General features: G+C 40.1%; 1 protein-coding gene across 1 annotated transcript; it reads left to right on the top strand.

Moving 5' to 3' along the window:
• The first annotated feature begins 24,258 nt into the window (after nucleotides 1-24,258).
• LOC127106844 (protein RETICULATA-RELATED 4, chloroplastic) lies at nucleotides 24,259-27,455 on the top strand. The gene is made up of 9 exons (XM_051044146.1): nucleotides 24,259-24,950; nucleotides 25,781-25,849; nucleotides 25,958-26,089; nucleotides 26,202-26,255; nucleotides 26,321-26,365; nucleotides 26,505-26,644; nucleotides 26,820-26,945; nucleotides 27,028-27,093; nucleotides 27,223-27,455. The coding sequence occupies exons 1-8, from the start codon at nucleotides 24,423-24,425 to the stop codon at nucleotides 27,074-27,076; spliced, it is 1,143 nt and encodes a 380-aa protein (XP_050900103.1). The 5' UTR covers nucleotides 24,259-24,422; the 3' UTR covers nucleotides 27,077-27,093; nucleotides 27,223-27,455.
• The last annotated feature ends 44,634 nt before the right edge of the window (nucleotides 27,456-72,089 follow it).

Below are 72,089 nucleotides of genomic sequence, written 5' to 3'. Positions count from 1 at the left end.
GTATTGGCATTCTATTTCCTTTTTGTTGTCAGGAGTCGGGTGTAAGTCCATATATTGGCATTCTGTTTCCTTTTGAGTGTTTCTTTTGACGTCTCATCGTCTCTTTTTCGTGTTTTGTTTCGGTGTACGTTAGCCGAGCTACGAGTGCTCTGATTCTTACTCTGGATAGAGAAGATACATAGGCATAGGATGCGATGTCCTAGCGAGCATGTTCCCCATTTCCCCGAACTACGTTGACTCTGATGTTTGTTTCTAACAAACTACGTAGGCCCAGGATGCGACATCCTGCCAAGTCCCCTTCCTCCATCTTCTTTCTCCTATTTATTATTCCAGTTTGTGCAATTTCTTTAAGCAGTTTATTAGCAACCTTTTCCTATTCTTTTGAGCGTGGATCCCGTCGAGTACGGCGGACGTGAGGGGTGCTAATACCTTCCCCTTGCGTAACCGACTCCCTTACCTTGCAATCTCTGGTCGTAAGACCGTTCCTTTTCCCTTTCTTAGGTTAGTCATGCGCTCCCTTTCTGTCATAGGATGAATAGCGTCGGTGGCGGCTATGTAAACAGTTTTTTTTTCCGCCGGTTATTTTTCGCGTTGCGACAGTGGTCTGCTCACACGTTTTTACCTTTATTTCCCTATAGTCTCTATCTCATTAGTGAGTGTGTTACTCCTATTGGACTTTTCGGTTTCTCCCGATTTCTTTTCCTTTGTGGAAATTATTCACCATGAAGATTTTACTTTTGCATGTATACATTTGCATCATGAGGTCTCTTAGGGACCAAAATTCGTCTCTTTGTTATTATTTAAGCCCATTCTATCTCGTCGAGACGAAGATTTTAACCTTCATATCTCCGGCTAGAACGACCTTAAATAGGGGCATCTGTAAGACCCTAATTTTGACCCTAAGATCCCTCATGGCATCATGTTATTGCACAAGTGCATTACCTCAAGGATCATAGCATAATTGGCTCCTTAACCATAGGGTTGGGACTTGTTTGAGTGTTTTGAGACCACCAAGCATGCTTGTATTGTATATTATTGTTTTTCTTATTTTGATTACTAACCAAAAGCACAAAAATATGTCACTAACTCTTTTTGTTTTGAAGCTCAAGTGATCATGTGCTCCCATGCTCCTAGGAGGCTCCTAAGCCCAATGCAATGGCTAGATGAAGATGAGAAAAAGCATGGAAATGGTCCAAAAAATATCCTAATCATCATATGTCTCCCAAGAATCTCAATTTTCCAATTTGATCAAGATAACCCAAAGGGTTTGAGGATTGTTTCCCAAGGAAACCCTAATTCAACTATGCCTCAATTTTGCCTTGCTCATGAAGCAACCTCAACCTATGATCAAATTTAATCAATGGAATTTATTTCATTCATTATTTTATGCATATGTGAGCCTATTTCAGGATCCTCAATCATTCATTCGTCAATATTGGAAGTTTGGCCTTGAAAAGTTGACCAGTCAAGTCATCTGACTAAACTGAGGATCACTGAGATACAACTTTTGATGTATTTCTCAAATGAAGATGACCCCAAGAGAAACAATGTTCTTAATAACTATATGAACAACTTTAATGTTCACCAAAAATATATTTGAAACTTGGAAGGTCATCATTCATTTCAAAACATTATAGGTCATTTTGACTGAAACCCTAATTTTTGGTTAACTTACCAAGGACACAACTTCCTTAATTTGTATGATTTTGAGATTAGACCAAATGAATTGGAAAGATTAAGATGTCAAATTCAAATATTATGTTGGAAAAAATTTCATAATCCTAAAAGAAATACACGTTATAATACAAAACATTATAGGTCACATTGGACCTAAGTCATTGAATTTGAAAAAGTACCTAACTTCAAATCCCCATAACATTGTCATAGAAAATCCAAATGATGCAAATTTGAGTCTAAATTTATCACCATGAAAATATATACAACTTTGGTGTTGGAGTTTGTTTCATTTGAAGCTTGCATAAAGAAAATAGAGGGGTTTGAATAGGCTTGCTTTTGGTAAAAAAATTCAAAGGTGACTTAAACATGTTTTGTACCTAAATTTTCTCAGCCAGTTTTCATTAATTTCCAAATTCCAAATGAATTTTTGCCCAACATGACTTTTGTTCCTTATTTCAAGGGCTTTCCAACCATTACTCACAATGCTATTTTGGATTTACCATGTGTGAGTTTCGAAGAGCTCTTTATTTATGTTCATTTTAACATTTCATGATGAAACTTAATGTGCAAGCCAGTTCCCTCCAAATTACACGTCCAATTCCATTTAAAATGAACTCGGCATGGTTTTCACCAGTCATTGGGCCTCACATGCGCATGTACATACCCATGCATATCCATTTCCATTTGCCATGCACACGAGTGAATCATGATACACATCCTTCTTCAGCTATAAATAACTGCTCATTCTCATTCATTTGGTAACCTTTTGGTGACCTAAAACGCTGCAGCACTGAAATCCTAACCAATACAAAAGGAATTTTCCAGATTTTTTCCTCACTTTCAAGCTTGAAATTCAACATCATTAGTTGATTTTCAAAGCTCAACTCCTTAGCCTCTCATCTCCACTGCATCCCTAGAGCAAAGAGGAATCAGGATCTTGAAGTTTTCGTGGCTTAAAGAGCTTCAATTCAGAGGTAGAACTTCAAACTTTTTGGATCTAGATCTTGCAATTCAATATAGTATTCTCTTGTTTGTATGGTTTTCTGAAGTCCTCACACTTGAGGCAAGCAAATGGTGGTTTCAATTTTCCATTTCGTGCATTTTCAGTTTGAACACCATGATGTTCCACTTCACATTTCTCTCAACATAGGAAGAGTGAGGAAGATCCATGGATATAGTGTTAATCTCCATCACAAGAGCTTTATTTCCATGACCTTGTTTTTAATTTTCACGAAGTTTTTATTTCCTGCAACTGGTGGTCGGATTCTGGTAGCTCACCGGAGAAGATGGTGGTTTCCACCACCATCACCACATGTGCATCTTCCTAACCATTGGATTGCTTTGCCACGTTTTAATCCTGAGCATTCATTATGTTTACTTGTTTTAATTCACATTGCCACGCGTTTGACTTGGTCACACCATGCGCCCTCACATCTGAGTCATCTATTCACGCCACATCATTTAATGAATCTGATCCAGTAACGCTGGATTTTCCATCATTTCTATTTTTCATTTTATTTTCAGTTATTCCTTTTACTTTCAAAAATTCATAAAAATTTTATTTGAAGTCATAAAAATATGAGACCAATTCCAAAAAAAATCTTGAAAAATCTAGTTTCATATTTTGATTTTTAAATATTTTTGTGACTTCATTTAATATTTTTTGTGAATTATTTGATTTTTAATAGTTTTAATTCATTTTAAAATACTTTCTGATATTTGAAAAATCCAAAAATATTTCCTAGCATTTATGGATCATGATAAGTCATTGAAAAATAGTCTCATCAATTTCTTATTTGATTTGAGATTTATTTGAGATTTTAATCCATTTTGTGCTATTTTTAGTTGTTTTTAATTGTTTTTAAATACTTTCTGATTTCCAAAATTGTTGAGAAAATTAGTCAAAGCTTGTTTGACCATGTTAGACCTATGAGAATTTAATTGGACTTGTTGAAGTTGATTTGAATTGAATTTGAGGTTTGACCTTATTTGATTATTTTTATTTTGTATTTTATTTTAACTCAAAAAATACCAAAAAATTATGGTTGACTTGTTGACATGTAATCTTCATTTCTTTTCTGTTTGGCATTGATTAATGATGACTTGATTCACATTTGATCAATTGGACTTGATACTTGTCTTCCTTTTCCCTCCTTTTCATCTTCATCTCATACTTTTCATTAATGGCCAATGAGTTAATGTCTTATGGTTGGTCTTGACAAATGAGGGGTTTAACTTTCTTTGATCCAAACCAAACTCAACTTGATCCATGATCAAGTGAGTTGTTTTGTGTCCAAGATAGGTTGCTTCTTGGTGAAGCAAATAACCTAAAGTCCATACAAGGCCCTTCCCCTTTTGTTTTGGCATGGCAAGTTTATGGAGCTTGGCTTACTAGTCATGATCTCTAACTTGTGTTATTTGCCTATATTTTTATTGACCGACCTCAAATAGGTGTGACTACTACATTAGTCCATTTACGATTGCTTAACATAACACTACATTGTCTTATGACAAGCTAACATAACTTCCACTAATTACTAACTTTAATTTGAGTATTTAATTCCTTGTCATCTACTTTTAATGTCATTTATTTCTTTCTCATTATTCATTTTGATTTTCCCTTTGCTCATTTGAGCATATATTTTATGTTTATGTCATTTTTCTTTTGCTCATTTGAGCTCATTATTGTACATAAATATATTGCTATCTTGTGTTTGCTTTGTCTTTGTTTTGTGTGAACCTAATGCAAAAGGAGAAAGGACTTAGAATTAGGACTTACCTATGCTTAAAAGGAGTTCAAGAGAAACTAGGCCTCATGCCATTAGAATGCTAAATTTGTTGAAGAGCAACTAGGCCTCATGCCTTTAGAATGCTAAATTTCAAAGTTGATCTCAAAGGACTTCTCATCCAAACTTATTCTTTGTCCATTCCTCTTATTGTGTTGTGAACTTTTTGATGTTTGATTTTGTGTGATAGGGATCCTACCTTGAGATTATGAAAAGAGGACCATTGCCGTGAGTAGCCAAGTTAAGAGAGACAAGCCAAATGGAGATCCTAGGAGCTTGAATCCAAATTGTTTGATCGCTTGTTTGTGTGTGCTAAGTCCAAAGGAAAGGAGCATCTTGAATCATCTCTATGATTCCAAGAAAAGGAACTCCAATGGTTTATCTTTTCTCTCTTATCTTTGTATGCTTTAGGACTAGCCCTTCTCTTCTTCTCCCCACTCTAACCAAGCCAAAAATCTTTTCTTCAAACTTTGACTTTGTTTCAAATTAGAAACCTAGGCCTTAAGCCTTTGACTTTTCAAAACCATTTTCATCAATACTCATTGAGAATGAATCTTAATCCAACTTTAACTTCATTTTGTAAATAAACCTAACTTGTAAATATAACTCATTTCAAGTTGTTTTGTGGTTCCAATGGCCACCTTGTTAAAACCTTTTCAAAAACATTAGTCATAGGTTTGAGTTATCATAGTGGTTGATGCAAATCTCACCTCATCCTTAGTGATTGGACTATAAGTCTTCCATACTTATTATAGGGTTAACCCCTCAGTAGTATGTTGAAGCCTTCCTCACATGGTGGATTGTTGGTTTAGGTTGAGTTTTCTCCCTTTGATAACAAAAGACCTTAAGGCTTTTGGTCAAATCAATTCACCAATCTTTGAGATTTTTACCCCGAACTATAACGTTTTGATCCTCCTTTGTGATGGTACGTAGGCAATGGGTTCATCCATTCAAACAACAAAATTTGTAAATATAATCTATTCTCTTCTCATCCCCCCCCCCCCCAATCTTTTGCACAAATCTTTTCACAAACACCAACCTATAACACATATTTGCAAAAAGGGTTCCCTTAGAGTACTAAGGATATTTTGGGTGCGTTAAACCTTCCCATTTCATAACCAACCCCCTTACCCAAATCTCTGACATTTTTATTAGTTTTTGATTTTAAAAACTTCTTACTTGGCTTTTGTTCGCTTTTTAGCCTTTCCTTTGGACAAATAAAAGTGTGGTGGCGACTCGAATTGTATGTCGACTTTTGGTTTAGTCAATAAACCTAAAAGTAATGAAAACCCCGCTACAATTAGCAAAGGAATGTTGCCTAAGTTCTAAGTCCAATTGGGCAAGATCAAACCAACGGTCCACTCAAATGTTTTTTAGGGTTTTTTGTTATTATTATGTGCATTAATGGTCAAAGACCACACAAACAAGCAAAGCAACAAAGTATATCACACAATATGGTCCAAGTGGACAAAATGAGAATTGCATAATCATAAACAATTAGAATGATATGTACAATGGCAAATGATAATAGAACAATAAAAGTAAATTGCATTAAAAGTAAAAGCTTGAAAGTAATATTTAAGGGTTAGTAAGTCAATAGTTAGTTTTGTTTGCTTTTTGATTTCAAGACATTCTTTGGAGAACACTCAACCCACTTGCCACAAGCATGGATCCTTGAACCAAAACATCTTCCAAAGGAAGGAAAGAATGCCAAGTTTCCACACAATACCATGGAATATGGGAGACTTACAATCTCACTAACTAGAATGATTATGCCTTTTATGTCACAAATTTAGCGCTATGTTAAGCAATCGTAATTGGACTTATGTAGAAGTCACAACTATTTGAGGTCGGGCAATAAATTTTTGGTGTTAATGCATGTTGGAGACATAATATTAACAACTATGCTCATTAAACATACCACACCCAAAAATATGCAAAAAGGTGTGGCCTAAGCTCATCCATACTCATGTTAATCTTTAAATCAACTAGCATTAGGATTTAGAGATGTCATTGGCCAATGGAAATGAATGGATGAAGAAGGGGAATTAGATGAAGAGGGAAAGGGATGAATGAGATCACAAATTGGTCAAAGGAGGACTTTTACCAAATTAATATTATTCATTCATTTTGGGAGATGGAATGTACATTCCATTGTAATACCCCAAAATTTACCCTTCATTTTTCCTGGAAGCATACGCTTTACACCTCATGCATGCATTCATTTTTAGGTCATTTAGCATTTGCATTTCATCATGGCAATCAAAATTTTTTTCCAAAAAAAAAAACGAAATAAATAAATAAAAGAAAAAATCTCAAACTTGGACCTCTCTCAAAAGTCCACTAAGCTACCAATATTAGCCTATAAATACTAGAGTTTCATTGAAACAAAACAGACAAAAAAAGGAAGGGAAACAAAAAACACTCTGAGGTTTCCTTGGAACAAAACCCTGGACAAAACCTGGAGAGAAACCTGACAGAGAACTCAGAGCAGCCTCCAAACCCTGAAGAGAACTCAACTGCACAGAATCACCTCTGCCTCACATAAACCCTAAAGATTGTTTTGTAAACCTCACGGGTGCAACTCAATTTCAATCAAGCTCTCCAATCAGGTTTGCCCTATATCCATCATCTTTATGCCTTTAATTTGAATACTCTAAATGTTTGAGGTATTATGGGTGAATTTGATACCCTTTTGATGCATGTCTTTTTTTGGGAATTTTAATGGCATGATTCATGTGGTTACATTTTGATTTGGGGGAAACCCTTGATTACCCTATTTTTTTGTCTCTAACCTGTTTGTTGAGTTTTTATGAGGGCTCACATGACTTTTGCAGGGATAACTTGCGTGGTTTTCCACTTTATTTGTGGGATACCCCCTGGAGGTTTCATTCTGATTACCTGTACTGACTCACTTTCTTTGATGGTGTTAGCTTGGGAGGATCTCAGGGTTTCCTTGTTCCGTTAATTACTGTTACCTCGGATCTTCATCCGTGTGGTACTTTTATATTTTTCCCGCATTTTACTGCTTTCCTAGCTGGAAGACCTCGATAGGAGGCAATGTTTTGTGTGTTTACTTTATGCAGGTTCCTTCGTCAAGGACTGCCTTTTTGCATGAGCATCCCAAACCCTAACCCTTCATTGATTTTTCTTCTCCTAAACACACGTTTACTCCTTCTACTACAGGTGAGTAAGTCTCCCAAGGTCGAGCATTCGGTAGATTGCGTAGTGACGTCGTTCGTCCAAAACCCAATCCATAACCCCGTAGTTAGCCGAACTACGGCTTGCTCTGATTCTCATTCCAGATGAGATACGTAGGCATAAGACGCGATGTCTTAGCGAGCACACATCCCCCAAACCCATAGGTCAGCCGAGCTACGAAGACTCTGATTCTCATATTCAGATGAGATATGTATGCAGTGGATGCGACATCCGCGCAAGTTATTTTCATTTAACCCCTTTTTTAGTAAATAACAACACAAGATAAACTCACACCCTTTAGACAAGAACTACAAAAATGGATCCCGTAGAGTACTACGGATGCGTAGGGGTGCTAATACCTTCCCTTCGCATAACCGACTCCCGAACCCAAGATTTGGTTGCGAGACCTTGTCTTTTCCTTTCCTTTTTCAGGTTTACTTCGAGCGTTTCCTTTCCCTCCTATGGGATAAATAACGCACGGTGGCGACTCTTCTGTCATTTTCTTTCGCCGGTTGTTTTTTTGCACACTGTATTTTTCAGGTTGCGACATCCATCAATCCCCTAAATCCAATAATATTAACTTGACAAAGTCAAATCAACCTTAACCAAGGCCCAAAAACAAATGAGAAACTCAAATAAGTCAATACAAATGATCAACACAATTAAAATGGCATTTATTCAATTAAAAATATTAAAATAATGTATTAAATTCAAATATGTTTTGTCCAAATCCTAAAATCACATCAAAACACCAAATAAATGGCCATGTGATTTATCATAGGTCAAACAAGGTCAAAGGACCTTGGATAAAAAAAATCATAATTTTTGGACACTTAAAAATATTTTTAAACAATTAAAAACAAATGAAAAATCAATTCATTCATGAAAAATATTAATAATGATCAAAAAAATAATTTTAATTCAGAATATGAAAGAGAAAAATATTTGGAAATTTTTGGTGAAAGTCCCATATTTTTTGGAACAATATTAAATTTAATATGAATTATTGAAGAAAATGGAATTAAAATAAAATCAGAAAATTGCTAAAATACGTGGACCATCAGATCACCCTCATTAATTGAGGTGGCAGATCTGATGATCTACAACGCACGTTCCACCAACACGTGAGTCAAATACGCTGTAAACATGTTAATCAAAAGGAATGACTGAGATTATAACATGAGAAATGGATCACACGGCTTAGACCAAAGACACCTCATCACCGGAGCCAGAGCTCCGGTTGTCTTCTCCGGAGAGCTTCGTCGGACTGGTCATCATGAACCATCACCAAAATTTCAAACAGGGACATGATTTTAAAGAGAAAACATCATTGAGCATGAATATCACCTCTAGTTCTTCCAACTCCAACTATATTGAGAGATATGTGGAATTGAAAAATGAGGTTCATGATCTGAGTTGCTTCGATTTGACCTCAAAGCAACTCAAACACCTTGCCTACATTGGTAGGACTTCAGCCAACACAATAATCAAGAGAATTGAGCAAGAAACAAGGAGAATCGAAGAGATCAAATTTTCTGCAAATTACCTTCAATGGAGGTCTGAGCTTGCTAGATCTTGATCTGGATCGTGCTTGGTTTCACTTCAATTGCTTGTAGAAGAGGAATAGAATGGCTTAGAATCAATGGACTCCTGGAGAATTGAATTCCAAAACAGTGGAGATTCAAGCTCAAATTCAACTGAATTTTTCAGGTTTATCCTCTTAGTATGAAGGGTTTTCTATGGGGATTCAAAGCTGGCACAAGGTGTGTGTGATTTCTGAGCATGAGGGCTTCAATTTATAGAGAATTCAAATGATATTTGCACACTCACTCAACTTTCCAATTTTGGCAAAATGATGCAAGCATGATGCATGGGTGCGCATAGGCCCATGAAATGATTGTTTGAAAGTCAAAAATGAAGTTCAGATGCATTGGATATGGATTGGATTGCAAGGCAATTGAGCATTGCCATTTGAAGTTTGATCCATGCCACATGATACTATCATGTTTAAGCCATGTGCAGCCTATGCATTCCTCATCCAAAATGCATTAATTTTAGCTCTTTGGAAAGGTGAGATCAAGAGGAACAAGTTTGATGTTGAACAATTTTTCATTTGGAGCTTGGAACTTGGAGATATTTGAGGTGGAAGTTTAAAAAAATTTGACATATCAAATTTTTTATAAGTGTCAAGCCATATGTCTCAATATTCCACCTTACTTAACTTTTTATGGGAGCTTCAAATGAGAAAAGTGTCTTTGTCAAAGTTATAGCTCTCTCAAAGAACTTCAAAATGGTCACCAATTACATATCATTTGGATTTGAAATAATAGAGTTATGCATTTTTGAAGTTTGGCAAAATCACTTGATCAATGGTATAGGTCAAAAGTGACCTATAACGTAGCCTCATATCACATGTTCAAAGAAGTTGAATTATCTCCCAATCCAAACATAAAAGTTGAATTATACACATTGAATTTGATTGTGAAACTTGGAAATCTTTCATCTCATAAAAATTGAGCAAGTTATGGCCTTGGGAAGTTGACTTTCAAATTAGGGTTTAGACAAAATGACCTGTAATGTTTCCACATAGAAAATGATTTTCCAAGCAAAAATAGCTTTAGGTCTCAACATAAAAGTTTATTATAATGTCATTTAGAGTAAGTTTGTTCTTGGAATAATTTTCATATGGTGAAAATTGTAGGAGATAGGGTCTAGGGAGACCCAGTTTTGATCAGATGAATTCATCTGGCCAACCACCATCAACCAACTTGCTAATCTTCAATTCTCTTGACTTTATTGGTTCATGGTAGATCATATATGCATAAGATGATGAAATTTGAAGTGTACCTTGAGAAATTTGATCAATTAGTGAGATGGCTTGTTGGAGAAGTTACTCAAGATACCCAGTCAAACTAGGGTTTCCAAGGCAAATCACCCTCAAACTCTTGAAGAAAACTTGATCAATATAACATGTAGAGAACATTGGGATTCATATATGATGCTTATAACCATTCTTGAATCTATTCTTGATTGTGCTCTTTGTTTATGAGGGTCCCAAACCCTAGATGTGATCAATGAATCAATGAGATCATGCCCCTACCTACAAAAGAGTTAGATAGATACAAAGACATATTTTTGGTATTTTGGTTAGTAAAATGATAATATACAAGTATGACATAATCACAAAGTTCTTGGTGATCTCTCCCAAAACAAACCCAATGAAAGAGGGGTAAGGAGGATACCAAGGTATGATCCCAATGTTAATGCTTATGAGGGAAATGCATGAGGGATCTTTGGGTCAAGATTGGGGTCTTACACAGTGCGGTATTCGACGAGAAAACTGTAAAAAAAAATGGAGGCCGATAACAAGGCCGTGAAAGAGGAGAAACTTGTTGTCCCACGATTCGTGTTCGACAAGCATGGAACACCTCGATGGAACAAAGATTACAGAAGACAGTTTCAATGTTCCCGACCAAATACCTTCATTCCTCCAACTGATGTTCCACAGGAAAAGTGGATAGAGTCTGTCAATCAGAAAGGGGAAAAAAGCCAAAATGGAAGTTGTTGGATAAAGAAACAACATCTCCAGAGAAGAAAAAGGGCTACGTAATATCTTCTAACTACAAAGGAAGGAATCCAATGACAAGGACACAATGGAGATGCTACCAGCGAAACAAAAAAGTTGGGAAGGTCATTACCACTCCACAGTTGAAACCTTCGGAAACCGCTGGACAAGAGAAATAGATGCCAAAGGTCGTAGGACCAGGAAAAATGGTGGCCAATCAGACAGTGGCCATGATTGTCGACTCGACGGGAAAGAAGGCAGTAATAGCCACTCAGAATGTGGAATGTTTGTCAGAGGTCGAGAAGCAGCCACAAAACGAGGGCAAATCGAAGAAGGAAGAGCCTGAGTATTCTCCCCAACCAGAGGAAGGAGAGCCTGAATACTCCCCTCAATCTGATGAGGAGTTCGACGAAGACATGTACGATGAAAACAGTGATGACATTTATGGTGATGATTTCTTCGTAAATTGTGGCATTGTATCGGTGTTGTCAGCTGAATATGAGATGGTATCTGAAGTCTCTAAAATAGAGGGAGATTTTGTGCCAAACGAGACAGGCGGTGGAAAACCTTTGTGCTACCATGTCATGAATAACGGTGTGGTGGAAGAAGAGAAAGTTATGTTTGAAAGGCCCAGACCAGGGATGATGTACTAGCTGAAGCCATTGTTAATCAGAGCAAAGGTCGACGGGATGGCGGTGAACAAGGTATTTGTCGACGGAGGGGCTGTAGTCAACTTGATGCCCTATACTCTGTTTAAGAAAATGGGAAAGGGTGACGAAGACCTTCGACAACACAACATGGTTTTGTCAAACTATGAGGAGAAAACCAGCAATATAATGAGGGTTGTTCAGGTCGGCCTCGCTGTGGGCACGACAACACGTTCAACACTATTCATGGTGATAGACTTCAAAGCCAATTTCAATTTACTCTTGGGTCGAGGATGGTGGAAGGACGGCATCGTAGAAAATATTGAGGCCGACCAAAGTTATTATCGAGTCGACGATAGGGGTTCCAAGAGGTCTTTTGACCAACACTTGGCGAATATAGCGCCATGCGATGATGAATCAGGCTCCTATACTTCCTTCAAAACTGGTCGAGTTCTGAACTTGGACCTTGATCATGGTTTCATATAGGATAACGAGGAAGACACAGGATCAGAGACGGGAATTACACCTACGGGGTGGCCTACAGTCGATGAGGATGACTGCTGAGTCAGAAAGCCTGACTTGAATTTCGGCCTATCTGGCTGAAAACAAGAAGAAGTCAATTCTAGAAAAGAAGAGACTTTAGGATTTGGCATGTGAGGCCGAAGTTTTAGAAGATGGTCGACAAGACCAGACAACAACTTCAGAAAGCCGAAGACCTGATTGTATTTATGACAAAGAGCCTTTGGGGTTCGAAAAGAACCCATTAAATGAGTCTTAGACGATGCAAGCGCAAGATCCCCTTGAAGAGATCGATCTGGGAGATGGAATCACAAAAAGACCAACCTACATAAGTACTAAGGTGGGGTCAGAAATGATGGCGAAACTAGTTAAGGTATTGACCGAATACAAGGACTACTTTGCATGGGATTATGACGAAATATCGGGTTTAAATCGAAGCGTGGGGGAGCATCGACTACCTATCCAATATGGGAAAAAAACCAGTGAAGCAACACGCTTGACGATTTGCTCTAGACGTCACCTTGAAAATCAAGCAAGAGATCAAAAGACTCCTCAAAATTCGTTTCATAAAAACGACAAGGTATGTCGAATGGTTGGCCAACATAGTGCCTGTCATCAAGACAAACAAAACTCTTAGGATTTGTATAGATTTCAGAGATCTAAATAACGCCACGCCAAAGGATGAGTACTCGATGCCCGTGGCGGAAATGCTGGTCGATTTGAACGCATGTTTTGAATACCTGGGTTTGCTTGATAGATACTCTTGCTACAATCAAATTCTTATTGTCGAAGAAGATGTCCCCAAGACAACGTTTCGATGCCCTAATGCTTTGGGGACGTACGAGTGGGTCGTCATGCCGTTTGGTTTAAAAAACGCAGGAGCAACCTACCAAAGGGCTATGAATGCCATATTTCAGGACTTCATTGAGAAGTTCATGCAGATGTATATTGACGACATTGTGATAAAATCGTCATCTCAGGGAGGGCACCTGGATCACCTTCGACGCTCGTTTAATAGAATGAGGAAATATGGATTGAAAATGAATCCATTGAAGTGTGCTTTTGGTGTGCACGCAGGCGGCTTCTTGGGATTTGTGGTACACAAACGAGGTATCGAGATCAATCAGAACAAGGCAAAGGCAATCTTAGACCTCAAAAGCCTATCGACAAAGAAGCAGGTCCAATCTTTGTTGGGAAAGATAAACTTCTTAAGAAGATTCATATAGAATCTAAGTGGTAAAACGAAAGTATTTTCCCCACTGCTCAAAATTAAGAAGGAAAATGATTTTTACTGGGGCCCCGAGCAACAAGAGGCTTTCGGCACAATCAAGGGGTACCTTACCAAGCCTCCTATTTTGTTACCTCCTAGTAGGAAGGAAAATATGAGTTTATATATTACTGCATCAGATACGACTATAGGGAGTATGTTGGCCCAAGAGGATAGTAATGGTGTCAAAAGACCTATATATTACCTCAGTAGAGTGTTGGTAGATGCTGAAACTAGGTACAGTCTCATAGAAAAACTACGCCTACGCTTGTACTTTGCCTGTATGAAACTAAAGCAATATATAAAACCAGTTGATATTTATGTTTCATCTCACTAAGATATTATTAAACATATGTTGCCTAAACCTATTATGTATAGTAGAATTGGAAAACGGGTACTGGCGTTAACAGAGTTCTCTCTAACATTTAAACCTTTAAAGGCCACGAAGGGCCAGATCGTGGCAGATTTTATAGTGGATCATGCCATGGTCGAACCATCTCTAAACGTGGTCGAAACTAAACTACGACGTTTGTATTTCGATGGGTTGAGTCACAAAGATGGAACAAGAGTTAGAGTATTGATATTATCCCCACAGGATGGTCCAACGAAGTTTAAGTACAAGATCAGTGAAAAGTGTTCCAACAATGAAGTCGAGTACGAGGCTTTAATAATTGGTCTTTGACTCTTGAAAGGGATAAGGGTCAGTCGAATTGAAGTAAAGGGAGACTCGGAGTTGGTAGTCAAGCAATTTACACGCGAATACAAGTGTATCAAGGGAAGTTTGCTTAATTATTTTGTGACTGCGACGCAACTACTAGAACACTGTGAAGTTATGAACATAAAACATTTACCGAGAAACAAAAACCAAGAAGCCAACAGGTTGTCCAAAATCGCTTTAGGATATAAGATGTCTAAGTCAAAATTCTAAGATATGACTGAAGTTCGAGAGAAGATGGTGTCAAACACACCATCGATATAAGATATCCTCGACAAGAATGGCAGTTGTAATAAAGGGATCAACGAAGAATGTCCAGAAGTCTGTGGAGTCGAGAAGTCCTGGGGACATGGAGTTTTCACTTTCAACAGTTCATCGCCAATAGACTGGAGGAAACCGATTGTAGAATATTTGGAGAATCCAGTCGAAGGTACTGACAGGAAAACCAAATACAGAGCTTTGAGCTATGTGTTGTCAGGAAACGAATTGCTGAAGAAGACACCAAAAGGGATACTACTTAAATGTCTAGGAGATACCGAAGCGTATTTGGCCATATATGAGGTGCATAGTGGAGCCTGTGACGCCCACCAGGCAGGCCATAAGATAAAGTGGTTGTTGCTTCGGCAAGGGGTTTATTGGCCCAGTATGTTGAAAGATTGCATCGAGTTCTCCTAGGGATGCCAAGAATGCCAAAGACACGCAAGTATTCAACATATCCCGGCAAGTGAGTTTCATGATATCATCAAGCAATGGCCCTTTAAGGGATGGGCATTAGACGTCATTGAAGAAATTTGACCAGCCTCGTCGAAGCAACAAAAGTTCATCCTTGTAGGGATAGACTACTTCACCAAGTGGATCAAAGTCGTCCCTTTGGTGAAGGTGGATCAAGAGGCGATGATTGAATTCACCGGAAAACATATTGTATATAAATTTGGCATCCCAAACACCATTACCATGGATCAAGGGTTAGTGTTTGTGGGACAAAATATGAAAGAGTTCGTTGGCGAGACAGGCTTTAGGTTGATTACCTATACACCTTACTATGCACAAGCAAATGGCCAAGTAGAAGCGGCCAACAAAGTGATAATAAGTTTGATTAGGGAACATGTTTCCAAAAAACCAAAGAACTGGCACAAGACTTTGGACCAAATCCTATGGGTCTGTCGAACGTCCCCAAAAAGGAAACAAATTCGACGCCTTTTCGAATAATGTTTGGTCACGATGCCATATTGCCAGTAGAGATCTGCTTGCAGTCCGTCAGAGTGGAATGCCAGAATGACCTCCAGTCGAAACAATATTGGGACATGATGTTTAGAGAATTGGTTGATTTGGACGAAGAAAGATTGGTCGCTGCAGAAATGTTGATACGATAGAAGAAACGCGTAGCCAAGGTATACAATAGAAAGGTAAGGGAAAAAACATTTACTGATAATGATTATGTTTGGAAAGTAATCTTGCCTATGGATCGTCGAGATTGAACTCTAGGTAAATGGTCTCCGAAGTGGGAAGGACCATTTTAAGTAACCCGAAGATTCGCTAACAATGCATATGAGATCAAGGAACTTCGTGGGGATCAAAGGGTATTGAAAGTGAATGGGAAATACTTGAAGAGATATAAACCTATTATACAAGAGATCCAAATCCGAACATAACAAGATTCATTGATTCTTTAAAGTGGCCCAAAAGGGCATTACAAAACATGGTCGACAGACCTTAAAAGAGAAATAAAAAAACAAAGGAAAAATCAAATGGGGAATCTAGACTTATAGTCCTCAAACGAGGTTATCTCGTGACTGATCATATTGTCTAGAGTGACCTTCTTTCCGCGCAAGTATTTTATGTCAGCCTCGATATTGAGGGCTCTTTCCCCATGGAATATCCCCTTCAGGACCTCATTATCGATTGCTTCCTGCACAGGAATTCCCTCAATCATCTCCAAAGAAGCTTTTTGCGCTTCCACCTCAGCAATCTTTTTATTAAGTTCAGCGATCTGGGCTTGGTAGTCGGAGATCTGCTGATGGAAGGATTCCCGCTGACAAAGACGCTCCTTCTTCTTGCGTTCAAATTCGTCGAGTTTCCGTTCACATGCCTCACTGGAGTCCCACTCAATATTTGCCTCATTAAGTTCCGTTTTAATCTGAAGGTTGGTATTTTGTTGAAGGTTGAGGTCCTTGATGAATTGAGTAAAGAATGCCTCAAACTCGACAAAGTACTTGACCATTGAGGTAGGAAGATCATGGAGGGAAAGAGAGTCTAGGAATTTAAAAATATCACGAGCAAGCTCCCCTTCTCTTTCAAGAGCACATAGAAATTCGTCATCAAAGAGTGACGCCTTCAGTTGCTGAAGAATGAAAACAACCTCAACATGAAGCTCTGAGGGAGCAACGACGGTCGAGGATGGGAGAGGCGCGTCAGTTGACAAGCGACGGATTTGTTGTAACTTTCTTAGGGCCTCAGCGGGGTTCCTTTGCTTGATAATCCTAATTTCGCTCGAAGTTAAAATGTTGGTCGACGCGCTTTCGTCAACCACGTTCGGCGGATTGAGAGTTGGTGGAGATGTAGGACTTTGAGGAACCGCTAGGGAGCTACTTTGAAACTCAGCTTGTCGCTGAGGGCTTAAGACAACGTCAGCTGAAGGATGGTCGGTCGTATCTCTGACCACAGTTTCGACCTCAATCGGAGAGCCCACCGGTTCTTGAAAAATAGAAGTATTAGATCACATGACGAAGAGAAAGCCATAGATAATGGGGAGGAGTATGGACAAATACCTGGAGATCCACAAGAGGTGGAGAAGCAGTGAGAGTCCTCTCTGAATCACGAGGAATGAGAACTTCCTCGATATCATCCTGGACTGTCGAGGAATCCCTTGGAGCCACCTTCGTTAGAGTCTTCCTAGCTTGAGCCTTCTTCCGCCACGTAGGGGTAGGAGGATTTTTGGGCGGTGCTTTTGATGCAGGAAAAATGTGCGAGTGCACACTCCCGACAGAATCCTCATCGTCCACCACAAGTACTTCTTCGGGTACCTGGATATTAAAATGTGTGATGAGGTGTTAAAAAGTCCTAAGGTGAAAACTTGTTCATGAAGTGAATATGTAATACCTGCGGGGGGGGGGGGGGTCGAAGGCGCTTATTGTTTCTTTGAGGGTTTTGCCAAAGTCGGCTTGGTAGAGGGGACGACCCTTTTTCGACCCTGATAGCAAAAATCGTTAGTGTTGTACAACCCTAAGAAAAGAGGAAACTAAATCAGTAACATGTACCTTTTGGGGGGCTTCGTCGACTCGATGATTTTGGATTTATGGGTCGGGAGCATTAATGGACGGAGGCGGAGGCAGTATATCGCCAGAGAGAGTGGGAAGCGCGTCGACCATGTTTTGAAGAAACTGGTCACTTAGGAAAGAATGACTTTGGTAGGAATTCCACCATTCGTCAAAATCAATTGTTGTTAGGAAAGATTGTTGAAGCCTGAAGACTAGGAGTTCGTAACGGTTAGTAGGTCTACAAAAACGGATGCAAGCTTTGTGATCATCAGTTGTTAATGATCGAATGGACCATACAATATCGGTGTCATGAGATACCGGAGGTTTCGGAACCATCTGGCTTAGGCCAAATTGACGAGCCACCAGATTCGGTTGATAGCTCATGAAACCGAACCCCTTTGACCCTGGCTCAATCATGTAGGACAACAAGGTAGGAGTCAGGAAAGCTCTCCATATCGCGTTCGATTAGGCTGTAGTCTATGGAGAGCCACCTGGAAAGGGATCTTTGAACCATTTAGGGCCGAAGGTTCTATCAACAAATGGCGCCATCCCAGGAGAAAATTTGTCTGCTTCGATGAACATATTTAAGTATTTCATGAAGAGATGTGTGTTAGGGGTCTCCTGACAGGTCATCAAAGCCAACCTGGCTCCTTCGATCGATCGATCTTCATTCAGTCGCATAATACGTTCCAACACGGGGTATCCCAGCTGATTCTCAAAAGTAGAATTTAACTAATGTTGCAAGATCCATAAAGGACCCGACAAGTTCAAGACTTTAGGAGTGTTGGAAAGAAACTTCAGTTTCAGGGTTGCCAACCCAAGAGCCTGATACAAGGAGGCTAGTAGCAATTTTCCTAAGGACACATGTCGACCCTCATGAACTGGATCACCAAGGCAATATATCTCTTTGCTATCTACAAGAAACCATGACAGAACACGTAGTATGAGAGCCACAAAGTGAGGAAGGCTATATGCTCCTCGTCAGACACTTCGACAGAATCCTTATTGTGGTGGTCTTCAATGTAGTTTAGAAGGATGGCCCGACCAAATGAGAAGGTATTCTCCGTAGAAAGGGTGGGATCAAAGACTTCCCCCAGGACTTTTGATTAAAAATGGTATCATAATCATTGTCACTAAGCTGACTAATAGATAATAGGTTATGCATCAGACCATCAACCAAAAGAACATTAATAATAGAAGGAAGTTTACCGTTACCAACAGTTCCAGAGCCAATGATCTTTCCTTTCTGGTTGCCTCCGAAACCAACGAAGCCTTCAGGCTTAAGTTCCAAATATTGGAACATAGACCTTTTGCTTGTCATATGTCACAAGCATCCATTGTACATGTACCATGACTAATGTTTCAGCTGAGCTGCTAAGGATATCTGCAACATAAATTATTTTATCCTTAGCTACCCACTTTCTAGGTCCTCTTTTGTTAGTTTTCCCAGAGTTTCTCATAACTTTGGGTCTTTTAGAAGAAGGATAATCACAAGTGATTTGAGAATGATACTTAGGTTTCAAAATTGAGTTCTTACCATTTCTATGTTTCTGTGTCTATGTAGAAACATCAAGCTCATTGTCAGCAGGCACGAAATGCTCATAGAGAGGTTTTGGTTGTACCTTATGGCTTTCGTCAGATTTTAAAGTTTCAGTACAACCTAAACCTTTCTTGCCATTTCTGCTAACTCCATAGATCAAAAAGGCCATTTTGCTTCTATCTATTGTTTTAGCCAAAAAGTACTGGAATGCTATGTCATATATAATGACAAAATTAGTACCAGAAGCTTCTGAGACTATCTCCTCCTCTAGCTTTGAGATTTTACTTTTCAAAGTAGAGTTGTTACTTTCTAAAGAAAATAATTTTTCATTTAGAGAGGAAATATCTTTTTCAAGCTCCATTTGAGTTTCAGAAGTAACTACTTGGACTTGCTTAAGGTCCTTGTACTTACTCTGAAGACTTTGGTACTTTTTCAGAGAGACAAGATTCAAGATCAAAACAAGATATGTTAGAAAATACCTCTTCAGAATTGGAGTCCGATTCTGATTTTGTTAGCACATTGTCTTTTGGTTCTTCAGAACATTTTAGATCATCTGTGATTACCATCAATGCAACATTGGCTTTTTCTTCGTCATAATCTTCTTCTTCAAATTCTGAGTCATCCCAAGTAGCCATCAACCCCTTCTTACCTTTAGAAAAATTCTTTTTAGACCTTCTATCTTTTTTCATCTTAGTATAATCGTTTTTGTAGTGGCCTGGATCCTTGCATTCAAAGCAGATAACTTCTTTTCCAGAACCTTGCTTCTTCTATCCAGACAAAGAATCAAAACGACCAACAATCCTTCTGGCTCCTCTGAACTTCCCTGACCCATTCTGCATGTGGTTCCAAAGTCTGTTGACCCTTTTAGAAATTAAAGACAACTCATCATCATCATTTGATTCTTCATCAAAACCTTCTGATTCTTCCTCGGCTTGATATGCTCTTGTCTTCTCAGGCTTTGACTTTACCCAACAGATTTACCTCGCTTCTAAGGTTCATCTTCCTCGAGCTCAATCTTGTGGCTTCTTAAAGAACTAACAAGTTCTTCAAGACTAATATTGTTAAGATCATTTTCCAGCTTCAAAGCAGTTATCATAGGTCTCCATTTTTCAGAAAGACTTCTGATAATCTTATTGGCATGATCAGTTGTAGAGTATCCTTTATCCAGAACTTTCAGTCCAACAACAAGCATCTGAAACCTTGAGACCATAGTCTCAACCATTTCAGCATCCTCCATTCTGGATGCTTCGTATTTCTTGATTAAGGCCAAGGCCTTTGTTTCCTTTACTTGAGCATTCCCCTCATGAGTCATCCTCAGAGAGTCGAAAATAAATTTGGCAGAATCTTTGTTTGATATCTTTTCATACTCAGTATAAGAGATATCATTTAGCAATATATTTTTAGCCTTATGATGATTTTTGAAATCTTTCCTCTATTGATCAATCACAACACTTCTTGCCATATTGTTTCCTTTAGCGTTAACTGGATGAACGTAGCCATCGACTACAAGATCCCAGAGATCCACATCATAACCAAGAAAGAAACTTTATATTCTATCTTTCCAATAATTAAATTTCTCACCATCAAAGATTGGTGGTTTAGAACTATAGTGATCTCCCTCATTGTTATTAAAAATGTTAGCAGCGTTAGTAATGACCATTGTTTCTCACACAAACTAGATCGGTACTGAACATGGTGAAGTGTTGATAAATCTTTTATCACAATCAGAACCGGAGCTCTGATGCCAATTAAAGATGTAAAAAACACAAGAAGGGGGGGGGGGGGTAATTAGGTTTAACAAAACAAAATCTTTTTACCAACTCAAGAACACCACTTAAATGTTAATAACAAAGAGATAAAAGCATAAGTATTTTTATCCTGGTTCGCTTGAAACTCAAAGCTACTTCAGTCCACCGGCCAAGGTAATTTTTCCTTATACAGAAGGACTTAATCCACTATAATCAACTGATTACAATAATCACAAATAATAGCCTTCTTTTGTCTTCTCAAGGATCTGACTATACCCTAGTTTTCTTAAGGACTCACAAAGAACACCTTTCTTTGTCTTCTCAAGGATCCGACTGTACCCTAATATCCTTAAGGAATCAAACAAACAGTTTGAATAATATTTTGTGTGTTACAAGTTGCTCTTATACAAACAGATTTTACACAAATGATAAACAAATATTTAAAGAATAACTGTGTACGAAAATTGATAGCTTTTCACAAAGAAACAAACTTGTCAAAATTGTTGTAGCAGCGACTATTTTCTTCAAGTCTCTAAGTCTCACTTATATAGAATAAGAAGAAAACAGTTGGAGAGCAAAATGGGGAAATCTCATAGAGCGGATGTTCACTGTTGGATGGTGAAAAGAGTGATAATGCATACTGTCATTCGCCCATAAATCCAGTGACATGTGTGATGTATCATACTATCCTTACCCATGATATCAGGTAGTGGATAAGATATTTGATTTGTACTATGTACTATTTGATCACATGCCTATTTGTTCTTATCTTCAAGTCCATTGGCTTCTAATGAAAGTTGATGAAGCATGAAATGAAGAAACATAAAGCTATATTCAGAAACTTCAAAAACTTTGGTCAGAACCTTGACAAAGTTAGTAGTCTGGCTTGAGATCTTTAGTATCTTTAGAATCTTCAGAGTCTTCAGAATCTACAGTCAGAATTTTGATAACCTCAACCCATGGCTAGAGATCTTCAGAATCTTCAGCTAAATAACACAACTTCAGAAGCTTTCCATTCTTCAAAAGTTTAGTGATCAGAGTCACGTCCAGAAGCACGAACTGAGAGAATGTTACAGAAACAACATAATGTCTCATCAGAAGCTTCTTTGGAGTGAATTAACATAGAAGCAGAAAGATCATTGCAACAACAACATTAAACATCTTTCAGAAGCATTTTTATCACACACTGTCTGCTACACAATAACAAACTATTAGGGTACCAAAAATTTTCTCACACAAATAAAACATTTTTATCATCAAAACTCAAGGTATAGATGCATAACTAAATCTTGTTCTAACAGAGACACTATCAAGCAAAGGTCTTAGAGCTTCTTTGATGAAAGGTGTGAAACCTCTCTAGGTCATCTTAGTCAGTCAGTCTAAGTGAATTGTGTATTGTAAAATTAAGGTAGTAACTTGAGAGGACTAGGCAACTCTCTCTCTCTCTCTCTCTCTCTCTCACACACACACACACACACACACACACACACACACACACACACACACACACACACACACACACTTTAAAATATTTTTCTACCTTGAAAAAGATTTTCCAAAAATAAAACCAAGTGATTAAAAAGCTATCCAAATTTTTTCTCAACCATCTAAGCGATTAGAAATACATGTTAATAGATTAGCAAAACTGTTTTGATCTATCTAATCGATTAGAGCACTTATAAAATCGAGTAGCAAGATGATAATCGGTTGTATAATCAACAAAGATAACACATTAATGGCTTGCAACGAAAACACTTTAGGTGATTTTATTTAAAAATAGAGGCTTCAAAAAACAATTTTAGTGTGTGTGATTTAGTCATACTAATTTGCAAAAACTCCCTTGTGTTTTTACAAAACACTGATACTCAGGCTGACAGGACCCGAGCTTTCACACTTTGAAGCTTCAAGTGCTTTTGTCGGATATACCAATCATATGACCCTTTCGCCTGAATATTCTTGTGGATGAGACTTAATATCTTTGAGTCATATATTATCATCAGACCCTAAATATTCAGTTTTATTCAGAGAAATAGCTTAGTCAACTATCCTATGCAACTTTGACCGCTTGAACCAGCTTGTTTGTTGATGTCACTTTAAATGATGTTACATATTCAAGTGTTGTCATCATAAAAACCATGATAATATAAGGTCTATGCATATCTTTCTTACCTATGAGCTTTGATCTCTTCCTGATTAAATATGCAAGCACATAGTTCAACAATGATGTGATTGGTGGGGAGCAAAAATAGGAACACGCTTCTACCATATATTAGACTAGTCACGAAAGTATTGAGGCAAACTAACTTCAATTTAGAAGATAATGAGTCGGAGGTTAAACATTCAGGAATAGGAAAAATCACTTTATGTTTGATGAGGATAAATGTAAAATATGGGGTACTAATTCAACTATCCAAAAGTACCAACAAGAGCATGTGGTCAACAACAACAAGCAAAAAATGCAAATATTGAGGATTTTGATTATGACATTCCTCTTACTTCTTCCTCCAACACTGTCCTCAACAACATCCTATAGGATCAACAATAAATATTGAGGATTTTGATATTGACATTACTCACTTGTTTTATAAAATGTTTTCAAACTCTGATTTTACAAATGTTTTTGTTTTAAACCAAAGTTTTTCAAACCTTCACATTTCACCTCCTATTATGTATGGAGTCACATGTCTAATACCACATACCAAATGTTTTAAGGTTTTGGGTGAATATATGTTGTCTATCTCATTTGTTTGGGTGAGTATTTTATTTAATATAGATATTTCCCCTCATGATGATCCATTAATAATATCAGAGTCGATGGTTCGAGTAAAAGATTAATTCCTTGCATAGAAAGTCTTATTGACATAGTGGTGGTCAAGTGACATCTCCTATTGAAGTGTCCGTGTTATGGAAAGGGTGAAAGGGTGTCAAAAGCAGATTAAGACCAATGATTCATGAACAATTCACATTTGATACATCTCAAAAAGCCCGTGAATCATCAATGGAACAATCTTTGTCTTTATTTTTTCATATTTTAATTTTAAGAAGATGAAGATAATGAAAAAGATAAAAGAGATTGAGAAAGAAAATTAAGAGTAAGAGAAATTACAAGATTGAATAATAAATTTAAATTTCATACTAAGGTATAAAAAAAAGTCTTCCCGTGTATAATTTGTTTGGCATACGGTAAAGAGAAACATTTTTATGATTTTTTTAATTACTTTTTTTTAGACTTTGCATTGTGCAAATTTATTTTCAACAAAGAGGCAATATAGATAAGACATATAGTTATTCTATGTCCTTAAATATATAGTTGATATTTGATATTATCAACTTTTTTTAAAAGTGAATAATAACGGAAGGTATCATGTGTAGATCATAGGAGTGAAACATGTGGCGTTTGGTAAAACCTTGTTAAGAGTCAAGACAGAGTGAGTGACTGACAGACATACAGACTTCAACTACTACCTTTCTTCTCTTGTGTCCTGTCCACACTCAACCCCATGGCTATGGCTTCTTCATTCTCCACCATCTACGCTCGCTCTTTGTCTCTCCCCAATCTAAACCACCGCTTTTGTAATTCTCTCTCACTCCCAACTCTCTCCATCATTTCTCGCCCTCCACATTCTCATTCCAACCTCTTCACTTCCCGTCCTCCTCTCTTCACACTTCCCAAAACCTCAACCATCATTCATGCATCCGGAAACGGCGGCGGAATCGGAGGTGGTGGAGGAGGAGAAGGAGGCGATGGCGGTGATGGTGGATCGGGGGACAGAGATCGGAACAGAGAAGAAGCGTTGATGGTGCTTGCGGAGGCTGGTAAGCCGCTGGAGAGTTTGCCAGCTGATTTAGCAGAGGCGGTTAAAGCTGGACGAGTTCCAGGTTCGATTGTGAAGAGATTTTTCGAGCTGGAAAAATCGAGTGTGTTCCGGTGGTTGCTTAATTTTGGAGGGTTTAGAGAGAGATTGCTTGCTGATGATTTGTTCCTTGCTAAAGTTGCCATGGAATGCGGTGTTGGAATCTTTACAAAGGTTTTCTGATATTATTACTTACTATGCGCAGTTTCCTTGCATGTTAATTTTGATTTTGGTTCTTTCAACCGATATGGTTTGATCCACATTTGGTTTTGTTTACTGTGATTTTTGGTTTACTAACGAATCTACCATGAACGTTTAATAGTGAGACTGTAAAGAAACTCTTTACTTAGAATGAAAAGTGATCAACTAATCTTAAAAAGAAACTTATAATGCAAACAAGAAATCTAAAATGTGTAAATTACTCAAGTGATAAGGATGAAGATGTAAATGATAAGATGAAGATAAAAATGCAGAGAAATTAAATACAAGAAATGAATTTGATGCAAGGAATAACAACTAAACCTGGCATCAAATGTCCGGCAAAAAAGTAAACAGGTTCAAAAGGTAATTGCATTGCTGGATTCCTAAAGAGGTTAAACTTGGAAGCTAAACTAAGTTTCTAGGAGCTTGAATGTGTGTTCGGACTGGCGGTTGACAAAATTGAGTTTGGTAGAATTGATTTTAATATAATTAAGTTTAACAGAATTGATTTATGTTTGGATATACTTATATAAAAGTGAGTTGAACAATAAATTTCACCGTAAAAATCACGTCGCCTCTTAGCCAAAGGCCTGCAAACTGTCCTTAGTGTTATTCTCGTTTGTTTGTCAACTCTGTCTTCACTGTGAGTTGAACATGGACTGTCTGTCTTCATATTATGCATTTTATTTTAATGTTCAACTAATTATTTTTTTCTATTCTCAGATTTTTTTATGTATTTAGCTATTTATTTGAAGCAACAATCATGAACAGCATCCCTTTTATAAATATTGTGTTCATTTCAGACTGCTGCGGAGTTGGAGAAGCGAAAAGAAAACTTTACTAAAGAGCTTGATTTTGTTTGTGCTGATGTGGTATGCTATATATTTTTGTTGATGTATTATTTGAGTCTAATTGCAAGTCCCTTCCAAATTATCTTTTATAATAATCATATTTTTATTATTTAATTTAATTATTAATAGGTAATGGCCATTGTGGCAGATTTTATGCTCGTGTGGCTTCCTGCTCCGACTGTTTCTCTTCGACCACCACTTTCTGTTAGTGCCGGGCTTATTGCTAAATTCTTCTTTGGCTGCCCTGAAAATGCTTTTCAGGTTAACAACTCAGCTCTTGATTTGCTTTTGTCTATTTTACTTTTTCATGCTTCAATAGATTTCGGCATTATGTTTTTGAATGATTGTGTTTAACTTTGTCAACACTCAACAGGTGGCTTTGGCTGGATCGTCATTTTCACTTATACAGAGAATAGGTGCTATTGTGGTATGTATTAAGAGATTCAGTTATTATTATCATATATGCAGATGTCATAATAATCTCTTTTACAGCGGAACGGAGCCAAGCTATTTGCAGTTGGAACTGGTGCATCACTGGTATTTAACATTCTAACATATACACTAGCTACTTCTAATTTTTGGTGAATTATGTTTAAAATATTTATGCTATCCATGTAACAATTGTTGATTTCTAGAATATGCATCCGTTGGGTGATTGTATGGCTTGCCTTTTCAGATTGGTACTGGTGTAACAAACGCATTGATTAATGCACGGAAGGTTGTTGATAAATCTTTTGCTGACGAGGCTGAGGAAGTACCAGTATTATCTACGAGTGTTGCCTATGGTGTTTACATGGCAGTATCCAGCAACCTAAGGTATTTTACTATTGGTTGGTCCGTGTCCTAAACTCCTGACCTAGATCATCTCTCATGTGGTATGAATGCGATTTATTAAAAAACCCTCAATAATGCATCATAACTAAGCATGTTAAATTTCTTTTTGGCATGTATCACCATAATCTAAAGGAAATTTGTCTTTGTTCTCTACCAGGTACCAAATTCTAGCTGGAATTATCGAACAACGGATTTTAGATCCGTTGCTGCACCAAAACAAGCTCTTGTTAAGTGCAGTCTGCTTTGCTGTTAGAACCGGAAACACTTTCTTGGGCTCACTATTGTAAGATTATTGATTTGATGTCTATATAATTTACTCCATCTCATGTCCTCATTATTCGTTACACAAATCTTTCTGTGAATAGGTGGGTGGATTATGCTCGGTGGGTTGGAGTCCAGAAGATAAGGGATTAAGGTTTTTCAATTGCAAGGTATTGTCGTGAAATCAATCGGGTTGAATGTTGTATGTTGATTCATGATTCATGATTGAAATTCCATAATGTTGTGTGTTTTTGTTGCTTTTGAGATTGTAATTAATCATAAATCACTAACAATGGCAGTCATCAAGCTCTAAGAGTCTTGAATTACATACATGGTGGCCAATGAAGGTAAACGATCCATCAGCATAACTAGCAGGAAGGTGCAGCATGAGACAATGTAGGGTCACGTTTTTTTATGGGGATGATTCAGGCAGTCTCTTCGGTGTTGATTGTTGTTATGTGTGTATATTGTTTATATTGAAATTACATGATTGAAAACACTTTCTTCTATAATGTTCTTTCCTTCCCTTTGATTTTCTTCCCATTTAGTTTTGCTTCGCTAACATTTGCTAATTTTTTTTTACTAGGATGAGATAATTGAAATTTTTTAAGGAATTTCAAACAATTTAATGATTCAATTTAAATTTATTATTTTTTAAATTTTTTTGTTTGATAGAGTATTAAAATATGAGAAATGATATTTTTACGCAACATCTTTATCAATACGGTGAATACACTGAAATATTATAATTATAATTATTTTTAAATTTCTTTTATTATTTATTGATTATTTATTTTAGATTAAGGATTATCGCTATAAAATTGTGTGATTAATCAATTTTATAATTTTGTTAATCAATATTTTATATTTCATTAATCAATTTTATTTTACTATTAAAAATATTTGTAATATGTGGACGTTTATTAATTAATTTTATAATTTCATTAACCATCATTTTACTTTTTATTAATTAATTTTATTTTTTTATTAAAAGTTATTTTTATTATTTTGACGTTTATTTATCAACTTCATTAATCAATTTATTATTTTTTATTAATCAACTTTGTTTTACTATTAATTTTTTTTAATATTTAAGTGTTTAACTAATTTAATCACTTCATTAACTAATTTATCATTTTTTACTAATCAATTTTGTTTTACTATTAAAAGGCAAAATTACATCAGGGTCCTTTAGGATATTTAACCTTAATAGCTTTTAAGTTTTTTTTCTACAAATTAGTCCTTTAAGTTACATAAAACGTCTACTGTTAGCTTTTTTTAATGTTTATATTTTAATGTTTCTATTTTAAAAATGCTCAGATTTCATTAACGGTGTTTATGTGACTCTAACGTTGTTAGGATATAATTATTTTGAATATAACTTTAAGTAATTAGGAAAAATCACTTTCTTCTTCATCAAATCCCTAGAATTATGCTCATCATCTCCTAATCGAGTTCATCTTATCCATTCTCTAACAATGACTTCATTCGGTACAAATGTCTCAAATTCACGTAATCCAAACTGTAATTCATTCATTTCGAGTGCAACTTATAGCGAAATCGAACCAAGGTGTCCTTGTGGAGCAAAAACCGTGATACAAACATTTAGGAAGAAAAGACGAAACTTTGGGAAGCTATTTTGGAACTGCAGATAATTTGTGGTACGTTTATTACTATCATTTGTTATATCTTATTTGATAATGCTAATTGTTATATGTTAACAAAGTGAAAGTTCAAACTATGGTGGCAACTATTTTGAGTGGGTTGAAAAAGAGTGTAGTGGTGAAGGGCAAACATAAACCAACACATAAAGGAATGTTTAAAATGCGAGGGAAATGATGCAGAAATCAACATGGTGAAGAAGATGATGAAGATCCATGGAGATGACTACTACACAAAGGAGATGATGAATAATATGTCGAAGGTGCTAGTTTTTGTCATAATATTTTTAGTTATGATTTTTGAAACGTTGATGAGTATTTTGATCAATAAGTGATGATTATAGTTTATGTGTTGATGTTAGTGTTATAAGACAATTTGTTAATGTTATGTTGTAATGATTTTCTTCAATGATGATGTTTATTTTGTGCGCATATTTGATGTTGAAGTAAACACTTTTAAATAATATGTTTGTGTCTAAATTGATGTTGTTAGATTTTGTCAAATTTTATGTTGCGGTAAGGACATAGTTTGTGCCCATATTTGTTACACTTAAGAAGACTTAAATGACATATTTGTTACACTAAAAGAGATTTCAATGACCTGTATTTAAAAACTTAGTTTATTATAAAGACAATGAATATGAAAATTGGACAAAATATCAAAAGATTCATTTATTAAACATAAACGGCCTATTAACCAATACAATGATAAGGCCTTAATATCCTTCATTAAACAAAAAAAATACATAAAATGTCCATCCAAAATACATATACACAGTAGATATCCAAAACATATAATCATCATCCAAAATACATATTTCTAAGTCAGCAATATAGCATCCTAAAAACTAAAACACCATCTAAAATACATGATCATAGTTCAGCAAAATACAACATACAACATTCTAATGATTTTTTCTCTTTATGGGTAGCTTAAGTGTGGTCCTTTTTGGTGGCTGAAATGCCGCAGTTGGTCCCTGAAATGATGCAGTGCCTCTTCTTGGTGATATCATTGTTTGGAGTGTAGGGTTGGTCCCTGAAATGTTGCAGTGCCTCTTCTTGGTGATACCATTGTTTGGAGTGTAAGGGTTGGTTGTGTTTGGCTTTGTGCAATTTTGTTTTGGTTTCTTCTTGGTGATAACTTTGTTTGAAGTCTTGTTATTGGTTGTGTTTGGGATTATGTTGATTGAGTTGGGTTCTTCTTGGTGATAGTCTAGTTTGAAGTCTTGTTGTTGGTTGTGGTTGGGATTGTGAATTTGTGTGTTGAGTTCTTCTTGGTGATAGTCTAGTTTGACTCTTGGTGTTGGTTGAGTTTGGGATTGTGTTGATTGAGTTGGTTGTGTTTGTACTTGTGTTGACTGGGTTGGTTGTGTTTGGGATTGTGCAGGTTGGATTGGTTGTGTTTGGGATTGTGCAGGTTGGGTTGGATATATGATAGGTCTGTAGCAAGCTCGGTAAGTCCCCTTCCTATCAAGGTGCTTTACACAAGTCCCTGAACACGAGTTAGTCAAAATGGCTGCAAGGGGCCTAGATTATTCCATTAGGAAGAAACTAGACACTCAATATCTTAGGGACATGGCACAATTGGAAGATAGGGTTCGCCAGGTCGAATGCTTGAAAGTTGAAAAAGCCAGAATAAATAAGTACCATAAAAATTAAAAGGTCGCATATGTAGAGAAAAATGAGTATCTCTTAGATTTAGGCGACGAGTATGTCGAAGCGAGTGAGGTCAATGTGGCAGAACTTAAGTAAGGACCTTCGTACATGTGTAAATTCCTGAAACTATCGAACAAGAAAAATCCTGTTGAACCCAACAAGAATGATAAATTTGTCACAATAACATACATTTTTGATATAACTAAATGTGATGAAATATTCAATTTATTAGTTACTAATGGGCAGATTATAGTGCCTCCGGGCCTGAAAACTCCCCCATTAGAACAAAGAGAAAAGAGAGGTTTTTGTAAGTACCATAATTTTTTAGGTCATAAAACTTCTCAATGTTTGTTTTTCAGGGACTTAGTGCAGAAAGCATTGAAAAAAAGGAAGGTTGTAGTTTGGCAAAAAGCCAAAAGCTTCAATGCAAGTGGATGATGATCCACTCCAGATTGAAGAGGCACATTATGTTGAGCCTACTGATATATTCATGGTGGAAGCTATTGATGGCTTCGACATGGATGTCAAAAAAACTAAACAGATTCCTACAATTGTTGATGAATAAATGCAACTAGTATACCTTCAGGCTGAAGATGGAATGATTGATTTCTTGGAGAGATGCAAGCTCAATGACTCCAAAACAATGTTATGCCCTAGGTGTAGTGTGATTTTCAATGAGGAAGCAACAAAGAAGCTTGAAGACACCAGAATGGATGATCCCAGGAAGAGCAAGGGAGGAAGTTCGATAACTAGGTTCACTTTCGATAAATGAGATGTTCCTCTCAAAAATGAAGAATATCGTAGGCAGTTTCGACAACCTCACCAGAGGACTTATCATCCTCCAGCTAATGTACCCCAAGGAAAGTGGGTAACACCTCTCAACCAAAGGGGAGAAAATCAACCAAAATGGAAAGTGGTCGACCCCAAGATAAGGTTCCCAAACCAGAAAAATCCTAACGTGTCGAAGGGTCATCCTCATGTCCCTCAGATCTACAAGGGCAAAAACCCTATGACACGGACGCAATGGAGGCGTTATCAGAGAAAGAAAAAGGTTGAGTGTGAACCCGCGTGAAGCTTATGTGCCGAAGCATGAAGTTTTTGGCGCAAGCACTTAGAAGAAACCTTTTACAAGGATATTGAGTGAAGAGGACAAGAAAATTATTGATCATAGATTGCCCTTGAGAATTAAACATTCGGGAAAGGATGGTGCTAAAGAAAGGGTGAGATCTCCTGATTAAACTCCTCAACCTGAGGAAAAATCTCCTACGTATACTCCTCAACAAGAGGAAAAGTCCCCTGGATATGTTCCTCATCTAGACGAGGAAATGGTAGAGGAGAACTTCAACACAAAGTCTTGGTATGATCTTCTAATAAACTGTGGCATAGTCTCGGTTTTGCCAGCAAAATATGACCCTGTGTCGGAAGTATCAGAGTTGGAGGAGGAATATTTACAAGATGAGACGGCAAACCAGAAGCTGATATGTTATTATGTCATGAATAATGGCGTTGTCGAGGAAAAACAAGCCATCTTTGATAAGCCAGATGTTGGGATGATGTATCATCTGAAACCTTTGTTCATAAGGGCAAAGGTAGATAACATGGTTGTCAACAAGGTCTTTTTTGACAGAAGAATGGCTGTTAACTTGATGCCGCATTCCTTAGTTAAGAAAATAGGGAGGTCAGATGCAGATCTTCGACCTTGGAATATGTTCTTGTTAAACTATGAAGGCAAGACTAGTGATATTATGGGAATGATTCAGGTCGAACTATCAGTTGGCACCACAACTAGGCCAACATTATTTATGGTTATTGCGTCTGATGCAAACTATAATTTATTGCTTGGATGCGAATGGATCCATGACATTAGTATAGTTCCTTCCACCTTGCACCAAAGGATTTCCATATGGCGCCAATATGGCATAGTAGAGAACATTGAGGCCGACCAAAGCTATTATATGACTGAAGTCAACAAGGTTGTCAAGAAACACTTCGACAGAAACTTGGCCAAGATCTCGCCATGTTATGTAGCATATGGTGTTTATACTCCTTAGAAAGATGATACATACTTTCTGAACCTCCATCCCGATCATGGTTTCATCTGGGATAAGGAAGATGCATGGGATCATACTATCAGAGAGGGAAGTGTAGCCCCACTGGATGAACCATGGTTGATTATAATGACTACTAAGTCAAACTCTTTGGCTCGTATTTTGGCTTACATGGTCGAAAATAGACTAAACTCAGCCCTTGAGGCTGAAGCATTGAAAATGTTGGCTCTTAAAGCCATTGTAAAAAATTATGATAAATTTGGACATGGCCGTTTTGGACAAACAACAACTTCATAAAGTAGGAGACTTGATTTTATTTATGACAACGAGCCTTTGGGGTTTGAAAAATACCCGCTTGATTTTACAAAGAAGATGCAGGCCCAAAATCCTTGGAGGAAATAGATCTGGGTGATGGGGTAGTGAAAAGACCAACCTACATCAGTGCTAAAGTTGAACCAAGCATGAAGAAAAAGGTGGTCAAATTACTTAAAGAGTTCAAATATTTTTTTGCCCGGGATTACAACGAGATGTCAGGGCTGAGTCGAAGCATGGTGGAGTTAAAGCTACCAATTCGACATGGTATGAATCCAGTGGAGCAATTACCAATAAGGTTTGAAACAAAAATTATGTTGAAGATCAAATAGGAGATCAAAAGGGTGCTTAGGAATAAATTCATTAGAACGGCCAGGTATATTGAATGGTAAGCAAATATTGTGCATGTTATAAAGAAAAATGGAACTCTTAGAGTGTGTATAGATTTCAGAGATTTGAATAATGCTACACCTAACTATGAGTGCCCAATTCATGTGGCAGAAATGCTAGTAGATTCAGCCGCAGGTTTTAAATATCTAAGTATGCTAGATGGATATTCTGGGTACAACCATATTTTTATAGCTGAGGAAGGTGTACATAATAAAGAGTTTTGATGCCCAGGTGCTTTAGGAACTTGTGAATGGGTAGTGATGCCCCTTGATTTAAAAAATGATGGGGCAACCTATCAGAGGGCTATGAATTCGATGTTCCATGACTTTATCGAAACATTCATGAAAGTCTACATTGATGACATAATTATAAAGTCCTCGTTAGAAAATGGTCACTTAGGCCATCTTTGACAATCCTTTGAGAGAATTAGGATACGTGGATTAAAAATGAATCCATTAAAGAGTGAATTATGTGTCCATGCAGGAGATTTCGTGGGACTCATGGTGCAAAAAAAAGGAATAGAGATCAATCAAAATAAAACAAAAGCTATTTTGGATCTCAAGCCTCCGTCGACAAAGAAACAACTCCAATATTTATTGGGAAAAATAAACTTCTTGAGAAGATTCATATCCAACTTAAGTGGCAAGACTCGGGCTTTATTGCCATTACTATGACTCAGGAAAGAAAGTGATTTCAGATAGGGGAGCGAACAACAAGAGGCTTTCGAAAAAATCAAAGACTATCTGATGAAGCCTCCTACTTTGATACCTCCAAGTAGAGATGATAATGTGAAATTGTATGTAGTTGCATCGGATTCGACCATAGGAAGTATGTTAGCACAAGAGGACGAAAAGGGAGTCGAAAGAGCCATTTATTACCTCATCCGAATTCTGATTGATGCAGTAACTAGGTATAGTGCAATAGAAAAGTTATGTTTGTGTCTATACTTTTCATGTACAAAACTAAAGCATTATATAAATCATGTTGAAGTTTATATGTATTCTCATTTCGATGTGATCAAACATATATTGTCGAAAACTATACTTCATAGTTGAATAGGAAAGTGGGCTTTAGCACTCACTGAATATTCATTGACTTATTGTCTTTTGAAAGAAATAAAAGGTCAGATGGTCGCAGACTTCATTGTTGACCACTCACTGGCTGAAGTAATAGGAAGTAAGTAGATACCAGGCCTTAGAAATTACACTTCGAGAGTTTTATGCATAAAGATGGAACTAGAGTTGGAGTGTTTATACCAACCAAGTTCAAGTTTAGAACCAAAGGCCTTTGTTCAAACAATGAGGCTGAATATGAAACCTTGATAACAAGACTTTAGATTCTATTAGACTTAGGGGAAAGAGACGTCAAATGAGTTAAGATTCTCCCTCGATTGGAGAATCAAGAGGCAAATGAGTTAGCCCAGGTTGCGCTAGGATATAAAATCTCCAAGGAAAGATTAGAAAAATTGGTTAAAGTCAAAGGTAAGTTGATATCAGCCGATAGCTCTTCATTGACATTGTCAATGTCAAAACTTGGGGGGGGGGGGGGGGGGGGGGGGGGCTGACGCAGCTGAGGTATTATCAAACTTATAAAATTTGAGGGTTTTGTCAAATTTGAAGCCTTCAAAGTTTGGACATTGACCTAATGTCAGACAATGATTGGAGAAAACCCATTGTCGAATATTTGGGAAATCCAATAGGAGCGACATATCAAAAGATCAAGTACAAGGTCCTGAGCTATGTGATTATGGGGAAAGAGTTGTTCAAGAAAACCCCTGAAGGAATTATTCTTAAGTGCCTTGGAGAAAGCGAAATATACTTGGAAATTTCTGAGATGCATAGAGGATCATATGGCTCTCATCAAGCAGATCAAAAGATGAAATGGTTGTTGTTTCAACTTGGGGTTTACTGACAAACTATGCTAAAAGATTGCATATATTTTTCCAAAGGCTATCAAGAATGCCAAAGGCATTTAGGTATCCATCATGTCCCTGCAAGTGAGTTACACTCAATAGTGAAGCCATAGCCTTTTAGAGGATGGGCCTTAGACATAATAGGTGAAATTAAGCGTTCATTGTCGAAAGGCCATAAATATATCTTGGTTGAAATATATTATTTAGCTAAGTGGATAAAAGTTATCCATTTGACTAACATTGGCCAGGTAGAAGTAATTAGTTTCATCCAAAATCATATTATATATAGATTTGTAATACCTGAGATTATTACCACTGACCAAGGCTCAGTTTTCACAGGTCGAGAGATGGTAGAGTTTGCCTCTGAAATAGGGTTTAAGTTGTTAACTTCAACACCTTATTATGCCCAAGCTAATGGCCACTTCGGTTTAATTAAGAAGCATGTAGGTAAGAAGGCAAGAAATTGGCATAGAACTTTAAAAAAAAAGTACTTTGGGCATGTTGAAACTCCCTTAAGGAGTCGACTAATTCCATACCATTTTGACTCACTTATGGTCATGATGCAGTACTCCCTCTAGAGATGTATTTGCAATCAGTCAGAATTCAAAGGCAAATTGAAATTCCAATTGAGTATTACTGGGGTATGATGTTGGATGAGTTAGTTGATTTGGATGAAGAAAGATTGGATGCTCTGGATGTCTTGACACTACAAAAAGAGAGAATGTCTAAAGCTTATAATAGGAAAGTCAAATAAAAAAGTTTCATATTAGGAGACTTAGTCTGGAAGGTCATTTTGCCCATTGACAAAAAAATCGAACCTTGGGCAAATGGTCACCTAATTGGGAAGGACCATTTAGATACCTGTAAACATTTACAAATAATGCCTATGATGTCAAAGAATTGACCCTTGAAGGTCGAATCCTGCAAATAAATAGTAAATATTTAAAAAGGTATCGACCTATATTGTAGGAAGTACATATTAATGTAACATAGGAAATTTATTTTGAAATAAAAAGGCTAAGAACATTAGTCCGTGTCATACCTCAAAATTTTCCCTACCTCTTTTCATTTTTTATCTGAATTTTGACCCTTAACTCATTTGTATATGCATGTCATATTCATTCATGTACAATTGCATTTCATTCATAAACATCATGAGCTCAGAGGTTGGTGTTCATGGAAAGTGTTGGATACATTCTTCTTCATGGTGTTCTCAGAAATAAAGCCTAGGGCATCATGGCATTAGATTTGTTTGGCTAATATGTTATGAACTTGGTCATTTGGTATGAATTCAAGACAAGGTTTTGCAATTCAAGGTCAAGCCAAAGAAATCAAAGTTCATTCCTTCAAATTCATGATTCATGCAAATTTCAAGTACAAGTTCAAATGTTCAACACAAGACATTGCAAGAAATCCATTTTAGTATAAAACGTTTAACAAGGCAAAGAAAACAAATACACAAATTACATCCTTATTCCATCTCTTGTGTTTCTCCAAAGCATCCAAGTATCTGAGTTGCTCCATGAGTGAGTCTTGAGTCGTGAACGTCGTGCTCCATGCCCTTAATCAACGCCAACCCTTGATCATGTTAACCCTGCAAAAATCACATAAACAATGAGAAAAATCAAGGCTATAGTCATTCCACTACATACACGTGCCACTGCATCATAACATAGAAAAAAAAAGCCAAGTTTTCGTTCTGGTAACCGGTTACCCAAAACATGGTAACCCGTTACCGGAACCGGTTACCTAAGTCATGGTAACCCGTTACCGGAACCGGTTACGCCTGCACCTACACCTAAGATTTCCTCACTTCCAGTAGCCAAAAATCCCAATTTTCCTGCACTTGTCTCTGACCCTAAAATTAATCAAAACCCATAAAATCTAATTTTCTACCTTAGGGAATTCAAAAACTTTTCACAAAGGACATGTTACTTCCGTTCTACCTGTCGCAGCCCGAAAAATACAGAGGTGCGAAAAAACAACCGGCGAGAAAGAAATGACAGAAGAGTCGCCACCGTGCGTTATTTATCCCAAAGGAGGGAAAGGAAACGCTCGAAGTAAACCTAGAGAAAGGAAAGGAAAAGACAAGGTCTCGCAACCAAATCTTGGGTTCGGGAGTCGATTATGCGAAGGGAAGGTATTAGCACCCCTACGCATCCGTAGTACTCTACGGGATCCACTCTTGTTGTTTCTTGTCTAAAGGGTGTGTGTTTATCTAATGTACTATTTACTAAGAGGGTCAAGAGAAAAATGACTCGCATAGATATCGCATCCATTGCATACGTATCTCATCTGAATATGAGAATCAGAGTCTTCGTAGCTCGGCTGCCTATGGGTTAAAGAGGAGTGTGCTCGCTAAAACGTCGCGTCTTATGCATACGTATCTCATCGGGAATAAGAATCAGAGCAAAACGTAGTTCAAACTAACTACGGGAATAAAGGGTCTCGATTGCAACTAGGGCAAGAGAAAGGGAATGTCTCGATCGCAACGAGGGCGAGAGAAAGGATCGCAACAAGGGCGAAAGAAAACAAGGATTAGTTGTTAGTCGTTAGTCAAACTCGGCAAGACATCGCATCTTGTGCCTACGTATCTCATCTGAACATGAGAATCAGAGTTGCCGTAGTTCGGCTCACGCACGCCAAACAAAACAAGACACCTACACACAAAAAAGGTGGCAAACATGGAGCCCGACTGCCAATCACTGGACTTACATCAGCATCCGAACCAAAACACACACAAAAGGGGAAACGTGGAGCCCGACTGCCAATCACTGGACTTACATCAGCATCCGAACCAAAACACACACAAAAGGGCAAACGTGGAGCCCGACTGCCAATCACTGGACTTACATCAGCATCCGAACCAAAACACACACAAAAGGGCAAACGTGGAGCCCGACTGCCAATCACTGGACTTACATCAGCATCCGAACCAAAACACACACAAAAGGGCAAACGTGGAGCCCGACTGCCAATCACTGGACTTACATCAGCATCCGAACCAAAACACACACAAAAAGAAAAAGAAAGGTGTCCGACTGCCAATCACTGGACTTACATCAGCATCCGAACCAAAACACACACAAAAGGGCAAACGTGGAGCCCGACTGCCAATCACTGGACTTACATCAGCATCCGAACCAAAACACACACAAAAAGAAAAAGAAAGGTGCCCGGAGTGGTCTCGCACGACCACCTGCCTACATACCTCGTCTGGAACAAGGATCAGGGCGATGTAGTTCCCCTTAACAGGGGTTTCCATCTGAACATGGACTTACAAAGGAGGACACCAGTTGTGTCAGAGGAGAGTGGGCGATGTGTTCACGTCCTAGCAGTAGGTGTCGCAGCTCGCTGAATCGAGTCTTAGGCAGTTACCTCTTTGCAATAGAACGGACTACATGCCACAAGATCGGAGACGCTCGGAAAGGTCTAGAAGTGGGGAAGCTCTGCCCTAAAGTTGTCATGCAATATGTACTTAAGTGTTAGGATTTACAAATGGGAATATCTACCTAATGTTAGCATGCAAAGGAATATCGAAATCCTACCTATGTTATCATACAAAAGGATATGGGAATCCTACCTATGTTATCATACAAAGGGATATGGGAATCCTACCTATGTTATCATACAAAGGGTTCTATCTAATGGGTGCTACCTAATCGGAACAAGAATCGACGAATGGAGCGAGGAGAAGTGTTAGGGATAAGGGTAGATGGCGATGCATGAAGCAATCGACTTACAAGGTTGATGGCGATGCATAAAGCAATCGGCTTACAAGGTTGATGGCGATGCATAAAGCAATCGACTTACAAAAGGGTGGATGAATACGTGCTGGTTCTGTTAGGTTTTAAAAAAAATGATTACTCGACGTTGGATCGAGGTTTTGGTCTTGTTTTGGAAACAGAAGGTGCATTGTGATCCTTTTGTCTGTTCGTATCTGATAACAAACCCTTTCCGTCCCTTGAACCCCCACGGGAACTATGATTTGGTCTGTGCAGGTTAGGCGTTGCAGCAGGCTTGGTTCCTGGCATGGTTAGGATGTGGATTTGCTGCAAGTTCATGGAATCTTCTGTGGCATATGCACTGTCGTTGCCTGTTCTGATGTGTAGGTTGAATACTGCTGCGAATTTCTTTGGGTTAGGCCCTGTTTTGCATTGCCTTGGTTTTGATATGATTGTGCATCCGTACTAGCTCACTTCAGGTTGTGGGTTACTTCCTTGTTTTCTTTTGCCGCTCATGCAGGTTATGGCTTCATGTGTTGGACATACAAAGTTTCATGACACCAACAAGAATCATGAAGCATTATGCTTACTTGGCCAATCCAAGATCAAAATGGAATATGGGAGATCAAGGTCAAGATTAGGACAAGGATTTGGGATTTTAGAGTTTTTAGGATTGGGTTGACTTTGGTCAAAGTTGACCAAAAAGTCAACTGTTGACCAAAGTCAACAATTGGTCAAAAGTGTCATTTTTTGTATTTTCTTTGTAAATGGAATTCAATGGACAATTATGGGTGAATTTAGGGTTTAATGAAATTGGGTTGACTTTGGTCAAACTTGACCAAAAAGTCAACTGTTGACCAAAGTCAACAGTTGGTCAAAAATGCCAAATTTTGTATTTTTTGTATGGAATCAAATGTAATGAAATAAAATTGAAATGGATTAACAAAATGGTTTGAAGTTGGTTTCACAATTGGTTTAATCATGACTTGAATGTTTGACTTTTGAAAAGGAAATAACTTGACTGACAATATATGTTAACAGGGCCATGAAATGATGGTATAAGATTAGGATCTGAAAGGGATATTCATGAATCACGTGGCATGATTGGCAATTGGCTTGAAACACAAGAAGCTTGGTTGTTCAGATGACCCAGACCATAGATGTATTAACAATCACATGAACAAAACCAAGACTTTGGACCAAGACCAAAACATAAAAAATTCAGGACCAAAATTGGGGTATGACAGTTGCCCCTATTTAAGCGTCTTCAACTAGAGAATATGGAGCAGGACGTTCTTCATATGATCATAGTGGGAGATGATTAAATACTAAGAAGACCCGGATTTTGATCCTGAATCCCTATGAAACAATTAACAGTGTCTGTCAGAATCGGCAAAGAAGCAATCTCAAAAGAAGAATCCGTCTGGTACGGTGAAAATCGGCCTGAGTACCGAAATAGAAAGTTGACCTGGATACCAAAATAAATTGTAGCACAGGAATACCCATGGCCTGAACGCCGCACTAAGCATCGGAATATGAGAGTATCAATGTTGGTCTGATCACCGGAAATCTGGTCTGAACACCACTTCGATCTGGACATCGGCAACTGGCCTGAATGCCACTTCGGTCTGGATACCGGGAAAACTGGCCTGAATGCCACTTCGGTCTGGATACCGGGAACTGGCCTGAATGCCACTTCGGTCTGGATACCGGGAAAACTGGCCTGAACGCCACTTCGGTCTGGATACCGGGAACTCTGGCCTGAACGCCACTTCGGTCTGGATACCGGGAACTCTGGCCTGAACGCCACTTCGGTCTGGATACCGGGAACTCTGGCCTGAATGCCACTTCGGTCTGGATACCGGGAACTCTGGCCTGAACGCCACTTCGGTCTGGATACCGGGAACTCTGGCCTGAATGCCACTTCGGTCTGGATACCGGGAACTCTGGCCTGAATGCCACTTCGGTCTGGATACCGGGAACTCTGGCCTGAATGCCACTTCGGTCTGGATACCGGGAACTCTGGCCTGAATGCCACTTCGGTCTGGATACCGGAACTACTGGCCTGAATGCCACAAGTACTTCGACCTGATCGTCGGAAACTTCTTCGATCTGAAAATCGGAAATTGGCCTGAACGCCACTTCGGTCTGAATACCGTCTCGGTCTGAACACCGGAAAATTCTTCATGTCTATCAGCATCGGCGAAGATAACAAAACAGTGATACGTGAGCCGACACGCATGCCAAAGACCCATGCTGGGGATAACAATCGAAAGATTGACCAAAGAGTGCAAATGAATAATCGACCGAAAAGAAAGGCATCAGGGTACCAGGACTAGGCATGCAAAAGATGACCAATCAAAAGAGGATAAAGTTGCTAACTCGGAGCAAATACCCAAAAGAAAGGGGAAGACCCACTGGGGACAATACTGCTTGATCAAGGCAAGTATCCAAAGGGGACAAGACTATCAATACCACAAAGAGGGGATTACATCTACCGGTTAGTAGGCAGAAAACCACGGAAAAGTAACCAGTCATCGATAGGATGAGCACACAGGGTTAACTCCACCAAGGGGATGAAAGTGGGATTTTACAGCTACCAGTTAATAGGTAGAAAACCACAAAGATAGGACTTACAACTACCGGTTTGTAGGTAGAAGCCAACAAATTCCGCTGAGGATGAGATGAATGAGTGCCGGTTAGTGAGCGACTATTCATTTATGCCCCAGGGAAGCACGAGAGACAGCCAACAGGAAGCCAATTTAGGATCGATCCAAAAAGGCAGACTGAAACAGGACTCATCCTAATGAGGAAAGAACTCAATAGGGAAAACCCATCCCGTTAGGGAGGGAACAGAAACAACCGTCATCCACGAGGATATAACTCAGTGGGGAGCGCAGAAAGAAATGGTAGACACTTTCTGCTTAAGGGGTAGACTCTACATGGAGAGATCAGACACACCCACTTCTGCTAAAGGAATAGACCCAAGCTTGCAAGATGCTGCGAACTTTGAGGAGTAACACTGCTGGGGATACCCACTCAACTAAGGAGTCACTTGTTGGGAAAACACCAACTTCTCAACCATGCTGATGAACCCAATTCTGAAGCCGATCCAATGGCGCGATGCTAAACTCTTTCCAACAACCCAATCTCGGCTGGTCACCACGGCCTAGGGCTAATGGACCTGTTTGCAATGTTGATGCATGAGTTTTTTGTTTTACACAATGCCCCATGATCATGGAAATGCTATGCACTAATGATGCAATATGCTATGCTTATCTAAATGATGAATGCATAAACACACGTCTCCTCCAGAGACAACACCGGGGAACTCCAGGAACTGTGCTGAGGATCTTATAATCACGTCAACTTCCACCCTGCTGGGGAAAGAAAAACCTTGCTGAGGATGCACTCCATCGAACCTGAACTGCTTGGAGATTACCCTGCTAGGGGAGGCAACCCATTCTTATCTCTACTGGGGATGATTTTCTCCGAACCCGATCCGCTTGGGGACCTCGCTGAGGGAAAACCATCAACACAAACCCTACTGGGAAGGCAGTAACCTTTAGGCTCGCTGAGGAGACACTGATCTCAAATCTGTTAGGGAGGTAACCCTCTCACACCCACTGGGGAAATACAGCTTATTGGACACGGAACACATGTCGAGTCGCCGAACAGCGGCATCCATCGTCCACCCACAGTGTCGGCTTTCCTCTTTTGAGAACACCCAGACTCGCCTAGACTTCTCTGATTCATCCCACGAAGATCGAATTCCTGGGATTCATACAAACTTTCCAGTCCTTAGACTTTGAAGATGATTAATCCTCCAGGGTCGCCGTCACAACTCTGTCACGGGCTTTTCACCGTTTGTCTATCCATTGCCCCTGGTCGGGCTCTGCAGGGATCTTTTTTGTCAAAAGGTTTCATACCACTACATGCTAGCGAATGAAGATATCTAACGGTACCTGCACAAGAGATTGTTAGATAAAAGCGTGCCCCAGGCGTGCCAACACTTCAACACCCTGGTCACTCAAACTTCCGAATAAGATTTCCAGATTTCAATCTTATAAGCACGCATCGGAAGGGACTTCTATGTTTCAAAATGCAACTATTCTTATCAAAACGAATGGATGTTTTCGTAATCAAAATGGTAATGACACAAAAACAAAATTTATTTGACCGAACACACGCTTTATTGACTGGAATAAAAGATGGCTCACAACCGAGCAACACACAAGAAGCAAACCCTGGAAAGAGGTGATTGCACACAACAGAAAAAACTCTATCCTAGTGGCAATGTGAAACCATGATCTTATCGGGTTCCAACTCAGTTACACCTCCTATGTCCTCAAGACTTTCCGCACTTTCTGTCTTCTGAACAAGATGCTTCCGATTGGTCTCTGTTGGAGATTCTCCAAGTCATCATGAGCACAAACGATCATGCTAGACGCAGTTGTTCGTTTCATTCCCTCTTTTGCCTGGACCGCCCTTTCGGGTTTCAGTCCACCGGGATACCCTTTTTTGCCCAAGTCGCCCTTGTGGGGTTTTCGACTTGCCGGGTGTACAGTTCTTTTCATTTATTATCCCTAACTTTTGCCCGAACCTTTTCTCTTTTTTCTTGGTTCGCCGGGATGCCCTTTTTTGCCTGGACTCTTTTATTCTTTTTGTCCAGCGGGTCTATTTTTCACGAAGTATCTTTTAACTGCGTCCGCATTTACAGGGGATGGAAAATCCTCATCATCTGTGGTCGTCAGCAACAAGGCTCTGTCAGAGAAAAACACCTTTTGACCACGAACGGACATTCATAATTGTTTATCCACTTGCCCCACGATCGTCTTGAGGAGGAAGGATCCTTTTCAACACCACATCTCTTCCATGCTACCCACGAGGTCGCACTTCTCAGTCAACAACACGCTTCATTTACTGGGTACAACTGCCCCATGACAAGTAACTGTCAGCCTCTTTTCTCAATCAGGCTCAATGCGTTATACCGAGTCCTCATCTGTTCGCCCTTTTCTAACTTCTCATCCATCCGGACTCTTCACAATGAAATCTAGCCTCCAGCAGGCAATATCACTTCCATCCCATACCGCATGAGGAAGGTGTTGCCCCAGTAGATGCACGTACCAAAGTACGACACACAGGATACCAACTTCATACTCAGCCACTATCATTGGTGCGTTCACATGTTATCGGGGAAGCACTAGCTCACTCTCTTTAAACTCTCCTCATCAGACATCAAAACCCGTTCGGATTCGGGGTCAGGCCCCTCCTCCGGGATCGGTCACTCTCAATCTTTCGATTCGAGTACCTCGAGATGTCCTCATCAGGGACTTCAAACTTCCTTGGTTGAGAATCATCAATGGGTCGCTGTATATCATGAATCGATCAGAAGTATCTTCCATCTCGCAACCCATCCAGTCGATGCTAGCTTCTCAAGCACATACTCAATCAGATCCATCTCGGACATCCACAAAGTGGTATGAACCAACATATACTGTCTCAGTCGGCGAGCAGCTTATGCCAAAGTACAGCGAGTTTTATCGAGCAGTGAATGTATTGTTTCACAGTCGGTAAACTCTTTGCTAAGGTAAATTGCATGCTCTTTTCGACCAGACTCGTCATGCTGACTCAGTACGCACCTCATAGACCCCTTAAGGGCTGTCAAGTACCAGATTAGCAGTCGTTTCTTCCCCGGAAGGTATCAGAATCAGAGGTTCCTGCTACTTTTCTTTTTTTTTTTTTTTTTTTTTTTTTTTTTTTTTTTTGCAGGATCAACCTTGATTCCTCTTTCGTTCGCAACATGCCTCGGCAGCTTGCTGGGCAGCACTCCATAAGTGCGCTAATTCGAACTCAACAGTATGAGTTATCTCTACCTGTCAAACAACTTGATCCACCGGATGCCCCTCTTCTGCTTGGGACTTTGCCATCATGTCATCAACATGGCGTTTGCTTTCACGATGAATCATATCATGAAACAAAGTCACCCTAGACTTCTGATACTTGGCACCGGCCTTCTCGATACTGAACGACCTCACCTTATAACCAGAAGGTGCCCCTTGTGTGATGGACATGGTTTACGTCATATCATCTGGCAACAGTTCAATCTGGTCTCGGCCAAGAAGCCATCCATGAAGATAAACTGAGCATTATAATCAACCAATACCTCGTTGTGACGTACCGGGAATTCATCTTTCAGCTTAGCTCAACTCACATCTCGACAGTCCACACACATTCTCATCTTTCAGCACCGGTTTCCGCTTCCCTGGAGGACAGTCTTCTCTCCATGGTAACTCGTGCCTCCACAATATTGATATCCTACCTTGGTGTATCTAGATACAACCAGGCACACATATACCATCCTGTTATTGACTTGCCTCTGAAGCGGCCTCAATATTCGCTTTCTGACCTCGATGGTGCTTGGAGCAACAATTCTGAGCACTCCTCATGCGGTTGAATCACCTTCTCCTCTGGTTTCAACGACCCGGCTAATTCCAACAAATCACAATCTTCTTCGCCTTCTCCTTCGGCGTGATAGATCGAATTGTCGAAGTCATACAAAGGTGTAACCAAATTGTTATCGATGAGATCAGGAGGGTAATCACTTCTGAGGTTGGAACGAGACAAGTTCAAATGAAAAACGAAAAACATTGCCATTTTTATATATTTTTTTTAAACTGTAAAAAATGAAAAACAGGGAACACCGCTTTTAATCACAAAAACATCCATTTATTACTGATGCTAAACGTTGCAACATGAAACACATGAGATGGCCCTTACAATGGACCAGTACGTTTCGGGCAAAACGTATGGCTTTCATGCAAACAAAATTAAAACAGAAATACTACACTTCCGGATGAGCGACAGTGATGCTTTTGGAGGCCTTCCAGTTGCCTGGTACGCACGACTTTATCCACAGCTCGAGCTCGCGGTCGCGGTCGATCTCTTCACTCACTGAGCAAGCATGATCAGGATCCAACATTCCTGCACTGACAAAGGGGTACGGTGGGCGATATCCTCTGTTTGGTCTAGACGACTCTTGATCTGGATAACCAATCCCGAACATGTCTGCCTTTACCACTATGTCAATGATCCTTCCCCAACCTCGGGCCTCTTTGTTCTTCACCACTTCCAGAGCTTGCTTATAAGAAGAAATGGACAGCTTCTTCTCTTTCTCAGCATCCACCTTGACGGTTTCAACACTGGGTATTTCAAACTCTTCACTGTCTATTTCTACTTCCTTTATCTTCTGGGTCGTGTCTCCCATCACTACACACCCCTCCGTGGCAACGGCCGCACAACAATTATCAACAACAGGGAAGACTCCATCCTGCACCAGAGGTTTTGGGACCACAGCCAGGGGAACCTTTAGCTGATCTTCCTCAGTCATCTCCATTCCTTTCTTGACCTTTTTCACCATCTTCACTTTTACAGGACCCTGCCTGGGTACCGGGTTGACATCCCCATTCATTATCTGGGCCAAGCTGATGGTCTTGGAGTCCACCATGTCCTGGACGACATGCTTGAAAGCTTTACAACCCTCAACACTGTGCCCGGGTGCCTCAGAATGGAATTCACAACTGGCATTCTTATCATGGTGTGCAGGCCTCTTCTGTTGTGCTATGGGAATCAAAATCCTTGGTCGGACTAACCCCAAATCCCTCAATCTCCTGAACAGAAGGGTGTAGGTCACAAGTGGCTCCTCAAACTGACGATCCTCCTTCTTTCTCTTCACCTGGCTCCTAGCTCTCGGTGCCTTCTGTTGAGGTGGTGGTTGTTGCGGGGGTACAGGTGAGTTACCAACAAGAGTGGTTACAGCAACGACATAAGGATGATAACGATCCTTACTGCGTTCTTTCTTTGCTGGCACACCACTTGACTCAACCTCCTTTTTGAGCGGACCACTGTCAGAGAGTTTCTTTGCTAACGAGCCAGAGGGATTTGTTACATCGGATGATGGAGCCTTTCCCTGAACTTTCTCCTTGATCATCCAGCTCTCAATCCTTTCCAATCTCTCAGACATGGCTTTCTGCCCCAAGGCAAGCCCTTGCACAATACTGAACAATCCCCTCATCATCTCTTTCAGTTCAAGGATGTCGGCGTTGGAAAGATCCATCAGCTTGGATTTGTTGAGTCTGACTGTATGTCTGAATGGAAGAGCTATGCGCACCGGTTGACACCTACAAAACAGCAAATGGGTTAGTATGACTCACGCATGCAATGTCTATCCGTACCAAGAATATTCCTTTGATTTTGGTTTCACAGAGACAGATAATCTTTTCATCAATAACATTCTGACATCTGGATATCTCTCAACCAGAATCTTAATCAAAAAGTGGACCCTGAGTACGGATAGACACGAGTTGAATGCAGATGAATGCGATGCAAATGCATGAATGCAAGTCACTGCGCCACCAAGTCATCTGAAGACCCATTCTCTGAACTAGTCACAGTCATCGGGACTAAGTCACCATAAATCCGACTTGGGGAGTTCCGAAATAAACGGAACTGGAGATTACATCACTATCATCACAGGAACATCCACTGAACGGATGACAGTCAGATCCTCTGAACAGGTACTTTCAAATTCAACCCGGGGATCCGAAATAAACGGAACCTATTGATAAACCACGGACAGAACTCCGGCGTCCCAGAAATAAATGTCCATAAATTTGGCTGAACCAAGGTCACCATCACAGCACTACTGGCAGAAACCGTATCTGTAGAGATCAAACCCTCCCCTCACTGGTAGGTTCTAAGAACAGAAGTTTGTCAGCTTCAGCCCTTCAGTCGAGAATAATACGTTTACCACTGAAGGTTTGGCATTATTACGGGATAAAAGACCTCTTCTGACTCCCCTCAACAGGACATCCTAAAGCAAGTTCCCAGTCTCGGGGTCCTCGGATTGAGCAGCGAGAATGCGCCCACCAGAGCTAACATAATCACGTCTCGGAGGAGAGGCCTCGACTGAGTTCTCGGGAAATGGTCACCAGAGTCGACGATTTCTAGAGGAATATCTGTCGTTATGGAACACCCATAAGACAGAAGATATCCAAAAGAAACCTCGTCTGGAATGTGGGTCTCATGAACGACTTAACGTAGCAACATACCACGCAAGCCTCATGACTATCCACTCTAACACCTATGTGTACACTCAAGCCTGGGTAGTGGGCTTATCTCTCATAGAACAGTCCCAACCCAACAAACAAACAACCCACAGAACCCACAGATACAACAAACATATGTACATGAATGCAATAAGGTAAAGCAGGCAAATGCTGAAAATAAATAGCTGTATAAAAAAAATAAACACCCAACAAACAAGAAACCTACAAAAGCTAGGAGGGACTCGCTTAGGGAAACCGCTATTCCCCAGCAGAGTCGCCAGCTGTCGCAGCCCGAAAAATACGGTCGTGCGAAAAAACAACCGGCGAAGAAGGAAATGACAGAAGAGTCGCCACCGTGCGTTATTTATCCCAAAGGAGGGAAAGGAAACGCTCGAAGTAAACCTGGAGAAAGGAAAGGAAAAGACAAGGTCTCGCAACCAAATCTTGGGCTCGGGAGTCGATTATGCGAAGGGAAGGTATTAGCACCCCTACGCATCCGTAGTACTCTACGGGATCCACTCTTGTTTGTTTCTTGTCTAAAGGGTGTGTGTTTATCTAATGTACTATTTACTAAGAGGGTCAAGAGAAAAATGACTCGCATAGATATCGCATCCATTGCATACGTATCTCATCTGAATATGAGAATCAGAGTCTTCGTAGCTCGGCTGCCTATGGGTTAAAGAGGAGTGTGCTCGCTAAAACATCGCGTCTTATGCCTACGTATCTCATCGGGAATAAGAATCAGAGCAAAACGTAGTTCAAACTAACTACGGGAATAAAGGGTCTCGATTGCAACTAGGGCAAGAGAAAGGGAATGTCTCGATCGCAACGAGGGCGAGAGAAAGGATCGCAACAAGGGCGAAAGAAAACAAGGATTAGTTGTTAGTCGTTAGTCAAACTCGGCAAGACATCGCATCTTGTGCCTACGTATCTCATCTGAACATGAGAATCAGAGTTGCCGTAGTTCGGCTCACGCACGCCAAACAAAACAAGACACCTACACACAAAAAAGGTGGCAAACATGGAGCCCGACTGCCAATCACTGGACTTACATCAGCATCCGAACCAAAACACACACAAAAGGGGAAACGTGGAGCCCGACTGCCAATCACTGGACTTACATCAGCATCCGAACCAAAACACACACAAAAGGGCAAACGTGGAGCCCGACTGCCAATCACTGGACTTACATCAGCATCCGAACCAAAACACACACAAAAGGGCAAACGTGGAGCCCGACTGCCAATCACTGGACTTACATCAGCATCCGAACCAAAACACACACAAAAGGGCAAACGTGGAGCCCGACTGCCAATCACTGGACTTACATCAGCATCCGAACCAAAACACACACAAAAAGAAAAAGAAAGGTGTCCGACTGCCAATCACTGGACTTACATCAGCATCCGAACCAAAACACACACAAAAGGGCAAACGTGGAGCCCGACTGCCAATCACTGGACTTACATCAGCATCCGAACCAAAACACACACAAAAGGGCAAACGTGGAGCCCGACTGCCAATCACTGGACTTACATCAGCATCCGAACCAAAACACACACAAAAAGAAAAAGAAAGGTGTCTGACTGCCAATCACTGGACTTACATCAGCATCCGAACCAAAACACACACAAAAGGGCAAACGTGGAGCCCGACTGCCAATCACTGGACTTACATCAGCATCCGAACCAAAACACACACAAAAAGAAAAAGAAAGGTGCCCGGAGTGGTCTCGCACGACCACCTGCCTACATACCTCGTCTAGAACAAGGATCAGGGCGATGTAGTTCCCCTTAACAGGGGTTGCCATCTGAACATGGACTTACAAAGGAGGACACCAGTTGTGTCAGAGGAGAGTGGGCGATGTGTTCACGTCCTAGCAGTAGGTGTCGCAGCTCGCTGAATCGAGTCTTAGGCAGTTACCTCTTTGCAATAGAACGGACTACATGCCACAAGATCGGAGACGCTCGGAAAGGTCTAGAAGTGGGGAAGCTCTGCCCTAAAGTTGTCATGCAATATGTACTTAAGTGTTAGGATTTACAAATGGGAATATCTACCTAATGTTAGCATGCAAAGGAATATGGGAATCCTACCTATGTTATCATACAAAAGGATATGGGAATCCTACCTATGTTATCATACAAAGGGATATGGGAATCCTACCTATGTTATCATACAAAGGGTTCTATCTAATGGGTGCTACCTAATCGGAACAAGAATCGACGAATGGAGCGAGGAGAAGTGTTAGGGATAAGGGTAGATGGCGATGCATGAAGCAATCGACTTACAAGGTTGATGGCGATGCATAAAGCAATCGGCTTACAAGGTTGATGGCGATGCATAAAGCAATCGACTTACAAAAGGGTGGATGAATACGTGCTGGTTCTGTTAGGTTTTAAAAAAAATGATTACTCGACGTTGGATCGAGGTTTTGGTCTTGTTTTGGAAACAGAAGGTGCATTGTGATCCTTTTGTCTGTTCGTATCTGATAACAAACCCTTTCCGTCCCTTGAACCCCCACGGGAACTATGATTTGGTCTGTGCAGGTTAGGCGTTGCAGCAGGCTTGGTTCCTGGCATGGTTAGGATGTGGATTTGCTGCAAGTTCATGGAATCTTCTGTGGCATATGCACTGTCGTTGCCTGTTCTGATGTGTAGGTTGAATACTACTGCGAATTTCTTTGGGTTAGGCCCTGTTTTGCATTGCCTTGGTTTTGATATGATTGTGCATCCGTACTGGCTCACTTCAGGTTGTGGGTTACTTCCTTGTTTTCTTTTGCCGCTCATGCAGGTTATGGCTTCATGTGTTGGACATACAAAGTTTCATGACACCAACAAGAATCATGAAGCATTATGCTTACTTGGCCAATCCAAGATCAAAATGGAATATGGGAGATCAAGGTCAAGATTAGGACAAGGATTTGGGATTTTAGAGTTTTTAGGATTGGGTTGACTTTGGTCAAAGTTGACCAAAAAGTCAACTGTTGACCAAAGTCAACAATTGGTCAAAAGTGTCATTTTTTGTATTTTCTTTGTAAATGGAATTCAATGGACAATTATGGGTGAATTTAGGGTTTAATGAAATTGGGTTGACTTTGGTCAAAGTTGACCAAAAAGTCAACGGTTGACCAAAGTCAACAGTTGGTCAAAAATGCCAAATTTTGTATTTTTTGTATGGAATCAAATGTAATGAAATAAAATTGAAATGGATTAACAAAATGGTTTGAAGTTGGTTTCACAATTGGTTTAATCATGACTTGAATGTTTGACTTTTGAAAAGGAAATAACTTGACTGACAATATATGTTAACAGGGCCATGAAATGATGGTATAAGATTAGGATCTGAAAGGGATATTCATGAATCACGTGGCATGATTGACAATTGGCTTGAAACACAAGAAGCTTGGTTGTTCAGATGACCCAGACCATAGATGTATTAACAATCACATGAACAAAACCAAGACTTTGGACCAAGACCAAAACATAAAAAATTCAGGACCAAAATTGGGGTATGACACTACCGTAATACGAACAAAACTTAAGCCTCCCATGCGCGAGCATACAAGTAACGTTTAACTGCTAGAATACGATCCAAGCGCATCCGTTCTACCGCAAACAAACAAATGCTTGAGTCTCCCATGTGCGAGCATACAAGTAATGTTTAACTGCTAGAACGCGAACATTAACATCGTTCACTAAAAATAACCAGCAGATCCGTATTTTCTACCACAAACTACGAAGGTATGATTTTCTCATTGCACTATGAGAATACGTAGGCACGAGGGTCCGAATCCTTGGCGAGCACACTAATTAAAAAATTATTTTTACCCTTTAACCAATCGCAAGTAACCTTCCGATAATAACACCCGCGCACGCAAAGGACAAGCAAAATGGTTCCCGTTGAGTACAATGGATGTGAGGGGTGCTAATACATTTCCCTTGCATAATCGACTACCAAATCTGGTCTTGGTTGCGATGGCCATCTTTTAGGGGCTTTATCTATATTTTACCTTTCATTTAGAATAAATAAAGTTCGGTGGCGACTCTGTATTTTTCACGGCACGACAACTGGCGACTCTGCTGGGGAGTGACTAAGCGAGTCAAGCCCAGTTTTATTTGTTTTCTTTGTGTGCTTTGGGTGTTTATCTTTATTTTAATTGCTTTCATTTATTGTATCTATTACTTTCTTGATATATTTTATGTATTCTCTATTGTGGGTTGGGTTACTGTTGAATGATGAGCCAACTACCCAGGCTTGGAGAGAGCATCTAAGATAAAATGGTGGTTGCATAGTACTGAATTGTCGTTTAAACATAGTTGTCTTGATGGTTTGGTGCGAAGACCCCGCCTAGAGTAGATTCTTCATGAAATGTTGTTGGCTCATAAGTTATTTTGTGATTACTGTAGCGGTGCATTCGTCACCATTGGAAATATTAACTAGATCCAAGGTAAATCATACAAAGTCGAGTCGCCACCGCACTTCTATTTATCCAAAGGAATGGCTAGAAAGTGAACAAAAGCCTATAAAGTTTTACAAACAAAACTAGTAAAAGGGGGTCAGAGATCTGGGTAAGGGGGTTGGTTATGTCATGGGAAGGTGTTAGGCACCTACAACATCATAGGTACTCCTAGGGAGCCCTTTTCATAACTTGTTGTATCAGGTTATTGTTTATGAAATATTTATTGTGCAAACATTGATTGAAGAGATGAGAAAAGAATGTACAAGTTAGTTATTTTTGTGTTTGGATGGATGAACCCATTGCCTACGTACCTTTCATGAAAGATAAGGATAAAAACCTCGTAGTTCGGCTAAAAGATTTCAAAACAATGAGTGGATTGATTTTAAACAAAAGCCTTAAGATCTTTCATTATCAAAGGGAGAAAACTCGACCTGAACAACCACAAGTCCACCATGTGAGAAAAGCTTCGACATGCTAGTGAGGGATTATGCCCTATAATAAGCATGGAAGTCTTACAATTCAATCACTAAGGACAAAGGTGAGATTCACATCAACCACTAAGATAATTCAGATCTATGGCTAATGCATGAAAACGTGATTAAGGAGTGGACAAGGGCCACAAAAGCAATTGAGTGGGTTGAATTAACCAATTATAAGTATTCAAAAAGATAGTCAAAGTTTGAATTAGAGTTCATTTACAAGATGAGTATTATGAAAGTGCAGTTTGAAAATCAAAGGCATAAGGCCTAGGTTTCGAGTTTTCAAAACAAGTCAAAATGTTTGCACAAAAGTTTTCTGGTTTGGGTTAAGGATGCAAAACATGGATCAAGGTTAAGCATGCAAGAGGTGGGTTAAGGGATAAAGCCACAAATAGGAGTCGCTTTCTCAAGATCATAGAAATGATCCAAGGAAGTTCCTTTGGAATTAGGCAATACAAGGCAAAAGCAAATAAGCAAGCTCAAAGGAGCAACAAAACTGGAAATAGATTGCCAATAAATGGTCTTACATCCAACTCCGAAACAAGATGGGAAACAGAGTGCCAATAAATGGTCTTACGTCCAACTTCACAAAGCAACATGGGAAACAGATAGCCAATCAATGGTCTTACATCTGACTCCACAAAAGAAACAAAATAGTAAACAGATAGCCAATCAATGGTCTTACATCTGACTCCACACAAAGAAACAAGATAGGAAACATATAGCCAATCAATGGTCTTACATCTGACTCCACAAACAAACAAAGATGCATGAAAAGCAAACATATGAATGAAGTACAAATAAGCAAATAAGCAATCAATTATCACACTCTATACACAAGCAATAGGCTCAGACAAAATTGGGCTTTAGTCATGGGGTCATATCAACCTCGACAAACAAGCCAAATCTGTAAGGGTGCTGAGGCTCTTAACTACTGACATTGACCGTCAAGGTGAGCAGATGAAAGGTAATGAGGGTTAGACCTCATAGCTCTTAACCCGGGCCTGGGTGAGCTTGAATCAAAGAAGGTGTGGGGGTCCAGAATGAGGGACCCTATTCCACATGACTGACTCTATACAATAATCCCAAATTGCACCAAAAATATGTCATAAACAAATATAATACAACAAGTCTGAAAGGTTGGCAAAACCCACCAGGAAGATTCTTCCCCAGCAGAGTTGCCACTTTTCTGTAGCGGTGTATTCGTCACCATTGGAAATATTAACTAGATCCAAGGTAAATCATACAAAGTCGAGTCGCCACCGCACTTCTATTTATCCAAAGGAATGGCTAGAAAGCGAATAAAAGCCTATAAAGTTTTACAAACAAAACTAGTAAAAGGGGGTCACAGATATGGGTAAGGGGGTTGGTTATGTCATGGGAAGGTGTTAGGCACCCACAACATCCTAGGTACTCCTAGGGAGCCCTTTTCACAACTTGTTGTATCAGGTTATTGTTTATGAAATATTTATTGTGCAAACATTGATTGAAGAGATGAGAAAAGAATGTACAAGTTAGTTATTTTTGTGTTTGGATGGATGAACCCATTGCCTACGTACCTTTCATGAAAGATAAGGATAAAAACCTCGTAGTTCGGCTAAAAGATTTCAAAACAATGAGTGGATTGATTTTAAACAAAAGCCTTAAGGTCTTTCATTATCAAAGGGAGAAAACTCGACCTGAACAACCACAAGTCCACCATGTGAGAAAAGCTTCGATATGCTAGTGAGGGATTATGCCCTATAATAAGCATGGAAGTCTTACAATTCAATCACTAAGGAAGGATGCAATTCGATATAAGCATGGAAGTCTTACAATTCGATATGCTAGTGAGGGATTAAGGATGCAAAACATGGATCTAGGTTAAGCATGCAAGAGGTGGGTTAAGGGATAAAGCCACAAATAGGAGTCGCTTTGTCAAGATCATAGAAATGATCCAAGGAAGTTCCTTTGGAATTAGGCAATACAAGGCAAAAGCAAATAAGCAAGCTCAAAGGAGCAACAAAACTGGAAATAGATTTCCAATAAATGGTCTTACATCCAACTCCGAAACAAGATGGGAAACGGAGTGCCAATAAATGGTCTTACATCCAACTCCACAAAGCAACATGGGAAACAGATAGCCAATCAATGGTCTTACATATGACTCCACAAAAGAAACAAAATAGGAAACAGATAGCCAATCAATGGTCTTACATCTGACTCCATAAAAAGAAACAAGATAGGAAACAGATAGCCAATCAATGGTCTTACATCTGACTCCACAAACAAACAAAGATACATGAAAAGCAAACATATGAATGAAGTACAAATAAGTAAACAAGCAATCAATTATCACACTCTATACACAAGCAAGAGGCTCAGACAAAGTTAGGCTTTAGTCAAGGGGTCATATCAACCTCGACAAACAAGCCAAATCTGTAAGGGTGCTGAGGCTCTTAACTACTGACATTGACCGTCAGGGTGAGCAGATGAAAGGTAATGAGGGTTAGACCTCATATCTCTTAACCCAGGCCTGGGTGAGCTTGAATCAAAGAAGGTGTGGGGGTCCAGAATGAGGGACCCTATTCCGCATGACTGACTCTATACAAGATTTTGGGTGTTTATTCAAATGCATCAGCACGTAGTGCGAGCATAATGAAAGACTCAACTGAATAGTAGGGGATTGATTGCAAATACCTTCTATCTGCCAATTGCCTCTTCACTTAGGAGGACTTAAGTCACATGCCTCGACAAGGAGGTCTTTAGCACAAAAGTAAACAATCACAGACATTGCCTCTTAAGGAGGACTTCAGCCAAATGCCTGCTAAAAGAAACGACAGGGCTTCCAGACTACATGGAGTTAGAGAGGTTACCTAAGTGGTATACCAACCACAAGCAAAGCAAAGCTCAAGTAATGAGAAAAAGCTACTAAGGTACCTGTACAAAAGTCAAAACAATCAGTAGGATATTCAGACAAATAACCAACAGACTACAACAGTGGTTTCCAATCTGTACACAAAGCAAATCCTTAAAGGCAATCACTCAAGTGAGTTCACCACCAAAGGACCTACAACACAATCAAAGTTAGTTAACTAAAGTAACTGGAAACTCATGTAATGAGAGCACATCAATCATTAGTGCTAATACCTGAAACACAAACACAATAGGTGAGTACAAACCACTAGTGCAAAGACTAGGGTCAAAGGCAAAGCAAAAAGTCAAAACAGAAGTTGATGTTCAACATGAAGCACATTTAATCAAGTAAGAACATGTCCTAAAAAGGATCAAATCCAAATCCATAAGCAAAGTCCTCAATTAAACAAGATAAGGCAAAGGCAATTACAAAGCACACAATTGGACATCAAGAGTAGAAATTCCATATTAAAACAGAAATGAATCAAATAATCATGGAAATTTTTATGTGCACTCAACATGTTAAACACAAGCATCATGTAAAATATTAGAATCAACAGAGCTCAATTGACATGTATATGAAAATGAACAAGAGCAACATCAAAATGTGTGACACGCATTGTCACACCATACATTCATGTGTCTAAAACAAAGATGGAAAATGCTAAAAATGCCGAACCAAATCTCAAAAATCGTGCAACATGTTGGGAATCAGCATACCAAATTTCAAGTTAATTGGCCAAATAATGAGCATTCCACAAAATAAATAACACAACATGTCACATTTTGCATCACATTCAAAGAAACAAGCATATTTCAAAATTCCAGTAATGCAAAAATCATGAAATAAATGCCACAAAATAATAGACATCAAGATGAACATGTAGCAAAAAATTTGGATCAGTTTGGAATCATTTTCTATTTTTAGTGATTTTTTGAATTTGCATGAAAATAATGAATTAAAATGGAAAAACATGGAAAATGTTAATGTGAATAGAAATGAAAACAGCATCAGGAAGGTTCGAACACATGCACATAAGGTAGAACAGGCGCTCAGCAATAAAAATCAAATGAAACTCCACAAAACGCACGCTGAGGATCGAACTGAGGTTATGTGAGTCACAATGGCGCTGGATGAAATTAAATCAAAATAATCACAAGCCAGGATCGAACCCTGGACGCTGCGTCTGCAAGCGCGTTTTGTACAAAACGCTGCGTATTGTACAAAACGCTGCGTATTGGCAATGGAAATCAAATAAGTGAAAAAAACAAATGCTAGCGCACGGACTCGAACACACGACGCGAAGGTGAGAGGCGCATCTACAGTGGATCTGAGCGAGCTGAACCAGGAAACCCTAGGCGCGGTGGCCAGCGGTTGTTTCCATTGTCTTCTTCAATGAGACGGTGGCGCTACAGTAGCTTCCTCAATTTTTTTTCCAGAATTTAAAAACGCGTATACCAATGGAAAGATGTCGTCACGTAGAATGCAAATATCATATTATCTAGGTCTAGATCATCATGTATTCATCAAATCGAAGCAAAACATATTCACATTCAAAAGTTCAAATCAACATATCTCACTCAAATCTCAACCAAATTAAAATCTAAAAGCATCAACATTCTCAGCAGTGAAAACTCTACACAATCATGGCAATAGAATGGAGAATTGAGAGATTCGATTTCAAACCTTCTTGAAGAGCAGTCAATAGAAACAGTGGATTCAAGGCCTAACAAGTGTTCAGATCTATTTCTCTACTCTTGTTATGAAGTTTGGTGCATGAATTGAGGCTTGACACGACCTGGATCTTGATTAATTTGCAACTTCCATGTTCATCTTCATGAGCTTGATGTGCTTGATTCTTGGCCAAAACCTTCAATCCAATGCTCGATTCTTCATCAATCACACTCAATAAACCAGAATATGCAAGAAAATCAATGAGTTGTGTGCAAAAATTTGAAGTTTCAATTGAGAGAAAATTTGGAGGGAAATCTCAAATCTAGATCTAGAATGTGTTCAACTGAAAATTCTGTTAGGATTTAGCATTTATACACTGTCCTAATCACCTTGCTAATCAAAATTTGCATTGGTTAATTGAGATTAAGGGAAAATGAGGTGTATGACCAAATTGGAAAAGTGTGTGGTGCATGGCAAATTTGAACGTGAACAGTACCATGTGGAGGTGTATTTTCACTCAAAATCATCTCATGCACATAATTGGATTGGAATTAATCATGTATGATGCACCAAATTTGAATTTTCAACTTTCCTTCCAAAATGTTCATGCATGGACATTTGATCATGTGATTAAATTTCATGCAATGCAATGATAGATTTGGAAAACATATGTCATGAGAAGCAATATGCAAAAAGAGTGACTCATTTTGGAGCTTTGGATCAAAAGTTATGGCTCTTTGAAGTTTCAAGCACACTTGGCAATCATTGGATCATACCTCCTCAACCATTCATCAGATGCTCATGATCTTGGACTTTTTGGAAATGGGAGAGAAATATCTTCAACTTTCATGTTGGACAAAAATTCATTTGAAGCCTCTTTGATGTTGGAAAGTCAAGTTGAATGTGGACCAAAAACTTGCCATTTTTGAAAACTTGAAATTACAGGTCACTTTCCATTTTGGGAAACTTTTGCACTGGCTTCAAATTCTTCAAGGTAGATGTTTGACATGATGAATAGGCCTTGTTTGAACATGAATGGGATGAAGAAATTCAATTTCCCACACTTCAGAGCCTTCAATTGGCTGAACAGTTGATCATATGGTCCCTAGATGACCTGGACAATGCCTGATGAATTTGAGCTTCAACCACTTGGGGAATTGGCTCCAAAATGAACCTCTAGCTCATATAGGCTCAAGATAATGACATGTGGTCCTTATACCAAGAAAATACCATCTTCTCTTGCTCATAGGAAAACCTTGAATTGCTTGGCTTGATGACTGCTTAGACTGCAAAACAAATGTTAGATGACATATTTTTGATGCTTTTGGTTAGTAAACAAATGAGAAAAGCAAAGATATATAATGCACACATGCTTGGTGATCAAAGAAACACTCACAAGATATCCCACCCACAGGGAAAGGAGCACAAGATGCTTACTGATCCTTGAGGCTTATGCAATGCTATGATATGATGCCATGAGGACAAAATTGGGGTCTTACAGATGCCCCTATTTAAGGTCATTCTAGCCGGAGAAATGAAGGTTAAAATATTCGTCTCGACGCGGTAGAATGAGCTTAAATAACAACAAAGAGACAAATTTTGGTCCCTGAGAGACCTCATGATGCAAATGTATGAATGAAAAACAAAATATCTCTGTGGGAATATGGGTCCACAAAAAAGAAAAGGAAATCCAGGAGAAAAGACAATCCATAGGAGTAATGCACTTTCTAATGGAACAGAGACTCTGACGGGACTCTCACGAGGATAAGAAAAAAATGCGTGAGCAGGACACGACTCAGAATTAAGGGAAAGAGAACTTTACACTGGAGACTTTACTGGGGAGAAGAAATTCCAAAGGGAAACACATCCGATGGAAAGACTCAAGCTGACTCAAAGATGCGTGTGCTGGGGAAAACGGCAACACAGCAAAACTATCCGCGAAGGATACTTCGGATGAAAATCCGGACTCAGACTGGGGAAAGAGCTGACAAGACAACTCTGCCAGGAAAATGCATGTACTGGAGATTTATGCCAATACAGCAAAAAGCGAATCACAACAACAACTCCGCTGGGGAAATCTAACAAAGACTCTCCAGGAGAAGCAAAAGGATGAGATGTTACCGGTTAGTGAGTAACAAGCTCGGGAAGAAAGAATATCTAAGACCTGTGTACGGGTGAGAGATATCAATCGACCAAATCGTCTGAGGAAGACCTGAAAAAGGTATATTTCGACTCAGAAAAATCTGACTCCACAGGGGACCGAAGTCGTAATAGGGAGCAGAAAGGAAGGGACACCAAGGATACCGGGTTGTAGGCATATAATAGGTGACCGACCAAGGCGTGAATTGGTGTGTGTTCCAAAACACTCATCATCCTGAAGAAAGCTAGAAAAGCAGACTTGTTTATAGGATGGGCATTCGATTCCGCAAAGGGAAAACGAATCTTACTCGAATGGGGAAGGACAGAAGGCTTCAACCAAAGAGCGCATGAGATATATTATCCATTACCGTCAGAACATGGATAGTATACTCGCATGGAAGATTATCCATAACCGGGTTGTAGGTTGCTAAAGGATAAATCAACCGAAATCGTGAATTGGTGTGTGTTCCAAAACACTCATCATCCTGGAAGAGAGCGAAAGCAAACTTGTTAAAGGATGGATATTCGATTCCAAAATAGGAAATACGAATCTTACTCAACTGAAGAAAGACAAAACTTCGACTGAAGAGCGCATGAGATACATTATCTATAGCCGTCAAAACGTAGATACTATACTCGCATGGAAGATTATCCATAACCGGGTTGCAGGTTGCTAAAGGATAAATCAACCGAAGACGTGAATTGGTGTGTGTTCCAAAACACTCATCATCCTGGAAGAGAGCGAAAGCAAACTTGTTAAAGGATGGATATTCGATTCCAAAACAGGAATTACGAATCTTACTCAACTGAAGAAAGACAAAACTTCGACTGAAGAGCGCATGAGATACATCATTTATAGCCGTCAAAACATAGATAATATACTCGCATGGAAGATTATCCATAAACGGGTTGGGTTAAAAAAAAGATAAATCAACCGAAAAGGAGAAACAATCGTTACCAACAACAACAGGGTAAACGAAAGATGACTCACTGGGGATAAATTGCAAGCATACGACAATTATCCGGGTAAAAGAGGGAACATCGACATCGAATACTGGATGAAGATGACCATCAAGCAGGGAGATTACATCTACCGAATACTGGGTAGAAGACCATAAACTCAACCGGGGATAAGATGAACGATTGCTGTTTACTGAGCAGATATTCATTTATACCGTGGGAAAGCACAAACTCCGATGGGGAGAAACAAAAAGGATTTACGACTACCGAATGCTGGGTAGACGATCACAAAATCCGCCAACAACCAGAACGAACCACAAGGGTTACCTCTGCTAGGGGATGAGAGTAGGGTTTACAACTACCGGTTACTGGGTAGAAGACCAAAGAAATAGGACTTACAGCTACCGGGTTGTAGGTAGAAGCCAAAGAAATAGGACTTACAGCTACCGGGTTGTAGGTAGAAGCCATTGGTGACCTTGTTGAGGAACCCCAAACAGTCACGAAATGCCAATTTAGGATTAAACCAAAAAGGCAAATTGAATCAAGACTCATCCTACTGAGGATATAACTCAATAAGGAAATTCATCCCAATGTGTGTTGGGAGGAAACAGAAGCAACCGTCATCCACGAGGATAGAACTCAGTGGGGAAATGGCAGGAAAGATAGACACTTTCTGCTTAAGGGGCTGACTCTATTTTGAAGGATCAGACACACCCATCTGCTTGGGGCAATGTATATCCACCAATTAGCAGGAGACAAAAACAAAAGACATATGGCAAAAAATGAAACATGAATATCTGAATGTTAATGATTATGCATGTATATGTGTGGTTTATGTATGATGAATGCCGACAAACAGACATATCTAACACAAACAGGACCAGGAATCAAACGTTCGGTACTACATCTCGAGAGAGAAAGCCAGAAACTCTGATGGAGAGTATCCAATCGGCTGGAGATCTGAGATACTAAGAAGCACAAACTCTGCAGGAGAATCAGAGATATCATAGGAATCACAAAAAATCTCTGAGTGATGGATAATCAGATCAATCCGGTTAGGGAGAAGGGTCGGCTGCACAGGCAGACACTGCTGAGGAAGACAGCACACACGAGTAGAACTTGCTGCACAAGCAACTCTACTGGGGATACTGTAGCAACACCTACTGGAGAATCCAATAGCAACTCCACTGAGGAATTCCACTGAGGGATAAGAGGAAACTGGTGAAATAAACACCAAGTATCAAACTCGCCAAGGAGATCACACCTGCTGAGGAGGATAGATCGTCGCTCTGCTGCAGGGAAAAGATTCAATGCACGGGAAAAAACTGCCGCAACTGCAACTCATGCTGGGGAGATTCAGATACCAAAAACAATAGTATCTCTGTTGGGGATAGATCAACATAGATAAAGCTCATCACACCAACAACTCCGCTAGGGGTTCATCCGAGGGAACGAATGAGATCTTACTGGAGAAAGCAACATCAGTAATTCCACTGGGGCGTTTACTGACAACTCTACTGGGGAAAACCACTGAGAGTACATCCACTGGGGGATCAATCAGCAACTCCACGAGGGACGTCTACTGAGAGATCACGCTCTGCTGAGAGAAAAGATCGTTCTTCCGCTGAGGGGGAAGAGTGGTGAACATCTCGACAAACACTCTGCTTAGGGATAAACCCAAAAGGCTCAGCTAGGAGAAGCGTTTAATTGTGCAAGTAGAATCTGTCACAAAAGCAACTCTGGTTGGAGGAAACTAGCAACACAGGTAACCACCAACAACTCTGCTTGGGATGAATTATCACAGGTAGAATCCATCACCCAAAATCCTGCTGCAGATCAGAGAAACAGCAATATCTCTGAAAGGGAATAACATCATCGAGACAAGATCCAACAGACCAACCACTCTAGCTGGGATCTAGATATGCCAGGAAACAGCAATATCTTGGCAGAGAATCTACCACATGATCAGCTCTACTGGGGAGCCTGTCTGATAGATGAAGGGAAGACTACTGCTTCAACGACTTCACTGAGGAAGAAAACAACAAACCCAATCTTCCAGAGGGAACACACCCGAGGGGAGAAAATTACTGCTCTGCTGGAGATCTGGAGTGTGAATGAATCGTTGATAAAATGCTAGGGATGTGAACAAATGTCTTACCCTGTTGGGAATCATACCACCCTTGGGAGAGCACTGAGAGTCTCCTAAGTATCCTTTGATCATTGTGAATGTATCACTTTATTTAAAAACTATTTGTGAAAAGTTTGTTTATTTTGAAAACAATGATATTTTATCAATTAAAACATGCAAAACATTTGTTGAATAGAAACAAATAAGAGTGCAAATAATTGGATAAAAGCTCAAATTTATTTGATGGAATGGTAGCCTGCAAATGGCAAGACTCCATAGATTTTTACAAGTTTGAAATTGGTGATATATATTGGAAAAGGGCTACATTGAACATAATGACCATTTCTCCACCAATCCCGGATTCGATGTATTCGAAGCTTCAGTTGACGACGAATGAACAGGAATCTCTGATAGATGACAGATGTAGAACACAATCTTGTCAAGATGCAGTTACTTGCCAAATCCCTAATTTTTGCCTAGATTGCCCCAGGATGAGGTACTCAATCTAGCGGGATGCAAATATACTTTTTTTTCATGTCTCTAATTTTTGCCTGGACCGCCCTTTCGGGTTTTCAATCCACCGAGACGCTCATTTTTGCCTAAGCCGCCCTTTCGGGTTTTCAACTTAGCGAGCTATTCTGTTTTTCTTTCTAGGCGAAGTATTTCTTGACTGCATCTGAATTCACAGGACGAGTGAAATCCTCCCCATCCATAGTTGTGAGCATCAAAGCACCGCCTGAAAAGGCTCGCTTGACAACATATGGACCCTCATAGTTTGGAGTCCACTTGCCCCTGGAATCGAGCGCGAAAGACAAGACTTTCTTGAGCACAAGGTCACCTTCTCGGAACACACGAGGCTTGACCTTCTTATCGAATGCTTTCTTCATTCTCTGCTGATATAACTGGCCATGGCACATGGCAGTCAATCGCTTCTCTTCGATCAAATTCAGCTGGTCGTAACGATTCTGAATCCATTCAGCATCAGTCAACTTGGCTTCCATCAAGACTCGCATTGATGGGATCTCCACCTCTACTGGGAGCACAACCTCCATGCCGTAAACAAGAGAGAAAGGGGTTTCCCCTGTTGAAGTGCGGACAAATGTACGATATCCATGCAAAGCAAATGGCAGTATCTCGTGCCAATCTTTGTACGTGACTGTCATCTTCTGGATAATCTTCTTGATATTCTTGTTAGCAGCTTCAACAACCCCATTCATCTTGGGTCTGTAAGGAGAGGAATTATGGTGTGCAATCTTGAACTTAGCGCACAACTCTTCCATCATCTTATTATTCAGATTAGATCCATTATCAGTAATGATCTTATCTGGCACACCATAACGGCAAATAAGCTGATTTTTGATAAACTTCACGACCACCTGCCTGGTCACGCTTGCATATGACGCAGCTTCAACCCATTTGGTGAAGTAATCAATTGCTACGAGAATAAACCGGTGTCCGTTGGACGCTTTCGGCTCAATCATGCCAATCATGTCGATTCCCTACATAGAGAAAGGCCATGGTGATGAAATCACATTCAGAAGTGTCGGAGGAATATGAATCTTGTCCGCGTAAATCTGAAACTTGTGGCATTTCTTCATGAATTTGCAGCAGTCAGACTCCATTGTCAGCCAATAGTAGCCCGCTCTCAGTATCTTCCTAGCCATGGCATGTCCATTGGAATGAGTACCAAATGAACCCTCATGGACCTCAGTCATTAACAGGTCTGCTTCGTGTCTATCCACGCATCTGAGCAGAACCATGTCAAAATTTATTTTGTAAAGCACTTCTCCACTGAGGTAGAAACTGCCTGACAATCTTCTCAAAGTTTTCCTGTCTTTCACAGATGCCCCAGGCGGGTAGACCTGGTTCTGGAGGAAACACTTGATGTCATGATACCAAGGCTTGTCGTCTTTTGCTTCTTCAACTGCAAACACGTGAGCTGGTGTGTCCAAGCGCATCACGGTGATATTGGGAACTTCATTCCAATACTTGACCACAATCATTGAAGCAAGCGTAGCAAGAGCATCTGCCATCCGATTATCCTCTCGAGGAATATGATGAAAGTCAACTTCTGTAAAGAACGTTGCAATCCTCCTCGCATAATCTCTGTACGGAATGAGACCAGGTTGATTCGTCTCCCATTCACCCTTGATCTGATTGACAACCAGGGCCGAATCACCAAAAACATCGAGATGCTTGATCCTCAGATCGATGCATTCTTCCAATCCCATAATGCAGGCTTCGTACTCAGCCATATTATTCGTGCATTTGAAAGTTAGCCTTGCTGTAAAAGGAATATGTGTGCCCTGAGGAGTAATGATTACTACCCCAATTCCATTTCTGTACTGATTTACAGCGCCATCGAATACCACACTCCATCGGGAACCAGGCTCTGGCCCTTCATCGAGTGAAGGCTCGTCACAATCTTTCATCTTCAAATACAAAATCTCCTCGTCTGGGAAGTCGTACTGAACTGACTGATGATCTTCAATCGGCTGATGTGCCAAATGGTCAGCCAAGATACTACCTTTGATAGCTTTCTGAGCTCGATACTCGATATCATACTCAGATAACAACATCTGCCAACGGGCGATCCTCCCGGTTAAAGCAGGCTTCTCAAATATGTACTTGATTGGATCCATTCTGGATATCAACCAAGTTGTATGATTTATCATGTACTGGCGTAAACGTTTAGCAGACCAAGCCAAAGCACAACACGTCTTTTCAAGCATTGAGTATCGAGTATCACAATCAGTGAACTTCTTACTCAGGTAGTAGATATCATATTCTTTCTTTCCGAACTCGTCTTGCTGACCAAGGACACAACCCATGGAATCTTTAAGAACAGTCAGATACATGATCAACGGTCTTCCCTCTACAGGCGGAGACAGGATCGGAGGTTCAGACAGATACTCTTTGATACTGTCGAAATCTTTCTGGCAATCCTCGGTCCAATCATGAGACTGATCTTTCCGGAGGAGCTTGAATATAGGTGCACATGTGGCAGTCATGTGGGATATAAATCTGGAAATATAGTTCAAGCGGCCAAGAAAACCTCGAACTTGCTTCTCAGTTTTGGGCGCAGGCATCTCTTGTATTGCTTTGACCTTTGCAGGGTCAACCTCAATACCTCTCTCACTGACAACGAAGCCCAATAACTTGCCAGAACGGACTCCAAATGTACATTTGTTGGGATTCAGACGAAGCTTGAACTTCCTCAAACACTGAAAAAGCTTCAACAAATGCTCAACATGTTCAACTTCCGTTCGTGACTTAGCAATCATATCGTCAACATAGACCCTGATCTCCTTGTGCATCATGTCATGAAACAAGGTAGTCATAGCACGTTGATACGTGACTCCGGCGTTCTTCAAACCGAAGGGCATCACTCGATAACAGAATATTCCCCAAGGTGTGATGAATGTTGTCTTCTGCATATCCTCGGGTGCCATTTTGATTTGATTATCTCCGGAAAATCCGTCCATAAATGAAAAGATATTGAATTTGGTTGTATTATCTACCAACATATCAATGTGTGGTAGAGGGAAATCATCTTTCGGACTAGCCTTATTCAAATCACGGTAATCCACACACATCCGGACTTTTCCGTCTTTCTTAGGCACGGGCACAATATCGGCCACCCATTGAGGATACGTAGAAGTCACCAGAAACCCCACATCAATTTGCTTCTGAACTTCCTCTTTGATCTTCACTGCCATATCGGGATGAGTTCTTCTGAGCTTTTGCTTCACAAGCACACACTCAGGCTTCAGAGGCAGGAAATGTTGCACAATGTCTGTATCTAGACCCGGCATGTCTTCGTACGACCAAGAAAAGATATCAGAATATTCTGGTAGCAAACTGATCAACCCCTTCTTGACAGACTCTTCAAGGAGTGCCCCAATCTTCACCATTCGAACACAATCTTCAGACCCCAATTTGACTGTTTCCAGATTCTCAAGATGCGGCTGAATGATCTTCTCTTCGTGCTCGAGAAGACGGGTAATCTCATCAGGAATCTCTTCAACATCATCTTCCTCTGCCTCGAATACAAGGAATTCAAAATTGGGAGATGGCGTTGGATCATTATGTTCAATGGGTTTTAGAATCAACCTGCATAATGATTTTGATATAAAAAGCTTTTTAGAAACCAAACAAGGCAATCATTATGCAGATGAAAAGATTGCTTTTATTCTTGTTTTTAGGGTTTTTTGTGATCACCAATTTCATGCAAAAAGCAAAAAGTGAAAATAATTGGAAAAACAAACATTTAACATGAATTTATTGAATAAAAATATCATTGTATTAAATGTTGCCAACAATGTCATCACTTCTCCTTTTGGCATGGGAGAAGGGTTTTTAAAACAAAGTGAATCATTACTCTGATCTATGAATGACTGTAGGAACATCTACAGCGACCCAATTGTGGCAGATCCCACCAGGGATGACAAAGTTGTCAGAATCCTCTGCATCTTCTTCCAAAACAACAGCAGCTTCCTCGCTCTGACCGGCGTGGATGAAACCTCCACTCTTGAACAACCCTTTATCGTTGAAGACCCCAGAAGAAAATCCAATGCCAGCCCGGGACTTATTATCTTCAAGCTCGATCATTTTTCCTAGACCAGCAACTGCACCACTTTCAATGGCCAGTTTCGCATCTCGATAGGAAGCAAATGAAGGAGTTCTCTTCTCAACAGGCTCGACTATAGATAAAGCTTGGAAAGGCGTTCCAACTTCATCCTCAACATCAATGTATGAGAAGGAAGACAAGTGGCTAACCAGGAGAGCCTTTTCTCCCCCTACCACAACCAGTTTCTTGTTCTTAACGAATTTCAGCTTCTGGTCTAGGGTGGATGTCACAACGCCAGCCTCGTGAATCCATGGTCTACCAAGGAGACAACTATAAGATGGGTGGATATCCATAACCTGAAAGGTGATCTGGAAATCACTTGGTCCAATCTTGATTGGGAGATCAACTTCCCCAATCACAGTCTTGCGCGACCCATCAAAAGCTTTCACAACAACTCCACTCTGCCTCATGGGAGGCCCTTGAAATGACAATCTGGAGAGAGTGGATTTCGGAAATATGTTTAGGGATGACCCAATGTCCACCAGCACGTTGGACATGGCGTCGTCTTTACAATTCATCGAAATGTGTAATGCCAGGTTGTGGTATCTTCCCTCCTCAGGGAGATCAGAGTCACAGAAACTCAAAGTGTTGCAAGCAGTAATATTTGCAACAATACTGTCAAACTGTTCTATAGTGACATCGTGATCAACATAAGCTACATCCAAGACTTTCTGCAGAGCCTCTCTGTGCGGTTATGAATTCAGAAGCAACGATAACACGGAGATCTTGGATGGTGTTTGTAGAAGTTGATCTACAACACTGTACTCACTCTTCTTGATGAGCCTCAGCATCTCATCACAATCTTCTTTCGAATTGCCACTAGGGCCAACAGAAGCAGGAGTCTTTTGTACAGATGAGGGTTTAACAACAAGTGCCGGGTTCGGAGAATTCACTGCATTCCCAACCGGACGCTCAACGGAGTCAGCAACAGCCTGAGGCTTCAGGGGTGCAGAAAACACGCGACCGCTACGGGTCAACCCACCGACATCAGCAATGTTCACAACAGAGGTAGACGGCAGAGGCACTTCATTCCCATCTTCTACAGCGACAGCATTGTATCGGAATGGGATCGCTTTGTCTGAAGAATAAGGCATGGGGCCGGCAGGTTTGATAATCAGGGCAGGAGAAACCTTCTTCTTGCTACCATCATATCGAATGACAACAGGCTCAGGGATCCTGAACACCGGAGAAATCACATTAACTTCTGGCTCATCTTCATCAACCTTTCTGTTTTGAAGGATCTCGATGGTCCCATCGTCCAGTAATTCCTGAAGATCTTTTCGCACTTGGCGACAGCCTAAACGATTAACAGAGCAGATACAACATTTGTCATGGTCGTGCTCCAGATGACTATAATCACACAACAGACGATGCAACTCAACCAATGACTGTCGAATATGGCTAACATATTTGACCTTGTATTTACCAGGGAAACCCTGGACCATGTTAACTGACTTCCCATGCTCGGGCAGTGGGTTCTTCTTAACATTAGGACCTACGTCCTCAAAGCTCAGAATACCGCATCTCATAAGGTCTTGAACCTTAGTCTTCAGCTGAAAGCAGTTCTCCACATCGTGGCCGGAAGCACCCGAGTGATAGACACAGTGCAAATCGGGCTTATACCACCACTGCGGGTTGACCGGTATAGCCGGCGGGTCTCTCAGAGTAATCAATTTCCGCTCTATCAAAGAGGGATACAACTCTGCATATGATACAGGAATCGGATCGAAAGTGATCTTCTTCCTCTCATAACTCATACTAGCCTGATTACTATTGCGAGGCTGGTAGGCCTGCTGTTGAGGACGATGATATTGCTGATACTGCTGAGATGGTTGTTGATTATTATGTTGCTGATGATGATATTGCTGGTTGTCTCTGAAGACAGGTGCTATGTGAGTCACCTGGTGCTGATTGCTGGCTGAACGCACAGGCTTCCTCCGCACGGAGGGTCTTCGAGGTTTCACATGGGATTGCACAACATGTGCCTCTCCATCTTTCTTCTTCGCAAACGCCCCATATCGCTTGCTAGAAGAGCCTTCATCCTTGGTCAGACGTCCTTCACGGACTCCTTCCTCTAGTCGCATCCCCATGTTTACCATTTCAGTAAAGTCCGAAGGAGCACTAGCAATCATCCGCTCGTAATAGAATGAGCTCAAGGTCTTCAGAAAGATCTTGGTCATTTCCTTCTCTTCCAGCGGAGGCACAATCTGAGCTGCCAGCTCTCGCCAGCTCTGGGCGTACTCTTTAAATGTCTCTTTGTCCTTCCGGGACATGGCCCTGAGCTGATCCCGAACGAGAGCCATATCCACGTTGTATTTGTACTGCTTGACGAAGGCTTCGCCAAGATCATTGAAGGAACGGATGTTCGCACTGTTCAAACTCATATACCATCGCAGTGCAGCACCGGACAAACTTTCCTGGAAATAATGAATGAGTAGCTGATCATTATCCGTTTGAGTAGACATTTTCCTAGCATACATGACCAGGTGGCTGAGAGGGCAGGTGTTCCCCTTGTACTTCTCAAAGTCCGGGACCTTGAATTTTACAGGAATTTTAACACCGGGAACTAAATAGAGCTCGGCAACAGATTTGCCAAAGAGGTCCTTTCCTCGAAGATTCTTCAATTCCTTGCGCAGCTCAAGAAATTGGTCATTCATTGCATCCATCTTCTCATGAACATCTGGGCCCTCAGACGGCTCAGAATGATAGATGGTGTCATCTACCCTAGGAGTGGTATGCACAACAGGAGGAGGAATAGCAAGGACCGGGCTAGATGCCAGCATCGACGTAAATGTCGGAGCAGGAATATCAGGCATAAAGCCAGGAGGCATCCCCCACGGAAACCTGGACGGCATGGCTGTTGGCACGAAGTGGGCACTGGCAGCAGGCACTGTAGAGGAGACAATCTCAGAAATGACTGTCCTCTGGGGAGGAGTTGCAGGTGTTGGAGACGACTGATTCTGGGCAGCCAGGAAAGACTCCATCAAAGCACTTAGTCTGGCGACTTCCTCTTTGAGCTCACGGTTCTCTTGCTCAAGATGATCCATCAATCTGGAAGAGTTGACTCTGGTGTAGTACCGATAAGTCAGCTTATCTTCAAAGTAAATGAAGAGCACAGAGTTAGACCACAAGACCAGAGGCTGAGAACAACACCTGCTTATGCAAATGATGCATGCAATGCTCGTGCACATGATTTGTTTTTATTTTCGAAGGAACTTTAGGGTATTATTTGCAAATTTTGAAATATTAAGCATTTGTTCGCATATGGAAAATATCTCATCAAATATATTTGAGAAAGAAGTACAACATTGTCAATCATTACAAGAGAAAAGGAAAATAAACATCCTATGGATCCCTAGAAGCTCGGGACGCAGGAAGATAAGTTGCACGAAGCCTCTTAACCTCTCTCTCATATGCTGCTTCCATATCTGCCTTCTCTTTGGCGAGTCTGTCATACCTCCTTTTCCAGAACTTGGAAGACTGCGGAAGTAAAGAAGTTCAAGCATCGTCGGGATCACCAATGACCTGATGCTCGAGGAACTCGATCAGAGCATCCTTCTCTTTAAGCTGTTGAAGCAACTCTTCTCTTTCACGGATCCAGGCACGTGAAAGGTCTTCGTCTCTCAACTCCTCTATGCCTTGGTTAGGGAGGGTTGAAGGCCCAGCCACAACCAAAGGTGTAGGTCTCGGATAATCATAAGGCATGAGATACTCAGATGCTCTCTTCCACACCCAAGCAGTATACGGCTCCAAAGCTATGCAGTTCTTCGGACCCAATTCATTCCTGCCCTTCCTATGGATCTTGCGCCAAGCGCGAACCATTCTGACCTTCAGGCCTTGGGGATCTTTACCCTCCTAAAAGAACACACCTTCTAACAAAATGTTATTAGGTTTATCCTTTAGGGGGAACCCAAGCTGACGTTGTGATAGCACAGGGTTGTAGCTGATCCCACCACATGTACCAAGAAGAGGTACATTGGAGAATTCGCCACAAGAGTCGATAATCTGAACTCCATCATATGCACGATCATACCAAGAGATATCATCATTAGTGAGAGACATGAGTCTCGTAGACCACCGTAGACATCCCTTGTTCTCCTTGAAGGCGACCGTCTGAGGTAAGTGAGAAATAAACCACTTATACAACAGAGGCAAACAGCACACAATAGTGCCACCACCCTTTGCATTCCTCAGATGCAAAGAGACATAGGTATCACCCAACATAGTCGGAACGGGATTAAGAACAGAGAAGACCCTAATAGCGTTCGCATCCACAAATTTGTCGATGTTGGGGAACAATACCAATCCATAGATGAGAAGCACGAATATGGCTTCAAAGGCATCCTCACTGATGGCCTTCCCATAAACGGTAGCTTGAGCGATGAGGAACTCAGAAGGGAGACCTTGAATTCCACCTTTGGTAGTCATATGAGCTTTAACCAAGGACTCAATTATGTGCAACATGTCAGCTATCTCTTGAGAAGTAGGGATACTCTCCAAGCCACTGAACGACAACTGATCCAGAATCGATATACCCACCAGATAAGCATACTCCTCAAGGGTAGGCAATAGCTGAAAGTCTGGAAAAGAGAAGCAGTGATACAGAGGATCATAGAACTGCACCAAAGTACTCATCAACCCTTTGTCAACCTGAGTAGTCAGAAGAGGAAGCAGTTTCCCATAACGAGCTTTGAAACCCAAGGGATCTAGTACATAGGATGTCAGATTCCTTAACTCTTTCAGATCAGTTTGTCTGAAGCTGTACTTCTTTGTATGCCTTTTTTGTCTTTCCATATCTGAAAATTTTGCAAATAAACCCCTTAAGTTCCTTGAAAATTTTCTTTTTTCTGATGATATGGATGCAGATGAATGCATGAATGCATGAATGCAACAATCACACTCAAGGATCAAGCAAGGCACACCAGACAAAGGTCATGGGATAACTCATATTATCCTTAATATCAATCATCCATTTTGGTGGATTATGGTT

This window comes from Lathyrus oleraceus, chromosome 7 (assembly GCF_024323335.1).
Source record: "Lathyrus oleraceus cultivar Zhongwan6 chromosome 7, CAAS_Psat_ZW6_1.0, whole genome shotgun sequence".
Lineage (NCBI taxonomy): Eukaryota > Viridiplantae > Streptophyta > Magnoliopsida > Fabales > Fabaceae > Lathyrus > Lathyrus oleraceus.
Note: the sequence above shows the minus strand (reverse complement) of the source record. Positions and strands in the feature narration are given on the sequence as shown.

Coding starts and splice junctions, on each gene's coding strand:
- LOC127106844 (XM_051044146.1), top strand. CDS start 24,423: ATGGCTATGGCTTCTTCATTCTCCACCATCTACGCTCGCTCTTTGTCT. Junction 25,850..25,957: donor ATTTTGTTTGTGCTGATGTG/GTATGCTATATA, acceptor AATTATTAATAG/GTAATGGCCATTGTGGCAGA. Junction 26,366..26,504: donor TTGGAACTGGTGCATCACTG/GTATTTAACATT, acceptor TTGCCTTTTCAG/ATTGGTACTGGTGTAACAAA.